Source organism: Chrysemys picta, chromosome 12 (genome assembly GCF_011386835.1).
Source record: "Chrysemys picta bellii isolate R12L10 chromosome 12, ASM1138683v2, whole genome shotgun sequence".
NCBI lineage: Eukaryota > Metazoa > Chordata > Testudines > Emydidae > Chrysemys > Chrysemys picta.
The window spans coordinates 16074293-16145447 of NC_088802.1; the positions used below are offsets into that span (position 1 = coordinate 16074293).

At 48.5% G+C, this 71155-nt stretch overlaps 2 protein-coding genes across 2 annotated transcripts; both read left to right on the forward strand.

The window, feature by feature from the left end:
- The first annotated feature begins 3376 nt into the window (after nt 1–3376).
- LOC135972199 (zinc finger protein RFP-like) lies at nt 3377–19059 on the forward strand. Its single transcript, XM_065565098.1, has 8 exons — nt 3377–3816; nt 9544–9639; nt 10222–10364; nt 12567–12654; nt 13636–13658; nt 14390–14505; nt 15875–15934; nt 17096–19059. Exons 1-8 carry the CDS (start codon nt 3400–3402, stop codon nt 17611–17613), a joined length of 1461 nt encoding a protein of 486 aa, XP_065421170.1. The 5' UTR covers nt 3377–3399; the 3' UTR covers nt 17614–19059.
- A 33738-nt stretch (nt 19060–52797) lies between these two features.
- LOC101950199 (butyrophilin subfamily 1 member A1-like) lies at nt 52798–69474 on the forward strand. The gene is made up of 7 exons (XM_065565099.1): nt 52798–52910; nt 54756–55103; nt 57204–57485; nt 58868–58972; nt 64180–64200; nt 64916–64948; nt 67831–69474. Exons 1-7 carry the CDS (start codon nt 52811–52813, stop codon nt 68340–68342), a joined length of 1401 nt encoding a protein of 466 aa, XP_065421171.1. The 5' UTR covers nt 52798–52810; the 3' UTR covers nt 68343–69474.
- The last annotated feature ends 1681 nt before the right edge of the window (nt 69475–71155 follow it).

A 71155-nucleotide genomic window follows, 5' to 3' on the forward strand; every position in this document is an offset into this window, starting at 1 on the left:
AAGAGCAACACTTCGCTCAGCTGAGCTGCAACATCTCCATTAACCACATTGTTAAACTGCTGCAACATTGTACCCGGGGAACTAGCTACATTCACAGCAGCATCTCTGCGCAGCACGGCTCCCCCGCCACAGCTGAATTCACTCTCCTTGTCTCCTGGCCCCGCAGTCTGTCCCCAGATCCCTGTGATGGGTTAGATAAGAGAAACCCCCTGGGAGCTGCCACCTGATGGGCCCAGACTACTTCTACCCCTGCCTTCCCTGCCAGCTCAGGACTCCAGCACCCTGTCTTGCTGAGCCAGACACTCCTGTCTGCTCCAACAAAGACCGAGGGTCTGAATTACTTGCCCCAAAGCTGCAGGTTTACCTGAAAGCAGCTAACAGAAGTGTTCCTGTCTTTAACACTCAGATGCCCAACTCCCAATGGGGTCTAAACCCAAATAAATCCATTTTACCCTGTATAAAGCTTATGCAGGGTAAACTCATAAATTTTTCACTCTCTATAACACTGATAGAGAGATATGCACATTTCTTTGCTCCTCCAGGTATTAATACATACTCTGGGTTAATTAATAAGTAAAAAGTGATTTTATTAAATACAGAAAGTAGGATTTAAGTGGTAGTAGTAACAGACAGAACAAAGTAAGTCACAAAGCAAAATAAAATCAAATGCACAAATCTATATCTAATTAAACTGAATGCAGATAATCTCACCCTCAGAGATGCTGCAGTAAGTTTTTTCTCAGTCTGGACACCTTCCAGGCCTGGGCACAATTCTTTCCCCTGGTACAGCTCTTGTTCCAGCTCAGGTGGTAGCTAGGGGATTCTTCATGATGGCTCCTCTCCTCTTTTTTCTGTTCCACCTCTTTATATATTTGCATAAGGCGGGAACCCTTTGTCCCTCTCTGGGTTCCCACGCCTCCTTCTCAATGGAAAGACACCAGGTTAAAGATGGATTCCAGTTCAGGTGACATGATCACATGTCACTGCAAGACTTCATTACCCACTTGCCAGCACATACATAAACAGGAAGACTTACAGGTAAAACAGCCATCTGCAGTCAATTGTCCTGGTTAATGGGAGTCATCAAGATTCCAAACCACCATTAATGGCCCACACTTTGCATAATTACAATAGGCCCTCAGAGTTATATTTCATATTTCTAGTTTCAGATACAAGAGTGGTACATTTATACAAATTGGATGATCACACTCAGTAGATTATAAGCTTTGTAATGATACCTTACAAGAGACCTTTTGCATGAAGCATATTCCAGTTACATTATATTCACTCATTAGCATATTTTTATAAAACCATATAGACTGCAACGTCACACCCTCCTTCTGGACTTAATACCAGAGACTTGGACACAGACCATGGCAGAGGCAGTATACCTAAAAATCGTTTTTGGACTCCCCTATGGGGCAGATACTCCTGTGTTCCCCAAAAGGGAAAGATCCTGATCCAGAAAGAGATCCTGGCCAGCAAAACCACCCCTCTTTCACTCAGGTTGGGTTTGCTTCCAGCTAGAGACCTTGGGGTTTGTTCCCACTGCAGCAGTCACCAGGACCCCAACTTCCAGCTCCAGGATACATGTCTCTATGCACCTCTTCCACTCCATTACAGCCAGTTCATGCTTTTGGGTCTTAATTGCTTTATCTTTTAAGTCCAGGGTTCGCTGGTGGGCAGCCTTTTCTTTTTCCAGGGCAGACTTTTCCTGGGCAAATTGCACATCAATTTCCATTTGTCTTCCCTTGAGACTGTCACTTCAGAACAGGCACCCTTCCACTCCTGTCTTGCTAAGTTAGACACTCCAGTCAGCTTCAGCACAGACACAGAGGTTGGGCCACACCCGTCTGCAGTTCACTGAAACTGAGATGCACTCAGTTCAGGGGCTCCTTAGTTAACAGAGACTTTCCCAGTGCCCAGTGTTCGGCCTTTCTGGACAATTTGCAACTTGTATAGTTCTAGCTTCTTCTGATCTTCAATCTTATTTATTTTGCTTCCTTTTCTGTCCCTACTTCCCTTACCCAAAATAAGCAAACAGAAAATAACAAACCAGTAACCACTTTGTCTGTTCTTCAGCCACCACACTTAAAACTCACTTAGAATTACTACCAGTACCTCAAAACAATCAGCTGTGCACAGATCGTGCCGACAACCCCACTGTGATGGGTTGGATCACAGACCCCCTTGGGAACTGCCAACTGATGTGCGAAGCCTACTTCTATCCCTGCCTTCCCTGCCAACTCAGGACTTCAGACCCTGGGTCTGTGTTGGAGCAGACGGGAGTGTCTGGCTCAGCAAGACAGGGTGCTGGAGTCCTAAGCTGGCAGGGAAGGCAGGGTTAGAAGTAGTAGTCTTGGCACATCAGGTGGCAGCTCCCAAGGGGATTTCTGTGATCCAACCTGTCACAATCCCCTCCTGCACCCGGAATGGACAGGTGGCCTGAGAGCTCTCTCTTTATCCCACACCATGTACCCTGCAGGCCCCTAGTACAAGCTCCCCTCACTCCTGCTGCCCTCAGCCACTGGGCCCCAGCCCATAGCTTGTGGGGAAGAGCTTGGTCTCTGTACACCATTGAGTCCCTGGTCACTCTGCTGGGACTGACAAAAAGGGAGAAAATCGGTGCAGAACTTGCTCGGTGTGGTTGCGTGAAAGGGGAGTCACCTGCCCCACTAGGGCTAAGGCTGAGATTCCAGCATATTCCACGCTGGCCACTGAGCCACCATCAGATGGACTTTCAGCCTCTGTGCATATGGTCGGGGGGAGGAATTGGATTATTGCCCTCAGGGAGCTGCTGAGGGATGGAGAAGATTTACATGCTCACAGACAAAATAAACGGTTATAAAGCGTTAACTTTTTGAATCTCAGTGTCCAGTGTCATTAAATAGTTATTGGCTGACCAAAATATTGTCTGATCCCTCCTGATTTCCCACAGCTGTGAATATTTAAATTGATAACAATTGGAATGAAATGCTGAAACCCAGATTTTTGTGCAACTGTGAAAGTTTAAATCAATAAATATAAAAATGGCTTAAAATAAACAATATCTGTCAAAATTATATATCATAAAAAACTAATTCTGCCAAGTCTGACTATCGCTCCTTAGACACACAGGCCCTGCTCCTCCAGGTTCATCCTCACAGGGGGATGCTGATGTCCAGGTGAAGCCCCAGTTACCCTCGACACCAGCACAGGGGCTGATTGCAGGACCAGAGCCCGAGTGGTACATTTTTCACCAAAGCCTCCAGGGATGTAAAGTTACGGGTGGGCCCCTTCCAATTCAGCAAACAGCACGAGTCAGTTCCGGGAAGGGAAATATCCCCTTGCTGCTGAAGGCGGGGCATAGTGTGAACTCAGGAAATTGAAACTTACGCTGTTACACTGCCCAGAGGAGCCATGGCTGCGGAGACCCCTTTGGAAAGTCTCCAGGAGGAAGCTTCATGTTCCGTCTGTCTGGAGTATTTCACAGAACCTGTCACTCTGGAGTGTGGGCACAATTTCTGCCGAGCCTGCATTGGCCAGTGCTGGGTGGGATCCACTACAGCCACCTCCTGCCCTCAGTGCAGAGAAACTGTGCAACAGAGAAACCTCAGGCCCAACAGGCAGCTGGCAAATGTTGTAGAAATAGCCAAACGGTTGAGTTTACAGGCAACAAAGGGAACAGGAGGGGATGGGGTGTGTGGGGAACACCAGGAGGCTCTGAAACTGTTCTGTGAAGAGGATCAAACCCCCATCTGTGTGATCTGCAGAGAGTCCCGGGCTCACCGTGCTCACACTGTGGTTCTCATACAGGAAGCTGCCCAGGAGTACAAGGTACAGAGTTGCTGTCCAGTCTAATGGGTAATAACTTTGGATTTTAATTACAGGTTACTGGCATCACAAGTTGCCCGAGACAGGTGTAACTGTGTCATTCAGCTCTGTGTAGCCTTCATTGCATGAAAGATGCTGTACAAATTAATGATACTCCAGCCTGGCAAGAATGACAAGAGATGAAGATTTTAAAATTGTCTGATGTGGGAAAGTTTTCTCTGAGCAGTTGAATCCTTTTCAAACTCAGCTCCCACCAGTGAAATAAGGGAACTCTCTGCAGACTGGAAGTTATTAAATGACTAGTGAGGTTTTATTGACAAGAGCTGCAGGCCAGTCTATGGGAGTGCTGCCTTCAGACTGGAGAAGGGGGAGTTACAAGCTGTGGCTATTATTGCTGATTGCATCACAGTTTATTATTGTTATTTGCATCCCAGCAGCCCCTACAGACCCCAGATGAGATCTGACCTCAATTGTAGGGGGCCCTGCACAAAACCCAGTGAGGGACAATGTTGTACTTAAAGTACTGCACAGGATCTTTTCAGGGGGAATAAGGCAAAACGCCACATTTATTAGTAATACATGTATTCGTTAACACTGTATCATATGCATATAATATATTACACTTACACTCACACACACACACAAACACACTCCGTCTTGTTGTTACCAATTAGTTGCTCCCCTTAACTTCACTGGCCAGGTGAGTTAAATGGGGGAGGGGGTGGAGCCGGGCTTCTGCCGATCCGGATCGATGCTCCCATGTTGACAAGACGAGACCCGGGGTCCTCTGCAAGACACCTCACTTTTATAGCAGCTTTCCTCTTATGCAAATCTATACCAGATTTAAACTCTGTGTCTGTGTCCATTGGTCCTTTGTGCTGCTTTCTTTTGAGTGTTGTCCCAATGCTGCAAAGAGGGTGTTTCCAAAAGAAGGTGCTTGCTTCTAACCCCCGAGGCCGTGGGTATGTCTGCTTGTCTTTAATGAGCCCACTTGACACGTTTTATTGTCCTTGGGTCTGGCTCCCAGCCCCTCTCCAACAGTTGAGGCTGTCTGGAGGTGCTGCCTTCCATGCCTTGTTCATTCACACCTCATTCATTCAACAGGGCAATTGATTAAGAGTGGGGGGAGAGCTCTTGTTCTACTGCTAGCAAAAAGAAATTTTTTTTCTATCTTATTCTATCCTTAGGGGCTATAATATTATACCAAGGGCAATGCAAAGTTTCTAAATGAGGCTTTGATACAAAGTTCCATGAAAACAGAGGTCACACGTGGGTAGACCCACCACAAGGTTATATGAAGAGGCACAATGTAAAGTCATATGAAAATGATCAGAGATTGATCTACATTGTCCCCCTTTTGACCTCTCAAGAACAATTCTTGAGTGGTCACCATATAAATATTTTGTATTTGTTGCAAACAAACCAAACAATTATAACCAGGTGAATATAACTAAAACCATTACAATTGACTAAACACCAGATATAACAAACACAAATGCAAACAATTATAATTATAATAATTGGAAATACAACAAAACCATTACCATTACAATAAATGGGTACATTGACAAACAAAATGAGGCCCAAGTTTGATGCTGCAATAGCCATCAAACAATAAAAGTTACTGAGGTTAGGACATTCTTAAGCACACACAACAAATAAGATTTTGTAGGAGTACCACAGTTGTTATGCAAGGTTAAGCTGATTTGGACTTAAACTAACATTCAGTTGCTAAAATGTTGTAGAATTCCCTATTTTTAACAGTTGTTCTTAGAGGTTTCTGGGGACCTGAAAGATGGGGCCATACAGTTATGGGCCAAGGTCTTACAGGTTATGGGGGCCCAAGAACTACCCTTTAGGGCTTGGGGAAATAGAACCAGAGTGCATAGAGGAAAGTGTGGAATTAACAATACAAGCAAATGTAACTAACAATACAAATGTATTAATGACAAAAATTAACAACAAAATGACTGTTAGAGAACCTAACAAAAAATAAACCTGATGCACTGGGGACCAAAGTTTTTTGGACACAAGTGGTGATTGATAAATTGGATGGACATGGGGGAAGTAGAGAGAGGAAAAGACATTTGCCCTGTCTAGTGTAGTATCCCCTCTTTTTCTAGACCCAATGCTAGCACAGGACACCACTAGAGACAGACACAGAACATGCAACACAGAACACTGAACACAGACTTTGTCATGACACAATAACCATGGTATTTTATAACTCTTCAGCTGGTACCAGCTCTCCTGATGTTCTGGTTCAGAGCCTGAAAGATAGAAGCTTGGAAACAAATTAGCACAGTGCTTCCACCATGGCAGAACCTGCTTAGTCTCTGCCACAGTGTGTTTGGTACTCGGGGCTGCACAAATGCTAATTAAATGGTGCATTTTTTTGTGAGTGTAAATCCTCCCTTTCTCTCAGTAAAAGGGCGTTAACACTCCATCTAGAAAAAAAAATTTTTGTTTTAAAATTTTGAGCCATTTTGCCATGGCCTGGAGATCTGAGGCAGAAGCAGGCCTTGTTGTTAACTGTTTCAATGGCATTTTGGCCCTGGGAGGAGGAATTTACCCAAATATCCCAAATATCCCCCTTCCCAATCTCCAGAGGGGTCCCAAAGGTCTGCCCCCTTCTGGGGTCTCAAATGTTTCTTCTCCTGATGTTACTGCTGCTGTAAGATTTGAGACTGCTGTTTTAACTCTCTGTACCCAACCTGTTTTCCAGTTTCTTTATCTGTTGCTTGCCTGGGCCCGATTCTGCTTTTTCCAATAAACAGTTTCTTTCCATGGGCACAAGCCTTGTTTTACTACCAATTTAGCAAGGAGGGTGGGCTTTTTAACTAGCCCCCACCCTTCCTGGTTCCGTTTCTTAAACATTTTTTGCAAAATTGTGAAATTACCACAATATTACTTACAAAAAACAAAACAAAAAAAACAAACAAACATAAACCACACTACACTGCCCAAACTCCTATATCCTTCAGAGTTTGGCTTAACAGAACAAGATCTGCATCTTATGTTTTTAACCCACTCTGGGCCAGAGGGAGAGACGCTAAGCTTCCCTCTGTATTACTCGGTCTGCTACCACCGAGGGTTCATACACCAATTATACAAATCCTTCCCCGGATTAGATCCTTCCCCGGATCAGAGTGAGAAACACTAAGTTCTCCTCTTTAGCTCAGTCTTGCTACGGCTGAGGGTGTATGTACCTCTATAACACAATTCAAACCTAAACTCCTATATCCTTCAGAGTTTGGTTAATTAACTGAAAGTTTACGCTCCTTTTCCTCTAGTGCCAGGCTTGCTAAAGCTGGCGGTGTGCACACCAGTTTTATAATAACTGTGGGTTCTATGCTTGCTCCCCCTTTCGCATTCTCCACCAAAATGTTGTACTTAAAGTACTGCACAGGATCTTTTCGGGGGAATAAGGCAAAACGCCACATTTATTAGTAATACATGTATTCATTAACACTGTATCATATGCATATAATATATTACACTTACACTCACACACACACACAAACACACTCCGTCTTGTTGTTACCAATTAGTTGCTCCCCTTAACTTCACTGGCCAGGTGAGTTAAATGGAGGAGGGGGTGGAGCCGGGCTTCTGCCGATCCGGATCGATGCTCCCATGTTGACAAGACGAGACCCGGGGTCCTTTGCAAGACACCTCACTTTTATAGCAGCTTTCCTCTTATGCAAATCTATACCAGATTTAAACTCTGTGTCTGTGTCCATTGGTCCTTTGTGCTGCTTTCTTTTGAGTGTTGTCCCAATGCTGCAAAGAGGGTGTTTCCAAAAGAAGGTGCTTGCTTCTAACCCCCGAGGCCGTGGGTATGTCTGCTTGTCTTTAATGAGCCCACTTGACACGTTTTATTGTCCTTGGGTCTGGCTCCCAGCCCCTCTCCAACAGTTGAGGCTGTCTGGAGGTGCTGCCTTCCATGCCTTGCTCATTCACACCTCATTCATTCAACAGGGCAATTGATTAAGAGGGGGGGGGAGAGCTCTTGTTCTACTGCTAGCAAAAAGAAATTTTTCTTCTATCTTATTCTATCCTTAGGGGCTATAATATTATACCAAGGGCAATGCAAAGTTTCTAAATGAGGCTTTGATACAAAGTTCCATGAAAACAGAGGTCACACGTGGGTAGACCCACCACAAGGTTATATGAAGAGGCACAATGTAAAGTCATATGAAAATTATCAGAGATTGATCTACAACAATCCCTGCCCTGAGCCATTCACAGTCTAACTGGACAAGAGGGACAAAAGGTGGAAGGGGAAACTGAAGCACAGAGAGGGGAAGTGACTTGTCCAAGGTCACTCAGTAGGTCAGTGGCAGAGGTGGGTATAAACCCCCACTTTTCCAAGGTCAAGCCAGTGCCCTAACCACTAGGCTACACTGCCTCCATCAGCAGCACTGAGCAGTGATGAAGTGCGGACAGTAGGAGGGAAAGACTCCTTGATAAAGGCCCTAGGTCCAGCAGGGAGACAAGGTTTCCCACTGAGATTCTGAACTCCTGTGTTGCTCCATGAAGGGTTAAACTGAGATGCTGCTGGCCTGCACTAGAGGAGATCATGGGGCTAAACGCCGTGTGAACCCCAAGCACCTTGTGTCCACACACAAAAGTGCTCCAGACAGCGCAGGTCCATGCCAAGTACCACTGGGATTACACTGGATTGTAGCAAAACTAACCCCAGGCTGGAGCTGACCCGGTGCCAGTCTGACCTGTTCTAGTGTGTACGTGGGCAAAGAGCAGCCTAAGTGGTTCCGTTAGTCCCACCAGACAGCCTTTTGAAATCTCCCAGAATGCACTGCTTCTGGGATTCTTACCAGGGAATGGGACAGTGGGGACCTACCCAGAGTGCATTGCCACTGAAAAGGTTTAGGACAGTACTGAGGCAAACCCCAACCATTCTTTATACAAATCTGCCTGTCTAATTATGGAGGCCACTGAGGCATCCCCAGAATATAGGACATCCCCACGCCTGCCTGCATGGGCCCTCCCACACCTGAATCAGTTAGCCTGTGTGGGCCCACCACCACCTTTGTCAGCACGCCCCCACCTGCATCATTCTGCATGGAAGTGCTATCCCCACCCTTGCCTCCACCCTCACTGGTATCCTCCTGCATCTTTGGTCTCCTCTTCTCTCTTTTTCATTGGACAAACACATGTCCAGTGCTGGGTCCCGACCAGACAGGGATAGTTCTCCACAAAACTGGGACTGCGCAGCTTCAAACCAGACGAATGGCCTCCATACTTCTCATGGGGTTTGCCCTGGTGCTTAAACCAGCTCTGTCCAACCACTGCAATCCCCAGGGATTCAGGGCTGAAATCCAGCCCATATTTGAACCCTGGTGGTTTCTGGGACTTGTATCACTTTGTTCATTAAACCTTCTCAAAAACAAGTTTATTGATTCACCCCCAAGTGACTTCAGTGTCCTGTTATGCACTGAACCACTAATCAATTCACAAATACCAATAAAGTTTGGTTATAATTGAGATCTCTGTGTAATTACTAAAAAGACTGAACCTGAATTGGTAACAAGTCTGAATATGACACACTCCCAATCTACATTAATAAGGTTTCATCTCCTTGGTGGCCCTGATGTCACAAAGTGATTAGGACCAACAGTAATCTTGAGTTTGGGTAGGAAAACATCCAACTCCAAACCCCTCTCAACCCTCAAAGTGAAACTTCCCAAATCCTTTTGGTTTCTTCAGGAAAATATTCAGGCCCATTTGAAGACTCTGCGGGAAGAGAGAGAAAAGCTGTGGGGATTTCATGTGACTGGAGAGGGGAAACGCCAGGAGTATCTGGTAGGTGCCTGTTGTTATTAACCAGCAGAGAGTGGCAGTCAGAGGTCTGTTTGGAGGCAGATTCCTGTGTGGCCTTGGTGAACATCGGCTTGTGTGTTTCTCCATGATCATAGATTGCTGGGGTTAGATTCATGCGTAGACAAGCCCTAAGCTTCCATTTCAGCTGATGAGTTAATATCTAGCTCTTGTGGCTTTCCCAGAAATCCCCCCAAGTGAACTGAATGTCACCCATGACATGCTGTCCACTTGTCTAGTCATTTTGTGCATTAACATGTTTGTTTCTTTTTTCTCCCCTGGTGTCTGTCAGTGTAGTGCTGAGTCCTGCCTCCTGCTGCTCTGGGTCTGAATTCCCAGAGGCCATGAATAACTCAATATGCTGACCATGACAGACATGGAAACCTCCCTTTCAGAGATATAGGGGCTGAAGGGGAAGTTGTGAGAGAATTCTCTCCCTAGGGTAAAGTCAAATGTCAGAAATCAGGATTTTCAATGAAGTTCTCCCTCCTGCTCACTCAGCTCTCCATGAAAGGACCCCAGATGCCATTCCTGTCCCTGACCAGCCCTTTCCCTATTTTCATACAGAAACAAATACAAACCGAGAGGCAGAAGATTGTGTCTGAATTTCAGCAACTGCGGCAGTTCCTGGAGGAACAAGAGCGACTCCTGCTGGCCCAGCTGGAGAAGCTGGACGAGGAGATTGTGAGGATCCAGAATGAAAATGTCAGGTTTCAGAGTAGCAGCCGTGTTAGTCTGTATCCGCAAAAAGAAGAACAGGAGGACTTGTGGCACCTTAGAGACTAACAAATTTATTAGAGCATAAGCTTTCGTGGACTATAGCCCACTTCTTCGGATGCATATAGAATGGAACATATATTGAGGAGATATATATACACACATACAGAGAGCATAAACAGGTGGGAGTTGTCTTACCACCTCTGAGAGGCCAATTAATTAAGAGAAAAAAACTTTTGAAGTGATAATCAAGCTAGCCCAGCAAAGCACAGGAACAAATCTGTACAGACACATGCCTAGAACCCCGACCAGGGGTATTCTATTTGCTACCCAAGATCCATAAACCTGGATATCCTGGACGCCCCATCATCTCAGGCATTGGCACCCTAACATCAGGCTTGTCTGGTTATGTAGACTCTCTCCTCAGACCCTACGCTACCAGCACTCCCAGCTATCTTCGAGACACCACTGACTTCCTGAGGAAACTACAATCCATCGGTGATCTTCCAGAAAACACCATCCTGGCCACTATGGACGTAGAAGCCCTCTACACCAATATTCCACACAAAGATGGACTACAAGCTATCAGGAACAGTATCCCTGATAATATCACAGCTAACCTGGTGGCTGAACTTTGTGATTTTGTCCTCACCCACAACTATTTCACATTTGGGGACAATATATACCTTCAAGTCAGCGGCACTGCTATGGGTACCCGCATGGCCCCACAATATGCCAACATTTTTATGGCTGACTTAGAACAACGCTTCCTTAGCTCTCGTCCCCTAACGCCCCTACTCTACTTGCGCTACATTGATGACATCTTCATCATCTGGACCCATGGAAAAGAAGCCCTTGAGGAATTTCACCATGATTTCAATAATTTCCATCCCACCATCAACCTCAGCCTAGATCAATCCACACAAGCGGTCCATTTCCTGGACACTACTGTGCTAATAAGCGATGGTCACATAAATACCACCCTATACCGGAAACCTACTGACCGCTACACTTACCTACATGCCTCCAGCTTCCATCCAGGACACACCACACGATCCATTGTCTACAGCCAAGCTCTAAGATATAACCGCATTTGCTCCAATCCCTCGGATAGAGACAAGCACCTACAAGATCTCTATCAAGCATTCTTAAAACTACAATACCCACCTGCTGAAGTGAAAAAACAGATTGACAGAGCCAGACGAGTACCCAGAAGTCACCTCCTACAAGACAGGCCCAACAAAGAAAATAACAGAACACCACTAGCTGTCACCTTCAGCCCCCAACTAAAACCTCTCCAGCGCATCATCAGAGATCTACAACCTATCCTGAAAGATGATCCTTTACTCTCACAGATCTTGGGAGACAGACCTGTCCTCGCTTACAGACAACCCCCCAACCTAAAGCAAATACTCACCAGCAACCACACATCACTGAACAAAACCACTAACCCAGGAACCTATCCTTGTAACAAACCCCGATGTCAACTCTGTCCACATATCTATTCCAGTGACATCATCATAGGACCTAATCACATCAGCCATACCATCAGGGGCTCGTTCACCTGCACATCTACCAATGTGATATATGCCATCATGTGCCAGCAATGCCCCTCTGCCATGTACATTGGCCAAACCGGACAGTCTCTACGCAAAAGAATTAATGGACACAAATCTGACATCAGGAATCAAAATACTCAAAAACCAGTGGGAGAACACTTTAACCTGTCTGGTCATTCAGTGACAGACCTGCGGGTGGCTATATTACAACAGAAAAACTTCAAAAACAGACTCCAACGAGAAACTGCTGAGCTAGAATTGATATGCAAACTAGACACAATCAACTCCGGTTTAAATAAGGACTGGGAATGGTTGGGCCATTACAAACATTGAAATCTATCTCCCCTTATAAGTATTCTCACACTTGTTATCTAACTGTCTGTCTGTGCTGGGCTAGCTTGATTATCACTTCAAAAGTTTTTTTCTCTTAATTAATTGGCCTCTCAGAGGTGGTAAGACAACTCCCACCTGTTTATGCTCTCTGTATGTGTGTATATATATCTCCTCAATATATGTTCCATTCTATATGCATCCGAAGAAGTGGGCTATAGTCCACGAAAGCTTATGCTCTAATAAATTTGTTAGTCTCTAAGGTGCCACAAGTCCTCCTGTTCTTCTTTTTAATGAAAATGTCAGTAAACTCTCCGAGCAGATTTCCCGTCTCAATGAGCTGATCAGTGAGCTGGAGGGGAAGTGTCAGAAGCCAGCAAGTGAATTCCTGCAGGTGAGACTGAGGGAGAAACAGAGGTGCCGACTCCATGGGTGCTTAAATGCTAGAGCACCCACGGAAAAAAATTAGCAGATGCTTAGCACCCATCGGCAGCCAGCCCCCTCCACCCCCGCCTCCCCTCAGTTCCTCCTGCCCGCTGGCAGCCCTGCTGATCAACTCGTCCCCCTCCTTCCCAGCACTTCCCACCTGCTTCAATCAGCTGTTCCGTGATGTGCAGGAGGCACTGGGAGGGAGGGGGAGGAGTGGGAAGGGGGTGCGCATGAGGGAGGGGGCAGAAAGAGGTGGGGTGGGGGCAGAGTGGGGGTGGGAAGAGCTGGGCAAGAGTGTGGCATGGGGGAAGGGGTGGAGTGAGGCTTGGGGTTGTGCACCCCCAGGGACAATTGGAAGCCAGCACCTGTGGTCAGAAATATACCAGCTCCCCACACAGGGAAGGGAGGGCTCCTGAATCATAAGCACTGGGGGCCAGCAGTCAGAGATCTCAGTGTAACTCGGCATGTGCATTGCTGACATATGAATGACTATTATCTTTGCAGCGTTACAGACACATAGATATTAAAGGTGGAAAAGCATCATTAATTCTGGGAATCCATGGCCCTGGGGCCAGGGTAGGGCCTCTTTTCCCCATATTTGCAAAATGCCTACCATGGGATCTCCTCTGTGCGTCAGATGGGACTAAGGCTAGGTCTACACTACCCGCCTGAATCGGCGGGTAGAAATCGACCTCTCGGGGATCGATTTATCGCATCCCAACGGGATGCGACAATCGATCCCCAAATCGATGCTCTTACTCCACCAGTGAAGGTGGGAGTAAGGGCCGTCAACTGGAAGCCACAGAGGTCGATTTTGCCGCCGTCCCTACAGCGGGGTAAGTCAGCTGCGATACGTCAAATATTTGCGTATCTTAAATCGACCCCCCCCCCCCGTAGTGAAGACCTGCCCTAAGATTCTCTCTCTCTCTCTCTCTCTCCCCTCTAGGATGTCAGAAGCACCTTGAGCAAGTACGTGGCTCTCTCACTCCACCTCACACTTCACAATGCTTGGAAAGAGCTTGATGGTGATGTTAGCACCACGTCTCCCCAGGGCTCTATAGCAAAATGTGTGGGGAAGGTCACATTCTGGATACAAATCTCTCTGATCAGCTTTATTCTGACGTTCTCACCTTTGCACAGAAGACTCTGAAATTATCCATTCAGTGGGAAGGACTGACCTAAAGTATTTCCCAGAGATGTCACATCCCTGGGGGACTGGCTGCCCCAGGATAGTGAGGATGGAATATGGGCCTGTCACTGCTGGGGCACTGGTTACCATTCAGCCCAGGGCAGCAATGGTCAAGAGTCTTTCCCATCTGAGGACTGTTTGGAGACCTGTGTGGAATGAGCTGGGGAGGGGGGAGTTGCTGTCTCAGTCTAGTTCCTAGTGGTCAGATTTCTACAGCACTTCACCTGGGAACCTCCTGTCCCTCAGAGCATGGAGGCCAAGGAGTGAATTGGCCATGGAGACTCAATTCCCCTTTTGTCCCCAGAGCTGATATCTCCAGGCCACATTTGAAGAATATTAATGGGACCTTTGCGGGGAAGGTTGCATGGCCATGGGCTGTGTCTCACCTGCTTTGAGGCTGGGAGAAGTAGAGGAATTCTAACTCCAGGCCCATTAGAGCAGTGATTCCCTAGCAACCACTTATAATGAGTCACTAAATGAAATATAATCACGTGAAATTGTTTCTCTTCAGGTGGGAGAAGGGGAAGTTCCAGCAGCCAGAGGAGATTTCTCCTGAACTGGAAGAGCGAGTCAGTGGTTTCTCCCAGAAAACTATTGCACTATTAGAGGCTCTGAGGAAGTTCAAAGGTACCTAGAAGGGATCTAGGAGGGGAAATTGGGATCAGTGTCTGAGACTGTGGGAAGAGAATGGCGCTAGTCAGTTGGTGTAGATTAGACTTCTAGTTCATTGTTGGATGAGAATGCCACATACTTAGAGTCCAAGACACTCAGACTGATTAATTCAACCCCTTATTTGTTCCAAAAGCATGCCTTGCTATTACAATTACTATGAAAGTAAGAAATGACAAACATACCGAAAGAAATACTGTTCATCTACCTTCTCCAGGGGAATAGGCAGGTCATGATGCATTTTTCCTATGCTCCGACTATCCCTTACAATGTACGACATATTATACACATCCAGATTATATATTTATTAGTTCTTTTCCAATCACCTTTGTCTGTTATGCATTGTAAGTATCTTGTATAACTCATACATTACACATGCATGAATGTTCTAATTGGCAGGACTTTTGCTGTCCAAGCTATTTTCAAGTAATTCTCTTTTCTGATTTGTTCATTACCAGTCATTACACACTGATGTGCACGGGTCACTTTGACCCTTTTCTCCACATGGGATTTTTTGGACTTTGGTAACTACTCCTTGACAGCACATTTTGGGTGCCTGGTGTCTTTAAGCACATTGTGTGGTCAAAACATCTCTTTATCCCACATAGCAACTTATGAACACATCACTTAATAGCAAGGTCACTTAAGGCAACATTTCCCTTATGTCAAATACGATGATTTCTAAAAATCTTATTTCATCATATAAAAGAAAAGGTTCTACCAATCACAAAGGATCGGACACATTACCTCCCAGGTTAGCGAATGTTTCAGATCTTACCCAAATACACGTTACAGCCATTTCTTATCAACTAAACTAAATTTTATTAAAAAACAAAAGAGAGAGAGTATTGTTAGAAGATCAATATACATACAGACATGAGCTTGATTCATTGAGGTCCAGATTCATAGCAGAGATGGTGAGCTTCCTAGTTGTAAAGAGTTCTTTCAGAAATAGTTCATAGTCCACTGTCCAATATCACCTTCAGAGCGGACCAGCATAACTGGGACCTCAGTCTTGCGACTCAAACTTCCCCTGATGAAGCCTAAGCAGCTCTGAGATGACAGAATCAGGACCCAAGGATCTTTTATACAATTTCATGTCTTTTGACAAGTTGGGAGTTCAAAAGGATGTTGGTTCCATTGCTGGGAGATGCCTGAATGAGAGAGGAAAGAGAAGGTTTCAGACCGTTTTTACATTAAATACCTGAGTGTCTCTCTGTCTGTTTCTGTGTCGTGATGAAAACACAGATCTAGGAGTTAAGAGTGGTGATGCTGTTATAAATATGAAAGCTGGAAAACTCACGTCTCTTATCCTTTCCCCCTCCAGACACTCTGCCGTCTGCACTGGAGAGAAAAAGAGGGCAACCACTAGGCACGCACAGACAGGGTGAGATTGCAGCCGCTTCCTGGCATTGGCCCCAGCGTGGCTCCACTCCTGCTCCACTTCCTCCAGGGCTCTGCCCCCTGGCCAGGCCAGAAGCCAGAGCCGGGGTCTCACCCAGGGAACCCGAGCGGCACTGGCGAGTCCTGCACCCTCCACCTGCCCTGGGGTGGTGCACTACGGGGAGCGGGGACATGGGCAGGGGGCTGCTCGCAGGCCCCCCAGAAACCCACCCAGGGCAGGTGGAGGGTCGGGAGATCTCCCCAGCAGCCAAGGCTCCCAGCCTGGCCAGGGGTCAGGGGCTCAGCGGGAAGAGGAGGAGGGGGCAGGGCCATGGAGTGGGTGGGGCCACCAGTAGTGGGACCTCGTGCCCCACCCCCAACTTCTACCAAGGGTCCGGAACTCCTGGGGAGATCCCAAGCTGACATCACACAAACAATCCTGACACCAACCTTAGTGTTGAGTTCATGCCCACGTTCATGAACAGAAACACTCACTGAGCAGCACCAAAACAGAGCTCTCTGCCCTGAGGGCTGACACATCCCTCTGCTTTACCCCGGTGCAGGGGGTCTCCCCTTCACTCTTCTCCAACATCGTGCCATTCCTGTGGGCCGGCTGGACTCTCCCATTAGAGCTGCTCACTGCTTCATGGACTGGGGAGATGTTCTCCCTCTGATGCTGCCAGCTCCTCCCTTCTCTCTAGGCTGGGGATGGGGCTACCCCATCTAATGCCACCTCCTACTGTCTGATTTTAAGCAGCTCTTCCCCAATGCTGCATCTTCCTCTCTGTTCCCCAGCTTGGGACTGGAGGCTGCCTTTAAGGGACAGAGTTTCCCTCGGGGGTATAGAGCTGGTAACTGACTCCTCTGTCTGTTCCCTCCTCAATGAAAGCTTCTGACACCTTCCTGATTGTGTCTCTGCTGCTGGGAATGGAGCAGCCCCAGCAGAGGGAGCAGGGAGCTGAAGCTTCTGGAAGCAAATGAGAAACACACAGGAATTTCAGTGACATCTCTGCTCAGTCTCAGGTGCCCAATACAGAGGCAGCTCCCTGGGATCCAGAAGTGTCCCAGCCAAGACAGGGCTGCTGGGGAGTGTGAGAAATGGTCCCAGCCTCCCCCAGGGCTGAGCTCTGCCCCTAACGCTCTGATTCTCTCTCTCTCTCCCCAGTGAATGTGACTCTGGATCCAGACACAGTTTATCCCCAACTCGTCCTGTCTGAGGATCGGAAAAGTGTGAGATGGGGAGACACACGGCAGGATCTGCCCAACAACCCTGAGAGATTTGACACTGTGTTCTGTGTGCTGGGCTGTGAGGGATTCACGTCGGGGAGACATTGCTGGGAGGTGGAGGTGGGGGATAGGCGATTCTGGGCTGTGGGGGTGGCCAGAGAATCTGTGAGGAGGAAGGGACGGATCAGCCATAACCCTGAGGGGGGGATCTGGGCTGTGGAGTGCTGGTGGGGGGGTCGGTTCCAGGCTCTCACCTCCCCTGTGACCCCCCTGCCCCTGAGCCGGGTCCCCAGCAGGATCCGGGTTTGTCTGGACTGTGACCGGGGGCAGGTGACATTTATCAATGCTGGTGACGAGGCCCCGATCTTCACTTTCCTGCCAGGCTCCATCCCTGGGGAGAGAATCCGACCCTGGTTCTGGGTGTGGCTGGGATCCCAGCTCAGACTGTGTCCCTGAGATGGGGGAGCAGGGGAATATCTCACTAGGAGCCCTGAAATCAGCCTATCTAGCCTCGCACACCTTTGTCTCTATGGCTCCTTCCTGTGTACTTTGTATCATCCCGTCTCTCTGACCCTGGAGGTTGCTTCCAGTGTCAACTCTGTGCAGCCTCTGGACTGTCAAACCATAGAGAGCATTGAGTGAGTGAGGAAGAGAAGTCAATCTCATCACTGCCCCAGGGATTGTGCAGCCTGTTTGCCACTGTCCTCTATGAGCCAGAAAGACTCTGGGGATCCTGCGTCAGACAGTGTCACTGAGACATGGGGAGGAACAGCCCACTGGGAATGGAAAAATGGGTTTCTCTAGCCAAATAATCCTAGCCCCTATGGCCTGGAGGACTCCTGTCTACCCAAACCTCTGGCCTCTTAGCTCTATGACCCCTGGAAGCTCCTTCCCCCTCCCTCTCAGCAGCACCAGGATGGGAGGGGGTGGGTGAAGATCTTCTGGAGGTGCAGGAGGGGAAAGGGGGCCCTGAGGGGCAGCTGTGGGGGCTGCGGGGTCACAACTGGTGGAGGGACTGGGGGCAGAAGTGATGTGATGTTGTGGGGCTGGGGACAGGCATATGTGGGGTGGCAGGGACACAGAATTAATTGGGATTTGGCATTTTGGGAAGAAGCTGGAAGCTCTGCAACAGCCAGAAGCTTGGGAGAGGAAGACCCGGGGACTGGGGAGTGTGCATTCATCCCAATATCCAGTAGAAATGAGTGACTAGCGTAGACACTTCCTACATCGATAGAAGGGGCTTTACAATCAATGCAGCAAATCCACCTCTAGGAGAGGCAGTACCTAGGGCAACAAAGAATTCTTCCCTTAACCTATCTGCGTCTACAACGGGGTTAGATCAACCCAACTACATCACACAGGGTGTGAAAGTTTTCACAGCTCTGAGCGATGTAGCTAGGCTGACCTAAGTTTTAGGTGTAGACCAGGTCTCCAGAAGAATAATGGTATATCTACACTACAGTCGCTACTACAGCAGAGCTACAGCACTACAGCTGTGTTGCTGAAGTGTCATAGTGTAGATGCATCCTGCATTGATGGAATTGTTCCCCCCCCCCCCATTGTTCTAGTTTATCCTCCTTTCTGAGAGGCTGTAGCCAGGTCACCGGCAGAATTCCATTGTCTGCACCAGGGGTTAGGTCAATCTACTTGCAGCACTCAGAACACACAATGTTTCACAGCCCTGAATAATGTCACCAGGTTGACCTAAGTGTTAAGTGTAGAGCAGGCCTAAGAGCGGTTTCCCTGGAGCTAGCTGAAAACACAGAGTCTGAGGGACTGGCTGGAGCTTGGTGTGCGTGAGGCAGAAAGCCAAGAGAACCAGTTGTGAGTGTGATCCCAGCAGGAAACGGAGAGACAGAGCTGGCTTCAGGCACAGGGTTCCCTGGAAAGGCAGATGTGGAGTTCTGAGAAAAGAAACTGCCGGCTGCTGTTTGTTTCTATCGTGTTCAGGACACAGGAATGTGTGGACATTATTCGTAAATAATAAAGTTATCACCAAAGAAATACCTGACTCCTATCATCAATTTCTCCTGCCAATGGAAGAACCTAGCAAGACCCCAAACACTGGCTAACTGCTGAGGTCAAAGGAGCAATGGTACAACCCGAGTCAGAATCTAGACCTGTGGAGGCAAATGTGTTGGTGGGAAACATTTGCCGGGAGCTCCAGCAGCAAAGAGCCTGTGCAGAGGAGCAGATTGCTGCTAATTCTGGACATGAGCATGTCCAGCTTTGTGTGCCGAGCAGTCCCCATTGTCCCTTCTCTCCGGCCTGACACTCCTCTGCCCAGAGTCAGACACACCAAAACATGGATCCCTGGCTCGTATTCCCCCCCAGCAGACCCAGTCCACACAGTGATAACGAACTCAGTATTGGCCCCAGGAGAAAAAATGAGAGGAAGAGATTGGGGCAGCTGGAACAGGGTGGAGGCTTGGGGTGGGGAACGGGTAGGATTGTTACTTTCCCTTTTGTGTTTGGAGTTTTACAAAGTTAAAACCTAAAATCTTCTTTCTAGCTCTTAGCTCGTGTTTTGAAGGGGCTGCGCTGTAACCTTTAGATTGTGATGACATAAATCTTAGAAGATTTACCATAAAATCACCCTTCAGCTCAAGAGTTGCTCTGGGTTAATGAGTTGCTGCCATTTTCATGTCTTGTCACTAGGACACACCAGCTGCCTCTGACATTAACCCAGGGAGCCCCTCTAGCCTGGCTAGTCCCAGGAGGGTGGTTAGATGTTCAGCAAGACACAGTGAAGCCAAGGATCCTCTACACACACATTGTCACTGAAATCGCTCAATGGGGGTTTAGTTCCCACCTATAGTTCATAGATTCATAGATTCTAGGACTGGAAGGGACCTCTAGAGGTCATCGAGTCCAGTCCCCTGTCCTCATGGCAGGACCAAATACTGTCTAGACCATCTCTGATAGACATTTATCTAACCTACTCTTAAATATCTCCAGAGATGGAGATTCCACAACCTCCCTAGGCAATTTATTCCAGTGTTTAACCACCCTGACAGTTAGGAACTTTTTCCTAATGTCCAACTAGACCTCCCTTGCTGCAGTTTAAGCCCATTGCTTCTTGTTCTATCTGTAAGGGGACTGTTGCCCCCTTACTAACGTTCAGTGGGGGTGTTTTGGTTGGTTAGCTCCCAGCACTAAAGAATGGGAAGAGGCCAATGCTCCAGGTCAGCCTCAACCTCTGAGCCTGGTTGACAGGGCGGGCAGGCTAATCAGGGAGTCAGGAGGCCAGGGGGGTCCCGTCCTCCGTGTGAGCTGGAATTGCCTGGGTCAGACAGACCGAGTGGGCCTGAGCTAAGGAGAGAGCAGGGGCCCAAGCTGAGCTGGGGAGCAGAACTGTGCCAGAGCCAGAGGGGCCAGAAAAGCAGCTCAGGAAGCAGGTCAGAGTTGGCAGCAGAGTCACAGAAGCAGCCCAGGGAAAGAGCAAACCTGTCCTGGGAGCAGAGCAGCAGCCACAGAGCCAGGTGTGGTGAGCAACTGGGGCCAGCCAAGGGGGAACCTTGGGCCAATGGCCCAGTGCAGAAAGACACCCCCAGCCAAGAGTTCTTGCAGGCCAGACTGGGAAGGGGATCTTAGCCCTACGGGGGGCTGACACTGGGAAGAAGGGTCCCACCACCCAAAGCCCAGAGGTGTGTGGCCACCACCATTGCAAGTGTCCAACCCGCAGCATACCCACAGCACAGCCAGGGCCTGAGAAGGTGGCCTGAGACCTACAAGGAACAGACTGTGAAGTGCCCTGACAGTCCAGAGACACTGTTTGTAATGTTCCCTGCCACAAAGCAGGGTGATGTGTTTTCCTTTAACCTTTTCCCATTTTTCCTTATTCTTTTTTTTTAATTAATTGTTAATTAAACAACTTGTATTTGTTTTAAATTGTATGAAATGATCAGTGGGTCAGGGAGGTGCCCAGTGCAGAGAGAGTACCCCAGAGTGGGGACACCCTAGCCCCTGTCCTAGGTGACCACAGCAGGGTTGGGGGTTGAATGCCCAGGAATCCTGGGCCCAGCCTTGTCGGGATTTACGAGGACTCTGCCAGACAGGAGAGTGGAAGGGGAGTCCTCAAGGGCAGGGAGGCCTCTGGGTACAGGGAGTTGGAGCGAGGACTCAGATCCTTTCGCTAGCCCACTTCACCGGGGTAGTGCAGAAGCCAGGAAAGTTACCCCACAATAGCGGGACCATTAGGGTAACCAGATGTTCTGATTTTTGGCACTTTTTCTTATATAGGCTCCTATTACCCCCCACCCCGTCCCGATTTTTCACACTTGCTGTCTGGTCACCCTAGGGATCATTCCCTCGCTTACATATCCTTAGAGGCTAAGATGAACAAGTTTTCTCCCTCCTCCTTATGACACCCTTTTATATACCTGAAAACTGCTATCATGTGTTAGGGGGCTTATTCCTTCACCCTCTCACTTCCCTGGTCCTTCTTGCATGAACAGAGAGCAACAATATCCGAAGTCCAAAGGTGCAAACAATTCGATGTTTATTGGGGTGAATTTCCAGAAAGCGTGATTCCAGTTTACTTCCTCAATCATTTTACTGAAATTTAACTAACCAATCCTAACATATTGTAACATGGTTATTTAACCAATTATATCCCACCACCTTATTTGGTTTACACCCAACAAAATTAATTATACAGCAGACAGAAACATTCACAGAACCAGACAGAGATTATACAGACAAACAATAGGGAAGTGGAGACTACAGTGATAGAACAATACAGAAATGAGGATTTCACGTCCCAGCTATTGATAAGTGAGTTCTTGGCAGACAGGATGCTATCAAACTAAGTTTCCTTTTACATCTTTTAGGCTCTTCCTTTTCTCTGGAGGTGATAGGAATATCAGGACAGGATTGTATTCCTAACAGCTCAATAGCACCTTATTTCAATGTGACTAGTTTGGAATGTGAGGATGTGACCATACACTTTCCAGTTTATAGCTGGCCTCTGCTGCTTAGCCGAAGGCCTTAGCCTAAGAACAGGGCCTCAGATTGTCACAGTAAGAGAAGGCCCTTACACCAGCAGACAGTGATTTTGATTCTTTCTTCTATAACTCCATAACTAGCCAAGTGATAAGAATACACCTAAATTCTTAAAGGCGTTTGCAGACAGGCCTGAATATCTATATCCTAACATCATGTCCCCTCTCAGTCTTCTCTTTTCCAAACTAAACAATCCCAATTCTTTCAGCCTTCCTTCATAGGTCATGTTCTCTAGACCTTTAATCATTCTTGTTGCTTGTCTCTGGACCCTCTCCAATTTCTCCACATCTTTCTTGAAATGCAGTGCCCAGAACTGGACACAATACTCCAGTTGAGGCCTAACCAGCACAGAGTAGAGCAGAAGAATGACTTCTCGTGTCTTGCTCACAACACACCTGTTTGTGTGTCTGTTTGCACTCTTGTTTCAGTGCAAGTCTGTGTGTGGCTGTGGGTGCCCTCATTGTGTATTAATATAACCCTTCTGCCCGGTGGAGCTGGCAGCAACCAGGGCCGGGTTTAATATCTAGGGATTCCTCTTCAACAATATAACACAGAACCGGCTCTAGCCCCCACCCAGTAACCAGCAAAAATTACACACCACCCCTGGGTGCCTCTGGGAGGCAATACTTCCCCTCTCGCAAGCACAGAGTCTGAGTGTAGAAACGAAACTTTTAATGAAAGGAGGGAAATCACATGGCATTCATTTGGGAAAACGCTGCAAGCTGGATTAATAAACATAAAACCATGAGCAAAACCACCACCCTGGAGTACTTTGGGCAGTGACCTTTTGTCTCAGGCTCTTTAGTCAAGCAACCAAAAGTTCCTTTAACGTACCCGTCCCTTCTCCTTCTGCCGCACTCACAGTGAAGACCCGGAATTTAGAGGTGCATCTGCAGAGTTCACCTCTCCCCCTGGTGGTGGTGGTGGGGTGCATCTTGCTTGCTCCATTGTCCAGGCATTTGCTCTGGCACCAGCTGCCTTGCCAGCCACTCACAGCTCTACTTACCACTGCACCAGCTGCTCAGCAAGTTATTAGCTCACCACCCCACACTCACTAGGACATCTTCAAGTCATACCACTTAGCACAGCTCTCAGTGATTTCAGCTGTTAGTGGGGGAAACTCACTGGTAGCACAAACAGGGCAGTCTATTGTATCAGAAAAACTCTCCAAAAGCAGACCTAATGCTTAAACCTGATAATCAGTGATTTCAGCTCCATTTGTACATAACAAGACTCCCCATTGAATCTTAACCATCTCTGTGATTACACAGTGGACACAGAAAAGATCAGATCACATCCAGGGCTTCAACCATCTAGTACAGATATCTCACCACCCCCTCACACCTCCACTAGTCTTTGGAACCCATGTCCCCTGCATAGGGAGTGCAGTTTAGTTGAGGGTGAGTCCCTCAATCAGGGTATGCCAAGCACAGTTCTGCTGCCCTTCATTCACACAACAAGAAGAACAACCCTTTAGTACCCACCCCTATAACAAAGTGACTGGTGATCCAACACCAGCCAAAAGTGAGCATTTTGGCAAGGCAGCCCCATCATGCTGAGCACCTAGGCAGGGTGGGTGTGTCCATGCAAACAAGGTCGGCTCCTGAAGTCCTCTTCCCCAGCTCATCAGTAGGTGTCAGGGGAGAGCTCATTCAGACCCTACTTACATTAAGAATGTCCTAGTTCGATTAAGGGCACATCTACACAGCACCTGGGAGGTGTGATTCCCAGCTCGGGTACATGTACACATGCTGATACTGCTGGAGCGAGCACACTACCAATAGCAGTGAGGCCGTGGCAGCAAAGGGACAGCTTGGAGTAGCTGCTGGAGGGGAAGCAGTCCCAATGTCGCATGGAAGGGGAATCCCAGTGGTGCAGGGGGGTGAAGCCAGCGCTCCAGGGCACAGGCTGGGGGAGGGGCTAACTTTAGGGTGGACAGGATGTGCTGTGCTGGAGCCCTATGTCCTGGCCCCAGGATGGGGGTGGATTTCCCCTTCCCACCCCCTGGCACTTCATCTGCAGAGAACTCGGTTACTGGGGTGCAGTGAATGGCACTTGGGGTGACGGACCAAGTCACTTAGGGATTGATCCAAAGGCCTTTGATGTGGTTGGGAATCTTTCCACTGATTTCAAGGGGCCAGCCTGCAAAAGAAGTTTATTAACACTCAGGTTATCGGCATCTTGGGGAACTGGCTAGTGAAGGTTTCTCAATAATTTTAAAATACAAATGACTAAGATCTATTGTCGTTTTAATGATCATTTTGATTGTTAAACCCCCAGAGACCAACCAATCACCATCTTCACTGACTTGAGCTGTAGATACCTAAGGAAAACTGCACTGAGCACTTGTCCCTTTCCCTCGGCCCATAGTAACCAGACTGGGAAACAGGTACATACTTCAGGCCCAACCCTGAAAGGTGCTGAGTACCAACAACTCAGAATGAAGTCAGGGCCCAGGCATTCTGAGAATTGTCTCACTGGAATCAATAGATGCAAATACCATAGACTGAGGCCATCATGTGCGCCTGGCTACTCCCCACTGCCCTTTGCTTCCAGTTCCCTGGAGTTTCTCCCAAGGTTTCTGTCTTTGACAAAGCTGCTGCTTTATAGTCGTAACCAGGATCCAAGATTTCCTGAACACCCCAGGCTGTACCAGGGGTTTTCTCAGGAAATGGGGGGCAAAATGTTGTTTTGTTTCTTCTTGTAGTTCCAGAACTCATTGCTCTGCTCCAGAAAGGCAGGTGGAACCCTGTGGGTCTTTTTGTGGGGCTCCAAGCAGTGTCGTCTCATACTCCTGTTTGTTCCATCTGCCAACAGATTTCCAGTGGGTTTACTTGCAATGCTTACCTTTTTTGTGAAAGAGAGAGACACATTTAACTGCCTGTCCAGGTACATTGGCCAGCCTGTGACATGTTCCTTTATGGCCTGTCTGGGTGTTTACTGCATATAACCATGTAACTCAGGAACTGTTCATGGAGCTCTGGAGGGAGCTGGCTGGTCACGGTGCCCATTAGCCTTCAAACATGTGAAGATGTGGCACCAGCAAGAAATGTATGTGCTGAATAGCTGAAATGTGGAACAGCTGTGTTTGGTTGCACATTGCTCCATAACCTACAGATAAAAATATTTATAAACTATAATCCTGCTTTAAAGTATTTTTTCCTTATTGTGTGAATTAAACAAACTATTAAAAAAAAATAAAAATAAAACACATTGAACTACAAAGCTTTTCTCCCTGGCTCTGCTACATGATTTGAATCTTGTCTTTTCGGAGCCCCACCATACCAGCTCTGGGAATAATTGTTGTGCTGTGTGTAGACCAGCCAGTAGAGGGGATGTGACATGTGCTTTGCCAGTGGGTTACACAAGTATTTGCTAGTCATCATCAGTAGAACATTTGTGATCAGGACTCTGGGCTCCTATTGCTGGCTCTGCTGTAACGGTTAGAGACAGGTGACCTAATGAACAGATAGTTGATACTTTCAACCAAGGCAGTGGGGCTGAGTAGCTAAGACCTGGGCCGTCTATGTTAAAGACCCTGGTTCTATTCCCCATTTTGGCTTCAGTGACCTTTTGCAACTTCTCTGGTAAATTAGGAGTAGAATGGGTGGCAAAGGTCTTCAATACTAGACTGCCTGCTAGGGCTGGAAAGGTCAAGTGAGAATTGTACTTGTCCTCTGGCTTGTTTCACTTTACCTGAGTCGTTGTTTTTTGACCTAGCTGTTGGAAAGTGTCCCCACTCCCCCATCCCGCTGTTCTGCTCAGCAGTCTGGGAATTGTCTCATTGGCACAGTCAGCTGCCTGCAAGTGACATGGGCTGAGGGATTCATCTCTCCAGCCTCCCCCTCACAGCTCCTGGAGGTCACTTCTGTTGGCCAAAAATAATGGCATGTCATCTGTGTTTGACTGATGACTACAGTTCTCAGGCAGTACATTCACCAGCAAAAAACCCGCCGACAGTGAGAACCTCTGCTTCAGCACATCCACCAGAGCTGACAGCATCTGGCTGCCAAGAAGTAGCAAGACTGGTTGAAAGCAAGTTTGCCTTACACAATGGTTACAATACATCTCATCACAGTCTGAGTAAAGACGTAACAATATGGTATCTTGTTGCTCATGAAGTAACCAGCTGCTTCCCCAGAGCATCTCCGCCCAGCACGCCTGTCCCATCGCAGTTGCAGCTCCTGTTCTGGGTCCAGGCGGCCACTCCCCAAATTCCCTATTGAATCTGATCTCAAATCCACTCTGCTGCAAAAGAGTCCTGGCTGCAGTGCCCAGCCACAGGAAACAGCAGCAGAATAAAGGCATGTGACTGATGGCTACAGATCTCCAGCCAGGCATTCTCCAGCAAAACAGGAGCAGTGCCAGCCTTCCCTTTAAAGAAAATAATTTCAGCTCACACCATCCAGCTGCAAAAACTTAGGAATTCCACAGTGCACTGCATTAAATAGCTGCAACATTGTATCCAGCTGTACGGCAGCCCCTGTACCAGCTACATCCCTGGCAAGCGTTCCCTTCTCACCACAGCTGGATTTCCATTTCTGGTCCCAGGTGGCTGCTCCCCAGATTCTCCCAGGCCCCCTCTGTCTGTCCCCAGATCCCCTCCTGCAGCCAGACTGGAAAGGGGGCCGGAGAGCCTTGGAGACAAGAGATCTCTGGTTAGCCCATCCCCTGTACAGCGCAGGAGCCCCCATGCCAGCGCCCCTCACACCCGCTGCCATCTGCAGAGAGCCAGGAGTCCCCGAGAGCTGGGGAGACTGTGCAGGGAAACAGAAGCAGTAGCCACTTGGCTAAGAACAGGTGTGACGGCTGCCCTCTTGGCTAGTGCACCCAGCACTGAACCAGGGACTCCTAGAGCTCCCACACCCTGTGCACTGCAGGACCCCAAGTGTGAGCTCCCCTCACACCCACTCCCCTCAGCCATTGGTCCCCAGCCCTCACCTGGTGCGGAGGAGCTTGGTCTCTGTGGACCACTTAGTCCATGAGTCTTCTGGGGACTGACAAAAAGGGAGAAAATTGGTGCAGGCCTTGCTGGGTGTGGTTGTGTTACAGGGTCACCTGCCCCACTAGGGCCAGCACATTCCACACTGGCCCCTGAGCCGCCATCAGATGGACTTTCAGCCTCTGTCCATGTGGTGGGGGGGGGAGCCATTGGGTTAGTGCTCTGGGGGAGCTGCTTGGGGAGGGAGGAGATTTACCTGCTCACAGCCCCAATGGGCTGGTTTTACTTTATTTCCCCACCAGATGAGGAGCAGGGACTGGTAGAGATTGTGGGGGAGGGAGAAATGTTTGTCTCTCTTTCTCATCCCTTCCTCCAACGGGATCTTAAGGGGAACAGGGGATACCCAGTAGAGAATCCTATCTAGGGAATGCAAACAGAACTGGGTGGAGATGGGGCTGAGGGCAGCTGACCTAATAGCTGAGCACAGAAAGTGTCTGGGTATTCAGAGAGAACCTCAGCGTTTTACAGCAGGCCTGAAAAATGATTCACTTTCACTCCTATCCACCTGTACTGGGGTCTACACACACACACTCCATACGGACAACAACCCCCCGGAGGCAGGGATAGAGCCCAGGAAATAAGGGGTGAAAATTTTCATGGAAACCATTTTCTGTCAGAAAATCCATTCAGACTAAACAACTTTGTTTCTTGAAATCATAACAAGTCGGATGAAAATTCTTTCCAAAAATATTTGTTTGCAAAACAAGAGCATCTCCTGTTTGTCACAGTGCATTAAACTGTCTCGTCGTACATAAAGGGGAGACACTATGATCTAGAAAATTAGACGAGATGCTTCAGTCTGAGCTAAGTAGTTGCTGCTCTTAACAATTTCAAAATAATAAAATACAAATAAAATAGAATATTATGTCATAAACTGATATGGCTCAATGTGATAGGACACCTCCTATTCTGCACTGCTACTAGTGACACTCTTCAATGGATCCCCATCATCCACCCATCGCGAGGTAGGTGGGAGAGGATTATTATTCGTACTTGACAGAAGGAGAAACTAAGGCTGAGAAAGGAGCAGTAACTTGTCTTAGCTGATGCATCCAGTCAGTAGTAGAGTTGCTCTCAAATGAGCTACAGACCAACAGTTGTTCATAGTAATTATTCATCAAGTATTTTAGAAGAATTGGAATGTTAGAGAGGATCATGAACTGCTCTGAGACAATTAATGGAAAGCAGGATTAACATTGGTCAAACATATAACTGGTTGTGACTTATTTGCTTGGTCATAAAAGAGAAGAAGAAAGACTAGAGTTTCCTCCCTGTCAATAGCCCCCACCTCAGCCAATTAAGGTTGAGACTTTGAGGGGTGGGAGGGTAAGGGTTCTAATCAAATAGCCCAAAGAATGGCCCAGGTCACCACTGAGGGGATCACTCTCAGAGCACTATTCCAGTCTCACCTCTCTGTGAGGGCCTCCCACAATGTCCCCGGCCTCCACTGCACACACAGAGCTCCTGGTGGTGGGAGGAGAGACAAAGGAAGCAAGAAGAGAAAGGTAGGAGGGACAGAGGAAAAGGGAAAACAAAAAGGAGAAACCCCAATATCCCCAGTGATTCTAAGGGACAAAGTCCTACATTGGGAATACAATGCTGCTACCTCAATCTAGTGTTTTCCATTCCTAGAATTCAGCCGGCACCTGATGGATCAAACTGAACAGGTTCCAAACCTCTCGGAGGCTCTTAACTTCTATATAGGGACGTCTGTTTTCTAGCAAAATAAATAAAAGAAAAGGAGAAAACTCCGAAGAGGGTCCTCCTTGCGCTCATGTATGTGAAAGTGAATTCTCTCTCAGTCGTCAAGGAGAGACCTCGAGAAGGAGACATGCTGAAGCAAAGCCCCAGGGATCTCCAAGGTTGGCCCTGTCCTGCACCCCTGTCCTGCCTGGCTGATGTAAAGATCTCTCTGTGAGATCATCACCTCCCCACCACCTTTGTCCAATAGGCTGAGGTCCTGCCAAAGGCCTTTGTGATGTCACTGCCACACCACCCCTCCCCCGGCAGTGCTGATGTCCTGCCGCTGTCCAGCCACATTGGATGTTTGAGCTGCTTCCTCTGGATCACCCCACTCAATGACTCTTCATTGTGGGGGTGACACCGACTACACAGTAGAACATGAGAGGCTCTTCCCCAGGCCGCAATCAGGTTTTCATAAGTTAGTCGACTTTATGGCCAGAAGGAACCATTAAAGCATTTAATCTGATCCCCTGCGTATCCTAAGGCCTCCTGTATGTCAGAAGAGCTGGGTTTTTCTTTTACTCAAACATTTTCCAGGAAGGCATCTAGTCTTTATTAGAAGATATCAAGAGATGGAGAAGCCATCATTTCTCTTGGTAGTTTGTTCCAATGATGAATCACCCTCTTACAAATCTGGGTTTTATGGTCATTTTACTTTTTCTGATTTCTGCTTCCATCCATGGGGTCTTGTCATGCCTGTCTCTGCTAGGTAAAAGAGCCCTTTTATACTCAACATTTTCTCTCCATGAAGTCAAGCAACTCACCTCTCATTCTTCTTTTGTATATACTAAACAGATTGAGCTTTTTCAATGTCTCATTATAAGGCATCATCCCCATCACTCAATTATGAATCTTTTCTGTCCCCTCTCCAATATTTTTAACATAATATTCAAAATGTGGACACAAGAACTGGAGTCAACATTCCAATATCAGTCTCACCAATGCTGGATCACTTCCCTTTCCATACTCACTACTCTATCCATCCAAGAATGGCTTTAACCTTTTTTACCACAGTTTCACATTGACAGATCATGTTGAGCAGCTCGTCCACTATGGCCCCGAAATCCTTTTCAGGGTCACTGCTTTCCAGCGGACTGTCCCCCATTCTGTAGGGTGCCGCCTGACTCCTTTGTGACTGGAAGTATGGGTTTGCATATGGCTTTATTAAAACCTAATTATTCAGTAAGTATTTTAGAAGAACTAGCCCATTAGAGAGAGAATCATGAATTACTCAAAGACAATGAATGGAGAAAAGCAGCAAGAGCAATCAAATACATGTTTGGTTCTGGCTTATTTCCTTGGTCTTAAAAGAGAGTAACAAGGACCGGAGTCTCATCCCTCACAAGAGCCCCATGCTCACCCAATCAGCATTGAGACTCTGAGAATCAGAAAGCTGAGAGTTCTCACCAGATGTCCCAGGTCACCAATGGAGGGACTCATCCTTGGAGCACTATTCCAGTCACATGTCTTTGGGAGGGTGTGACGGAGCAGGGAGCAGGGCAGATTTGACCTGGGAATGTTGCAGGGGGATTGCAGTGAGGAGGGGGGACTTCCCTTGAAGGAAGCTACCTGAGCTGTAACCTGAGCCAGGAACGGGGGTGGGGAGAATTAACACCTTCTGCCCGGGAGACTGAACAAAGGAGAGGAGCAGCGGGAGGAGTTGGGAGTTTAGTTTCAGTTTGGGCTGGGTGGTGCAACGCAGGGAACCCCAAGCTGGGGTCTAAGCTCCCTGAACCTCCCAAAGGGACCTAATTGAGGGGGTCTGGTCGTACCTACACGCTCTGCTTGAAACTGTGTTCCTGTCCTTAAATAAACCTTCTGCTTTACTGGCTGGTTGAAAGTCGCAGTGAATCTCGGAAAGAGGGGTGCAGGGCCCTAACTCCCCCACACTCCGCAACAGAGGGCCTCCGGCATTGAGAGTTGGAGTGCAACCCCCTTTCCGCCCCCCACTCCACATGCACAGTCAGGTCCTGTTGGTGAAAGGAGAGCAGGGGAAAAGGACGAAGATGCAAGAGAAGAAGAGAAAGGAGGGAGAGACAGGAAAAGGGAAAACAAAAAGGAGAAACCCCAATGTCCCCAGTGATTCTAAGGGACAAAGTCCTAGGTCGGAAATAAAATGCTGCCCCCACAATCTAGTGTTTTCCTTTCCTAAAAATCAGCCGGCACCTGATGGATCAGACTGAACAGGTTCCAAACCTCTCGGAGGCTCTTACCTTCTATACAGGGACGTCTGTTTTCTAGCAAAATGAATAAAAGAAAAGGAGAAAACTCCGAAGATGGTCCTCCTTGCGCTCACGTATGTGAAAGTGAATTGTCTCTCAGTCCTCAAGGAGAGACTTCAAGAAGGAAACATGCTGAAGCAAAGCCACAGGGATCTCCAAGGTTGCCCCTGTCCTGCACCCCTGTCCTGCCTGGCTGATGTCAAGATCTCTCTGTGAGATCATCGCCTCCCCACCGCCTTTGTCCAATAGGCTGAGGTCCTGCCAAAGGCCTTTGTGATGTCACTGCCACACCACCCCTCCCCCGGCAGTGCTGATGTCCTGCCGCTGTCCAGCCACATTGGATGTTTGAGCTTCTTCCTCTGGATCACCCCACTCAGGGCGGGCTCTAGGCACCAGCGCTCCAAGCATGTGCTTGGGGCAGCACTTTCCAAGGGGCGGCACTCCAGGCCCCCCCCCCTTTTTTTATTCTTGGGGCACAAAAAGCCGGGAGCCGGCCCTGAACCAAGATGTTCCCTGTCAGCTGAGGCTTTCAGGCTGCGCTGGAACTGACACTGCAGTTCTGGCTGCAGTCGCTAGGTGGCGCTCATGGCAGCCGGAGTCGCTCAGGCTGGACGGCAGTTCAGGCTGCCCGGCCGCTGGAGAGCCGGAGCGTCATCCCCGGAGCTGAGCCCGGCTGCGGCGGCGAGAGGGGCTCAGCTCCGGGGGATGATGCTCCGGCTCTCCAGCGGCCGGGCAGCCTGAACTGCAGCCCAGCCTGGGGGTGAGGAGCCGGGGAGGGGGGGAGGGAAGTGGGCCCGGGAGGCAGGGAGGGGGGAGGGGTCCTGCTGCCGCTGCTGCTCTGAGTCTCCCCAGGGCGGCGCGGCGTTTCCCCGCCCGAGGGGGCTGTGCAGGCGCCGCCGGGCTGGGCAGGGGGCGCGGATCCCGGCTCGTGCGCTGACAGGGCGAGTGGTTGGGCAGCCCGAGCTGCCAGGGATCTGCCGCCGCCCCCTCCTGCCCCCGGACCCAGCCTGCCGCGCACCTCCCCCGCCTCAGCCCCGCACTGCCTGCCCTGGGCGGGGAGAGACAGAGCCCGGCTCCGAGCGGGGCAGCGGATACTGCCCTGCCGGGGGACCCCCGCAGCTCAGGCACCTGGGGGTCAGTGTCTAGGGTTACCATACGTCCTCTTTTTCCCGTACATGTCTGGCTTTTCGGCAGTCAAACCCCCGTCCTGGGGGAATTGCCAAAAAGCCGAACATGTCCGGGAAAATGGCGGCTCTGCTCCTCCCCGACTCTTCAGCTCTGTTTAAGAGCCGGGCTGCCCGAGCGCTACCGGCTTCGGGCAGCCCCCGTGCCTCCGGACCCTGCGCCGCCGGAGCCCGGGAGGGGAAGTGCCCGGCTGGGGGCTCAGGGTCCGGAGGCATAGGGGCTGCCCAAACACGAGCGCTACCAGCTTCACGGTTTGCCGGGCAGCCTCCAGACCCTGCGCCCCCAGCTGGGAGCTTCCCCTCCCGGGCTCCAGCTGCGCTGGGGAAGCGCCGGCCGGGTGCGCAGGGTCGGGGGCTGCCTGGCAAACCGTGAAGCCGGTAGCGCTGGGGCAGCCCTTTCCCCATGGCTGGGAGTGGGAGGGAGGAGGGGGCGGAGTTAGGGCGGGGAAGGGGCGGAGTTGGGGCAGGGCTAGGGGTGGGGAAATGGGCGGGGCCAGGGCCCGTGGCGGGTCCTCTTTTTTTATTTATTAGATATGGTAACCCTATCAGTGTCTGTCCTCTCGGCTCTGCCTGGACGGGGCTGGGGAAGCAGCTGTCAGTGCCTGCCCCTCTCAGCCCTTGTACCCCTCATCCTGCCCGCAGCCCCTCCACTTGTACCTCCCCCATTGCTCCTTCGCTGAGCCCTTTCCCCTTGTACTCTCCCTTCACCCACACCTCTCCCCTTGTACCCTCCCCCAGCCCTCTCCTCCCGCACCTCCCCCCTCCCCTGCACCTCTTCTCCCGCAACCCTCCTGATACCCCCTCTCTTCCTCCACAAGCACCCCCACACCCGCTCCTCTGCCTGAACCCTCTTTACTAGCTCCCAATCCCTTTCTGGGTACAAGGTTTGAGGGTTAGTCCCTATGCCTTCCATGTGCATTTGGAGCACTAAAGATGGGGTTGCGGGGGTGAGATTTATACTAAAGTGAAATAAAAATAGGAGAAACAGTTTGATTCCCACTGCAAGTGTAAATGGGGATTGCTGTGGTGAACAAGGAGGTCATGTTTGGGGGGGGAGCTCAGGCCTGGGGTAGCAGGGGGTGCGGGTGGGGGGGGAAGAGAGAGCCCAGGGCTGGGGCATGCGGGTGGGGGAGGGCACTGGTGTGGGGGGGGAAGAGCCCAGGGCTGGGGTGGGGGGCAGCCAAATTTTTTTTTTGCTTGGGGTGTCAAAAAACCTAGAGCCGGCCCTGCTCATGAAGCCCTATACAGGCGCCCTGGACAGTGAAAAAGAACTCTTCAACTACCGGCTGAGCAAGTGCAGAATGGTGGTGGAGTGTGCGAAACCGCATCCTCAGCCAGCTCCATTTGGGCCTGGTCGGGGCCTCTCCCAGCTCGGCGCCTGCGCCGGGAGCGGGTTTTGTTCACCAGAAGGCTGGGCACGTCCGCCTTCTGGCCTGGATGGGAGCTGCTTCCCCGCCAGTGGGGATGGAGGGGTTGCTCTGCCCCTTGGGAAGATGGCAGCTGCTTCCCTCAGGCTATGGGGCCACCTGCAGAGCCTTCTTCCTGAACATCCTCAGGAGCCTGGTCATCCTGGAACCGAGCGGGAGCAGGTGTGAGTCTGGGGTCAAGGCAGCCTTTCACTCATGGGCCTTTTCGGTCCCTCCTCATCCCTGCTCCTACCAGAGCAGCCCCTTCTCCCCCCACAGGAGTGCAGGGAGTGCAAGCTACACACACTGGCAGGAGTTCATTGCATGATCTGCTCCCAACGTTCCCCCTCATAATCCCTGCGGCTGCAATATCCAGGAAGTCTCAACCTTTTAGAGCAATGGGGTCAGTCCCAAAGACCATCGGTCACTCTGGACAAGCAGCCCCCTCCTGTCGTCCCAGGCCACACTCCCCCGCCCAGGCTAGAGAAAGAACAGAACCCAGGAGTCTGGACTTCTCCTGGGAAACCATTCCCCACGTCAAAGTCACAAAGACCCCACGCACAGGAAGATCAGGGCCCTCCTCATTCCCCATTGATTTCCATGCTCAGCAGCTCACAGGGTCTGGCCCAGCTCAGAGACTCTCAGCCTGGGGAACAGTGTCCCACAAGGGAAGGGCTCAGAGCCCTATTGCTGGAACCTTTCCAAACACACTGGAGATGGCTCTGGAGAAACCCCTGCCCAGTCGGAGAGTGAGGGGCTCTTGGGGGCTGTTTGCAAATGAAATCCCACTTTGGAGATGTTCTTTCCCCCTGTTTCTGCCTCTTCCCAGACAGACAGGGGAAGCCACCGAGGAACCCTCATGCCACTCACTTGCTCTAGGTGATGGTATAATGGATGGCAGATGTTCAGGGTCAGCAGATGTCCCTCACCCTCCTCCTCACTCTCCAAGCCCAAGGTAAGCTGGAGACGGTGGTGATCTGAGGAGTTACCCTGCCCAGCCAGCAGGCAGGGTGATGACAGTGGGCGATCAACTGTCTGTAAAAAGAGGAGTTTGTCTTATTGTCAAGGGACGGAGAAACTCAGCCAGCAGCAGCGGGGTGCAGAACACTGCCCTAGTGCGAAGGTGACAGCGCCTCCAGGATCCTGACCTCCCAGCACTTATACACCTTCCTGGAGCCTCCCAACCCCCCGGACTGTAGCAATGGGACTCCAACCCTACTGATGGCAAACGGGCCTGAGCTACCAGCTCAGGGTCACACCGAGTGTCAGAACCACAGATGGACCCCTTCACTAATCACTGCTGCACACTCCCTCCCACAGCTGGCAATTACAACCAGGCCCTCATGTCCGGTCCCCCTGCCTTTGAGAGGGAGTGTCACTCCTGGTTCCATTGCTGCCTATTGATCTGTGGGACTTTGAGCAAGTTACTCCCCCTCTCTATGGCTCTCTGGGACTCACATCCCTGAATGGGCTTTAAAAAAGACAATGGTTCAAGTTTGGCCCCAACTATTTCTTGTTTCTCTACACTAGCCATTTTAGCAAAGTTTAGAATTCTTGACGTTCAACACCTGGAAACATCCCTTTGCAGACGGCTTGAACATCCCTTATCTCCCCCAGGCTCACTGCTGCCTGGAGTTAGAGAACTGACCCTATTCCCTTTGGACCTACCCAAGGTGTCACACAGCAAAGCGGTGACAGAGCCAGAAAGAGAAGCCAACAGTCCTGACTCTTGTTCTAACTAACAGACAACAAACCCCCGGAGGCAGGGATAGAGCCCAGGAAATAAGGGGTGGAAATTTTCATGGAAACCGTTTTCTGTCAGAAAATCCATTCAGACTAAACCACTTTGTTTCTTGAAATCATAACAAGTAGGATGAAAATTCTTTGCAAAAATATTTGTTTGCAAAACAAGAGCATCTCGTTTGTTACAGTGCATTAAACTATCTCGTCGTACACAAAGGGGAGACACTGGTTGTGACTTATTTGCTTGGTCATAAAAGAGAACAAGACAGACCAGAGTTTCCTCCCTGTCAATAGCCCCCACCTCAGCCAATCAAGGTTGAGACCTTGAGTGGTGGGAGGCTAAGGGTTCTTATCAAATAGCCCAAAGAATGGCCCAGGTCACCACTGAGGGGATCACTCTCAGAGCACTATTCCAGTCTCACCTCTCTGTGAGGGCCTCCCACAAGGCCCCCGGCCTCCAATGCACACACAGAGCTCCTGGTGATGGGAGGAGAGCAGAGGAAAAGGACAAAGGAAGCAAGAAGAGAAAGGTAGGAGGGACAGAGGAAAAGGGAAAACAAAAAGGAGAAACCCCAATGTCCCCAGTGATTCTAAGGGACAAAGTCCTACATTGGGAATACAGTGCTGCTACCTCAATCTAGTGTTTTCCATTCCTAGAATTCAGCCGGCACCTGATGGATCAGACTGAACAGGTTCCAAACCTCTCGGAGGCTCTTAACTTCTATACAGGGACGTCTGTTTTCTAGCAAAATAAATAAAAGAAAAGGAGAAAACTCCGAAGAGGGTCCTCCTTGCGCTCATGTATGTGAAAGTGAATTGTCTCTCAGTCCTCAAGGAGAGACCTCGAGAAGGAGACGTGCTGAAGCAAAGCCACAGGGATCTCCAAGGTCGCCCCTGTCCTGCACCCCTGTCCTGCCTGGCTGATGTCAAGATCTCTCTGTGAGATCATCACCTCCCCACCACCTTTGTCCAATAGGCTGAGGTCCTGTCAAAGGCCCTTGTGATGTCACTGCCACACCCACCCCTCCCCTGCAGTGCTGATGTCCTGTCCCTGTCCAGCCATATTGGATGTTTGAGCTGCTTCCTCTGGATCACCCCACTCAATGACTCTTCATTGTGGGGGTGACACCGACTACACGGGAGAACACGAGAGGCTCTTCCCCAGGCCGCAGTCAGGTTGTCATAAGTTAGTAGACTTTATGGCCAGAAGGAACCATTAGAGCATTTAATCTGATCCCCTGCGTATCCTAAGGCCTCCTGTATGTCAGAAGAGCTGGGTTTTTCTTTTACTCAAACATTTTCCAGGAAGGCATCTAGTCTTTATTAGAAGATATCAAGAGATGGAGAAGCCATCATTTCTCTTGGTAGTTTGTTCCAATGATGAATCACCCTCTTACAAATCTGGGTCTTATTGTCATTATACTTTTTCTGATTTCTGCTTCCATCCATGGGGTCTTGTCATGCCTGTCTCTGCTAGATAAAAGAGCCCTTTTATACTCCACATTTTCTCTCCATGAAGTCAAGCAACTCACCTCTCATTCTTCTTTTGTACATACTAAACAGATTGAGCTTTTTCAATGTCTCATTATAAGGCATCAATCCCATCACTCAATTATGAATCTTTTCTGTCCCCTCTCCAATATTTTTAACATAATATTCAAACTGTGGACACAAGAACCGGAGTCAACATTCCAATATCAGTCTCACCAATGCTGTATCACTTCCCTTTCCATACTCACTACTCTATCCATCCAAGAATGGCTTTAACCTTTTTTACCACAGTTTCACATTGACAGATCATGTTGAGCAGCTCGTCCACTATGGCCCCGAAATCCTTTTCAGGGTCACTGCTTTCCAGCGGACTGTCCCCCATTCTGTAGGGTGCCGCTTGACTCCTTTGTGACTGGAAGTATGGGTTTGCATATGGCTTTATTAAAACCTAATTATTCAGTAAGTATTTTAGAAGAACTAGCCCATTAGAGAGAGAATCATGAATTACTCAAAGACAATGAATGGAGAAAAGCAGCAAGAGCAATAAAATACATGTTTGGTTCTGGCTTATTTCCTTGGTCTTAAAAGAGAGTAACAAGGACCGGAGTCTCCTCCCTCACAAGAGCCCCATGCTCGCCCAATCAGCATTGAGACTCTGAGAATCAGAAAGCTGAGAGTTCTCACCAGATGTCCCAGGTCACCAACGGAGGGAGTCATCCTTAGAGCACTATTCCAGCCACATGTCTTCGGGAGGGCCTCCGGCATTGAGAGTTGGAGTGCAACCCCCTTCCCGCCCCCCACTCCACATGCACAGTCAGGTCCTGGTGGTGAAAGGAGAGCAGGGGAAAAGGACGAAGATGCAAGAGAAGAAGAGAAAGGAGGGAGAGACAGGAAAAGGGAAAACAAAAAGGAGAAACCCCAATGTCCCCAGTGATTCTAAGGGACAAAGTCCTAGGTCGGAAATAAAATGCTGCCCCCACAATCTAGTGTTTTCCTTTCCTAAAAATCAGCCGGCACCTGATGGATCAGACTGAACAGGTTCCAAACCTCTCGGAGGCTCTTACCTTCTATACAGGGACGTCTGTTTTCTAGCAAAATAAATAAAAGAAAAGGAGAAAACTCCGAAGAGGGTCCTCCTTGCGCTCATGTATGTGAAAGTGAATTGTCTCTCAGTCCTCAAGGAGAGACCTCGAGAAGGAGACATGCTGAAGCAAAGCCACAGGGATCTCCAAGGTTGCCCCTGTCCTGCACCCCTGTCCTGCCTGGCTGATGTCAAGATCTCTCTGTGAGATCATCGCCTCCCCACCACCTTTGTCCAATAGGCTGAGATCCTGCCAAAGGCCCTTGTGATGTCACTGCCACACCCACCCCTCCCCTGCAGTGCTGATGTCCTGCCGCTGTCCAGCCACATTGGATGTTTGAGCTGCTTCCCCTGGATCACCCCACTCAGGGCCGGCTCTAGGCACCAGCGCTCCAAGCATGTGCTTGGGGCAGCACTTTACAAGGGGCGGCACTCCAGGCCCCCCCCCTTTTTTTTCTTGGGGCACAAGAAGCCGGGAGCCGGCGCTGAACCAAGATGGTCCCTGTCAGCTGAGGCTTTCAGGCTGAGCCGGAACTTACACTGCAGTTCTGGATGCAGTCGCTAGATGGCGCTCATGGCAGCCGGAGTCGCACAGGCTGGGCGGCAGTTCAGGCTGCTCGGCCGCTGGAGAGCCAGAGCGTCATCCCCGGAGCTGAGCCCGGCTGCGGCGGCGAGAGGGGCTCAGCTCCGGGGGATGATGCTCCGGCTCCAGCGGCCGGGCAGCCTGAACTGCAGTCCAGCCTGGGTGTGAGGAGCCGGGGAGGGAGGGAGGGAGAGAAGTGGGGCCCGGGATGCAGGGAGGGGGGAGGGGTCCTGCTGCCGCTGCTGCTCTGAGTCTCCCCAGGGCGGTGCGACGTTTCCCCACCCGAGTGGGCTGGGCAGGCGCCGCCGGGCTGGGCAGGGGGCGCGGATCCCGGCTCGTGCACAGATAGGGCGAGTGGCTGGGCAGCCCGAGCTGCCAGGGAGCTGCCTCAGCCCCCTCCTGCCCCCGGACGCAGCCTGCCGCGCACCTCCCCCGCCTCAGCCCGGCGCTGCCTGCCCTGGGCGGGGAGAGGCAGAGCCCGGCTCCGAGGGGGGCAGCGGGGGATACTGCCCTGCCGGGGGACCCCCGCAGCTCAGGCACCTGGGGGTCAGTGTCCGTCCTCTCGGCTCTGCCTGGACGGGGCTGGGGAAGAAGCTGTCAGCGCCTGCTCCTCTCAGCCCTTGTACCCCCCATCCTGCTCGCAGCCCCTCCACTTGTACCTCCCCCATTGCTCCTTCGCTGCACCCCTTCCCCTTGTACTCTCCCTTCACCCACACCTCTCCCCTTGTACCCTCCCCCAGCCCTCTCCTCCCGCACCTCCCCCCTCCCCTGCACCTCTTCTCCCGCAACCCTCCTGATACCCCCTCTCCTCCTCCACAAGCACCCCCACACCCACTCCTCTGCCTGAACCCTCTTTACTAGCTCCCCATCCCTTTCTGGGTACAAGGTTTGAGGGTTAGTCCCTATGCCTTCCATGTGCATTTGGAGCATTAAAGATGGGGTTGCGGGGGTGAGATTTATACTAAAGTGAAATAAAAATAGGAGAAACAGTTTGATTCCCACTGCAAGTGTAAATGGGGATTGCTGTAGTGAACAAGAAGGTCATGTTTGGGGGGGAGCTAAGTGCTGGGGCAGCAGGGGTTGCGGGTGGAGGAGGAAGAGAGAGCCCAGGGCTAGGGCGTGCGGGTGGGGGAGGGCACTGGTGTGTGTGTGGGGGGAAGAGCCCAGGGCTGGGGTGGGGGGCAGCCAAATTTTTTTTTTTTGCTTGGGGCGGCAAAAAACCTAGAGCTGGGCCTGGCTGGTCCCAAGTAGGGACCCCAAAATGAAGCTGAGCACAGGGCTGGGGGACCCCACTAACTCTAAATCCACCACTGGCTGTCATGTCACCTAGGCTGGGGATACTGTGTCAACTGATCCTCACAGACTGTCTCCAACCTACCTGGGCAGTACAGCAGACATGGCCCTACCCACTAGCTCCTCTCCACTCCCTAGTCCACCCACCACTTGCTTCCCCCCTTCCCCCACTTAAGGCTTAGCCCTCTCACTTTTAAAAATGATTGCTTGCACACACACACACCCCAGGCTTTTCTGGCAGCCCTGTTGCTAGGTATCCAGTTTTAGACTGGAAACCCCAGTAGAAAACTGGACTTGAGTGTCCAGTTAGCAGTGCTGACTGGAAACTAAAAGTTTGGTTATAGGAGTAACCACATTAGCCTCCACTCCTCCCATTCCCAACACACACCCCAGAGGGCTGGAAAAGAACCTGTCCTGCTGCTGTGGGAGGAGGGGCAGCTCAGTGCAGAGAAAGGAAGAGAATGGGCTAGAACTACCAGGGAGAAGGTAGGTACACGCTCTATGTGGGCAGGGAGGGATCCTGTTTACCCGTCTCTGGCTCCTGCCTTGCTCCAGTCAGCAAGGACTAATCCTCCCCCCATACCCATGTGCTCATCTTGCCCTTGGCCCCTGCCTTGCTCCAGCTGGGGACCAATCCTCCCTCCCTCTTGTCCCCAACCCCTACCTCGCTCTGGGGACCAACCTGGGCAGCCTCCTACAGGCCAAGCCCTGGACTCCTCCCCACACTCTGCCAGTGCCCTTCACTTCTGAACTGCAGCCCTGAGCCCTCTGCCCATCCAACCCTTTCATTTTCTTTTCCTCCCCTGCAGTTATTTATGGAAAGGCACATGGTGTCAGTGGCATATGTACGCACTGTAATATACGACAGGTGTGGGTGAGGTGCAAAGCAGGATTCTATAAACATAGGAGAATGAACAAATCCAAGTGATAAAGAAAATAATGATGAAAAAACATTTAAGTGGTGCTCAAAAATGGAGGCGTAAAGCAGAAGTTGAAGATAAGAATGCAAAAATGCATCGTATAAGCAGCTACTTCACTAATAATCATATAGAGACTCCCACTGATGATACTAATACTACTAGTAATGATGATGAGTGTGTAATTAATGAAACTAGTATAAGGGCAGGTCCAGCCGACATTGATCATGGCTCTGAAGAACAGGCTCTTTCTTCTGATGAAATTCACCAAATAAAGAACAGCTGCTGCAAAACACATCAGTACAATTACTCTCCTCCGATGCTGCCTTCTGGACTGTTGATGTTTTCACCCAACAGTACTGCATAGACGTGGGCCCCGATTTCTGCCGAAATCCTGCTAGTGATGGAAAATATGCAATGTCATCAAGACACATAAGGGCAGAACAAGGTAATTATAAATGTCGTATGCTTTTAAAAATCTATACATTACTTGAGTCATTTGATGAGATCAACTCTTTCCAGCAGGGGTTGACTTAACTATTAATTTTGTGAGACAATTGAAAGAAACAGGTTTTTGTTGTATCTATCTAAATGTAAAAATGTTCATTCCAGGTTGCTTGCTACTATACTATGATCCCCTTATTTTCTTAATGCCCCACAAATGTGCCTGTATTCATCACAAATGTTGGAGAACATGCATTAATAGTGACATGTTAATTATTTTAAGAAACTCTGTGATACAGTCTTCAACCAGGTGTCCCCGAATGGTGAAATTATTGAAAGGCTCTGGCTCATATACTCACCATCAACTGGCTGCGTCTTCTGTTTTGTGTGCAAATTGTTTCCTCCGAACAGCACATCTGCACTAGCTACGAGAGGGTTTGATTCATGGGCTCACATTGGCAGACTTGGTGAACATGAAAGTTCTACTGAACACCAATAAGCTCTCACCACTTATGTAATGCGTTTATCAAAAACTCAAACCCTTGATAAACATATAGTAGGTGGCTCTATTAAAGAAAGAAATTACTGGACAGAAGTGTTGAAGCGAGTCGTAGCAACAATAAAATTTCTGACAACAGGAGGTCTGGTACTGAGAGGGTCTAATGAAACCTTTTGCAGTCTTAATAATGGCAACTTCCTTGGCTGTTTAGAGCTCTTAGCACAGTTTGATTCTTTCCTGGCCTGCCACATCAACAAATATGGGAATGCTGGTCAGGGCACATCATATCTATCATAGAATCATAAACTTTAAGGTCAGAAGGGACCATTATGATCATCTAGTCTGACCTTCTGCACAACACAGGCCACAGAATCTCACCCACTCACTCCTGTAACAAATCCCTAACCTATATCTGAGCCATTGAAGTCCTCAAATCATGGTTTAAAGACTTCAAGGTGTAGAGAATCCTCCAGCAAGTGACCCATGCCCCATGCTACAGAGGAAGGCAAAAAAAACCCAGGGCCTCTGCCAATCTGCCCTAGGGGAAAATTCCTTCCCGACCCCAAATATGGTGATCAGCTAAACCCTGAGAATGTGGGCAAGACTCACCAGCCAGACACCCAGGAAAGAATTCACTGTAGTAACTCAGATCCTACCCCATCTAACATCCCATCACAGGCCATTGGGCATATTTCATCAACAATCTGAAGAGTTCATCAAACTCATGGCTAACAAGGTAAAGCAGGACATTGTGGATGAGCTAAAATTGGCTAAGGATTTTTTCTTCAGGGTTGATTCCATACCGGATATTAGCCGTACTGATCAGCTGACATTTACTGTGCACTATGTGCTGAATAACTGCACACCTGTAGAATGCTTCTTGAATTTTGTTCCAGTTCCATCACATACAGGTCTTCATCTATTTAATGTCATCAATGAAACCCTGAGCAATGAACTAAATATCAATCTAAAGGACTGCAGAGGTCAAACATACGACAATGCTAGTAACATATCTGGCATTTATTCTGGTGTGCAAGCTCGGGTAATTGCAGTCAATGAGAAAGCAGTGCACATCCCATGCATGACCCACTCACTACATCTATGTGGTATTGCAGCTGCAGAGTCATGCACTGATGCAATTACATTTTTTGGATTTGTCCAAAAACTGTATGTTTTTTTCTCAGGTTCAACTTATCGCTGGGGCCTGTTGTGAGATTCTCTGAAAGAGGAGACATCTGAGGCCAGTAAGAGAGAACTTCTCCCAAAGCTCCTTAGTGACACAAGGTGGTCCGGTCGAGCGGATGCGCTTCGCAGTTTATCATGCAACTACAAAAGCTATAAATCCGTGCTTCAGGCTTTTGGTGCAGATACTGTGCAGAACAATGAAAAACGAGCAGAGGCAAACTCATTAGTTGAAACCATGGATCATTTGGAGACTGCATTTATGACAACATTTTGGAGTAGAATTCTTACAAGAGTAAACAAAACAAGTCAACTTCTGCAGTCTGAAACAATGGACTTAGGCACAGCTGGGATGCTGCTGAAGTCACTATCTGAGTTTGTGGCAGCACAACAGAAGAGTTTTGAGGAATACCATGAATCTGCAATGTCTTTAAGTTCTACAGCTAACTTTCAGGTAAAGCAGCAACGTCATCCAAAGCGTATGGCGGATGATAGTGAAGAACCTGCTGTTGTGCTGACAGGGGAAGAGAAGTTCAAAGTTGAATCGTTCTACACCATAATAGATTCACTTGTCAGGCATCTCAACAGAAGAGTTCATGCATATTCAGCAATAAACAACTGTTTCTGTTTTTTAACAGGTGACCTTGACAGTACTGCTGTTAAAGAGTCTCTCAGAAGACCTCAGTGAAGAGACATTGTGGTCTCGGTTCTCTCAGTGAAGAGATCTTTGAAGAATGGGTACAGTGGTGCTCACCTGGAAAGCAGCTTGCCTCCAAGCCATTATCACAAGCTCTGCCTACACCACTGCAAGTGCTGACCATAATGAACATGCGTAATTTGCAAACTGCCTTTCAAATGTCTTTGTTGCACTATGCATTTACCTGACACTACCAGTCTCAAACTGCAGTGGTCAGGGCCAGCTCTAGACACCAGCAAACCAAGCACGTGCTTGGGGCAGCACATTTTCAGGGGCAGCATTCCGGCCATCGGTTTTTTTTTTTTTTTTTTTTGCTTAGAGTGGCAAAAGCCTAGAGCCAGCCCTGCCAGCAGTAGCACGGGGGGGCGCCCTGGGACCGCTGTGGTTCGTGTCGGGGATCAGCGCCCACACCTTGTGACTGGGTTGAGCAGGCTCCAAGCGTGGGACACTCGGGCTCGGGACCGCCGCGTGGGGCGCACGGAGCTGCCTGCAGGTGCCGCAGGGCGGCTGTCCCCCAGCGCCGTAGCCGGGGATGGGCGAAGTGGCCCGAGCCACCCAGGGACTGCGGCAGGGCGACCGGGAGCAGCAGCAGCAGTGGGGCCATAGTGGGGACCGGTGCCCGGGGCGCTGCCGTGCGGGGCCTGCATCCCGCTCTCCAGGGCTCCGCTCCCTCTGGAGCTACCCTGCGCCAGCTCCTCAGTCCCCTGCTGGGGCAATCCCCCAGCTCTGCCCTCCTGGGTCCCGGCCAGTCCTGGAGGCGGGAGCCCCGGCTGGAGGGACCCTGGGCTGAGGCACGGCCCGGGACCCTCGCTGCTTACCCCAACCCTGCCAGCGCTGGACCGGCTGGAGGTGAGGGGGGAGCGGGCGGAGTCAGCACTGGGGGGGGGGAGCCCAGGATGGGGGAGGCAGGGGTGTGTGGGGGGGAGCCCAAGGCTAGGGTGGGGGACAGCCAAAATTTTTTTTGCTTGAGGCGGCAAAAAACCTAGAGCCAGCCCTGGCAGTGGTGAAAAGGTCTTTTTCACATTTAAAAAGGATAAAAAGTGCTTTACGTGCTACAATGGTTCAAGACAGACTTAACAGTCTTACTCTGTTATCCATTGAATCGGAGATGGTAAACTCGATAGACTTCTTAAGTTTAATTGAAACGTTTGCTGCAGTCACGTCAAAAAATCAGAAGAAAACTTTCGTACATTTTATTTACAGTATCATTCTTCATACTAGTTTTGCTTCAGATAAGTAATTTGTATATTACATAGTAAGTATTAATGTAACTTACTCAACCAAACCACTTTGTGTAGCTATTGTTAATAAAACCTGTGCAGCTATGTGCTGTGTCAAAGACAATTTCTGTGTCGATCTCCTGTCTTTTACAATCATTCCTCAGGGGGATCCACAAATATGTTTGGCACCGGGCCCACAAAAAGTTAATCCAGCCCTGATTGAAGTTTGTGAGGTGCTCAGACAGTGCAGTGATGGGGGGCAGATAAGGATCTGCAATAGCTAGAAGTGATTTCACACTGACTCTTTCTCTAACTGCTGTTTCTCTTAATGCCCCAGCTCCTGGAATCCTGTGATTATGTGACAATCTCAGCTCTCACTTTAATAAAGGTCAATTTCTTGCTCTCAGTTTCTTTCTTGAGTAGGAAAGATTGAGAATGTGACTGGAGTGAATCCTGAATGCTCAGAAACAAACAAACAATATCCGGAATGTAATTTTTTACAAGAAAACCCGTCATGTTTCCTTCAACCAACCTCATAATTTTTGATTACGTGGTGCTGGCAATACTGCGTGGGCAATGAGGAGTTTGTGTTTTCAGGCCTGTCTTCTCCAGCAAAGGCTCTAAAGACCTAAATATAAAAATTAACATTCTAATTTCTCTCTTTAGTTCACCCCCGATTCAGGGGAGCTGGGCTCATTTGCTGCTTGGGCCCACAGCCCGGCTCCATGAGCATTCCCACACCTTGCCCTCTTTGTCTAGTTCCCTTTCTGTTGACTGTGCTGTTTTAGATAAATCATGGCACTAAATTAGGGGGCTTTCCATGGGTAGTAAATAGAGAGTTAAGGCCCGAATTCTCACAGTATTACCAACTCCAAACTTTTAAAAATCATTAGTCAGAACCCCTGAAATGATGAGATTGCCTTAAAAACCATAAGACTTAAAAACAATAATTAATAATAAATGTTGGGTTCTTTCTATTTGCCGTCTGGCTTCTCAGACCTTTAGGCTGCACTTGGATCATATTATTAAGTTTTTCTCTGCAATCAAGAAAGCTAGAAACTTCCTTTGTTTACGAAACAAAAGCCAAGAGTCTCACCTCATCCCATGCTTCCAGGAGCTGGGGCTTTAACACACACACCAAATAGCATAAGACTTATTATAAAATCATGAGTGTTGGTGACACTGCAGCTCCTTTACACTGAGCCAGAGCAGCCTTAGTGTAGATGAGAATCGGGCCTATGAGACACTGATACCAGTTTAACCAAGATTTTGTCCTTGGAATTTAATGTTACCAGACTTGGAAGGATTAGACTTTATTGGTAGATGTCTGTAACTGTTGATTTCACTGTACGTACACAGACCATGACAAAATATGTCCATTGCTGATCATGAAAAATTTACCAATAGTCACAGTAAGAGCAATACTGCATGAGAACGTATTAGACTTTGATTTAAGATGTAACATAATATTCCACATGCTTTATGAAAATATGCTTATGATCTGAATATGACATAACTGAGATATACTTTATGTAAGATGGGTCATGTAAGATATCATTGGAAAGGGTATGATTTACTGAATATGATTATCCCATTTGTATGCATGTATCCTTTTTGTAAATGAAGTTAAGAATACTGGCCTGTGTATCTGTATTTCATATTTGTTGTTTTATGTCACTCCAACTGCTGACACTTCAGGGACTACAATGGAAAAGCCAGACAGGGCTTGATGGCCCATCAGCAAAGACAATGGACTGTGAAAAGGCTTGGCCATCCTGTGGAGAAGATGCTGGGATGCTACAGAGTCAGGTGGCCTGGTCACCTGCTACTAACCAACTCCTTGGTCTGATGTTCTTCTCCATGGAGGGGTGGGGAATCAAACATGAAATAGCAGCAGAATGAAGAAGTGTGACTGATGGCTACAAATCTCCAGCCTCTCTCCTTTCACAAGTACAGGGGTGAATCCAGCCCATGGAGCCAACCTTCCCCTGTCTCAATTTCCACATGGGTAAAATTATTTTAGTATTATTCCTGTTTCTGCCTATGTAGGGCAAGGCCCCGTCGTGCTGCTTTCTGTAGAGACGCTGAGTAAACAGACCCAACAGCTCACAATATGAGCCAGGATTTCACAATCTCTGAACATCCTGTTAGAGTCAAAGGGACCAAAGTGGGTAAAATTACTTTTATGCCAAAGTCTTTGCGTGATCTGGGTCTAGGTTACGACAAAATGCAGTAAGTGAATAAGACAAACCAACTGGGGTCTGAAGGGTGGGAAGGGATGAGGAGGGGAAAAGTAAATCTTACTTACAGATTATGTGTCTTGAGATTGTTGTGAGGCTGCAAGGATGTTGGTTCCAGGGCTGTGAGACACCTGAATCAGAGAGGAAATAGAAGGTCTCAGGTTAGTTTATATTAAATAGCTAAGTGAGTCCCTGTGCCTCTCGGTATTTAATTAAAACACAGTTCTATGAGTTCAGAGTGGTGATGCTGTTATAAATATGAAAGCCTGAAATCCCATCTCTTTTCCTTTCCCTCTCCAGACACTCTGCCGTCTGCACTGGAGACAAAAACAGGGGAACCCCTAGGAGCTCACAGACAGGGTGAGTTTGCAGGTGGAGATTATCTTTAAATTATGAGAAAATTCCAGAGAAAACATCTTCATGAGATTGTGGCCAAATTTACTAACCAAACCAACAGAGACCATAGCGCACACAGCCCTAAAAATAAAACCATTAAATAGTGAGGCAATCCCAAACTGAAGTCACACAAACACTCCTGACACCAACCTTAGTGCAGCTGCTGCTGCCGCCACTGCCGCCACGGGGGAATCCGCCTGCAGCTCCCCCCAGACACCTCAGCTCTGTGCAGCTGAAGAGCGGAGCTGCCCGAGCGCTACCGGCTTCACGGTTTGCCGGGCAGCCTCCAGACCCTGCGTCCCCGGGCGGGCGCTTCCCCTCCCGGGCTCCGGCTGCGCTGGGGAAGTGCCTGGCCGGGGGCGCAGGGTCTGGAGATCTGGGGGCTGCCCAGCAAACCATGAAGCTGGTAGCACTTGGGCAGCTGTTTCGCATGGCTGGGAGAGAGGAGGGGGAATGCGAGGCGCTCAGGGGGCGGAGTTGGGGCGGGGACTTTAGGGAAGAGGCAGAGTTGGGCAGGGAAGGGGCGGAGTTGGGGCTGGGGCCGGGGGCGGGGAAGGGGCGGGGCAAGCGCCCATGGAGTGTCCTCTTTTTTTAATGTTTAAATATGGTAACCCTACCCTCAGGGCACCCCGAACCCCTGTTTGAGAACTGCTTTCTATGGTCCAGGAGGACTCTGGGTATCTCAGCTCAGATGGTATTGCTGAGACATGATGGGAATAGCCCACTGGGAATAAAAAAGACAACTTCTCTAGCTTCAGTCATCCCAGTCTCTGGGACCCTGGAGGATTCCCATATACCTCTGTCTCCTCATCTCTATGGCCCCTGGAAGCATTAGGAATGGGAGGGGGTGCGGCGGTGAAGAACCCCTGAAGCTGCAGGAGGAGAAGAGAGGCCCTGCGAGGCAGATGTGGGGACTGGGCAGGGGGTAGAAATAATAGCTATGCTGGGGACAGGCAGATGTGGGGGTGGCAGGGACACAGAATTAGTCTATGTCTACACTACAGACCGTACAGCGGCACAGCTGTGTTTCCCGTGTAGCCGCTCTTTGCTGGCAGGAGAGAGCTCTTCTGCTGGCAAAATAACATCACCCGCAAAAATGAGCAGCAGTAGCTCTGTCGCTGGGAGAGCATCTCCTGCTTTTTGTTGGTAACATTTTGTCAGTTGGGGGGTGTTTTTTCATACCCCAACTGACAAAAGTTCTAGTGTAGACAAAGCCTAAGTTAGTTAGGCTTTGGGACTTTGAGAAGTTGAAAAGTATCCACCAGCAGGGAGCATTTTGTAAATCGAGTCTGCTAGACACTAAAAATCATGGACTGAACAGACACACTGCATTTATGGCTCATTACAAAAATCTGTAACTCACTCCCCCCCGCCTTTGTCCTATGACTGCAGAGGTGTTGACGGGCCACTCTACCTTGACTGGTCCCATATATGTGCTAACTATTTAGACTAAACAATCTGTTCCACCTTGCATTTTGTCATGACCTCTGAGTACCTTTCCCAGCACTGTGCATCTCAAAAGCTTCTCTCTCTCACCGGCAGAAGTTGGTCCAATAAACAGGGCCGGCTCCAGGCACCAGCCGACCAAGCACGTGCTTGGCGCAGCACCTTAGAAGGGGTGGACAATGTTGGGGTGGCGGCGGGCACTCCCAGTGTTTTTGTTTTGGCCGGGCAGTGTGTGGGGTGTTTTGGCGGCGTGGCGCTGGGGGTGGGGGCTTGGGCAGCCCAGCCCGGCGCTCGGGGGGGGGAGGGGTCGGGGGTTTGGCCGGCCTGGCGCTCCGGGGGTTCGGGCAGCCCAGCACAGCACTCCAGGGAGGGTGGGGTTTGGCCAGCCCGGCGCCGCGGGGGGGACGGGGGGGTGTTATGGCGGGGTGGAGCTCTTCTTTTTTGCCTGGGGCGGCAAAATAGTTAGAGCCAGCCCTGCCAATAAAAGAGATGATCTCATCCACCTTGTCTCTCTAATAACTAGATCCATACAGTCATGGCTTCCATGCTGTTTCAAGTCTTGTTGACATGATGGGAAACCATTGCATATCCCTCTACAAATATTGCACTGTGATTGTCTGGGTCTGACCCCAGGAATGCACTGTCCACTTGTAAAGGAATAAAGAGAGCATGGAGGGTTCTGATTCATGGATTCAGTAACCTGTGGTGATAACTTAGACAGGAGTGTGACACACCATACCTCAAAATAGCACCCTGTAACCCTCACATTCATTATTCATATATGGTTGTGATATTTCACACAAGCATGCCATGTAAGATATCATATGGAAGGTCATGATATGCTGAAACCCGTTATTCTGTCCAAATATGTATAGTTAGATGAGATTTTGCTGTATGGTTGTTACTGAAATATGCTCTGAATTTCAGAGTCTCTACTATAAAGGTCATGGTCCCCACCCAGGAGGGTGTTAAACGACCACTAGTCAACAGGGGAGCTGTAATTCAGTGACAGTTGTGCAAGCACCACACAGTGGGGACTTCTCAACCCCATGACTGAGTTGCACAAGACCACGCCAGGGGGATTGCTCAACCCTGTGACTCAGCAAAGCCCACCAGGCCATGTCTGCGCAAGTGTCTTCTTGGCACATGGACTATGGATATAAAATAGGGAACAGTGGCATCATGCTTTTGCCTTTCTCCTCCCCCACCTACACTGGAAGCAACAAGAAAACTGAGACATAGACACTGACTCTGTGGGTGCTCCAGGGCTGGAGCACCCATGGAAAGGAATGATGGGGTGCTGAGCACCCACTGGCAGCCCCCCCATCAGTGCATCCCCTTCCACCCAGTGCCTCCCATCTGTCAGAGGCCCCACCAGTTCGTGCCTCCCCCTCCCTCCCAGCACCTCCCACCCGCCCTGGATCAGCTGTTCCGTGGCATGCGGGAGGCACTTGGAGGGAGGGGGGAGCAAGGGCAGGGTGTGCTCATGGGAAGGGGTGGAATGGGGCAGGAAGAGGCAGGGTGGAGGTGGAGCCTTGAGGGAAGGACTGGAGAGGGGGCAGGACCTGGGGCAGAGCCGGGGGAGCACCCCACGGCACATTAGAAAGTTGGCACCTATGAGCTAAGAAGATGAAGACTTCAGTTGAGGAGGCTGGTCCCAGGCTTGAGAGACAAGCCTGTGTATTAAGAACTGTAACATCCAGTGTGGTGAGAAAATTGCTTGATCTAAATACTGCCGAGTGTAATAAGGTTTAAGATTTAGATTGTGCGCTTACCTTTTATTTTCTTTGGTAATTGTCCCTGAACTTTTATGCCTACCACTGATAATCACTTAAAATTTATCTTTCTGTAGTTAATAAATCTGTTTTATATTTTACCTAAAACAGTGTGTTTTCATTCCAGTGCTTGGGAAACCTCTGCTCAGTTTACAAAGGCTAGTGTGTGTCTTCTCCATGTTGAAGGTGGGGCGGACTGGGTAAAAAACGTACACTGGTCAGGCTTCTGGCCAGGGCAAGACAGGACAGTTCTGGGGTGTACAGCTCGGGAGCTGGGGGGAATTGGCTGGTGCCTTTCTCTGTATGATTCGTGATTGGCTCTGGGAGCATTCAGACAATCTAGATGGGTGTGGGGCTCCACATGCTGTTGTGCAGAGTGATAAAAGAGCCTGGATGGGTTTGCTGCTTGTCACTAGCAAAGCATTGTGAGAGACAGCCCAGCCGGGAGAGTTAAGGGGGCACAGCAGTACCCCAGTTCCAGGTTGTACCACGGGGATCCTGTCACAAGGAGAACACTATGTCTGCTGACCAATCAGAACCTAGAATCAACTAACGCAGTTTGATCCCTGTTTGACTCCTATCTGAGAACAGAGAGGGGTTGGACTTCAAACTTCAACCTTACAGCAATAAAGACACTGGCTTCACCAGAAACTCCAATGTAGCAGTACAAAGTTTGCTTGTTGCTTAAGTAATTAAAAGGTGAGTTTCCATTTGGAGCATGAGATGAAAAATATAATGGTTATTAGGACAGTATTTACCAGTTCTTGAGAAGCAGGAAGCCGAGTCTCTTCAGAAATCTCATTGCCTTCTGCCAGACTGGGACACTTGGATGTCTGACTCTACTGCCACTAACACTGGCACGCTAGGAGGACTTCTTTGGGAGAGGATCCTTATCTCCAAACGATAATCAGGGTATGAGACGGACTGAAATCATCATAACTTTCCAGTTCCTTTTCTACTTTCTCTTTCTAGCTTGGTGAAGGCATTGACAGAGACACATTTCACTTCAGCGTCCAACAAAAAATAAACATCATTTTGGCAGAAATACGGAAGGAAAGACCAGGATTCAGCTCTTTGTCTCTGTAATTTCTTACCAAGAATTAATTTTGCAGTCTCATCACTGAACGAGTCACTGACAATGTAAACTAACTAGAGGAGAATGGATGAGGATTTTAGAAAACCTGGGAACACCAGAGAGAGCTCAAAACTGTTCCAAAGCTTATTTCCAGGGTGTATTAGGTAAGTGAGCTTCTGTCACTTGAATACCATCTCCCTTGTTCTTTGATATCTCCTAGTAGACATTTATTACCTGTGTGAATTATTAACTGCAAAATGATCCAATAATCCCAGGATAAATGTGTCTGACTCTGAATACAAACTTTGCTTTTGAACTATATATTCAAAATGATATATCAGCTATTTTCCCCTCTCCTTTCATTGTAATGTAACTCCAGACTATTCTGGTTATTTGATTTAAGAATTTATTTCTTTGCTCCTACACTTTATTCAAGAAAACTGGACCTGATCCTACTCTCAATGCTTTCAAAGGGAGATTTGCTATGAATTAACTTACTGTATATTTCTGTTTTTTAAAATAAGTTACAAACTCTTGCAAATCCAAGCTTATGGGAAGCATCTTTCTCTGTTACTTAATAGCTCTGTTTATGGGACTGAATCATTTTGCCTCTGATATGTTGAAAGAAAAGAAATGGGTCAAAAAACCCCTCCAAGAATCTTTCTGTCTCTCTCTCTCACACACACACACTGTTTCTCATTCCTTAAAACTTTTTTCTCCCTTGATGGAATTACTACGAACTTTTACACTGATCTGACTTTTTTTTAAAGTGGATTTTGTAGGGCTGGGACAAAATCAGAGTCGTAAAGGAAACACATTTTCAACTGTAATTGAATGGCTGTTCTAACTCCATAATATGAAAGAGTTCACTTAACAATATATTTATTCTTTTTTGATTTAATGTGTCCTATTTAATGTTTGATGTTAATGATTTAATGTTAATCAGTGTTATGGTCATTATGATAAGTTTTTTATCCTCCCCCTGTTGTCTAGATCAAGTTACAGTGAAGATGAAGGTTCTCTCATTCTGTCACAGACCCAGAGCCAGCTCCCCTCTCCCTGGTTTTATTATTTTCTTCTTTACTTGTTATGTTCACAAGATGGAATCAGGTAGGAATCTGCCCCGTGTCTGCTGTTTCTTAGAGGATTTATTTAGGCCCCTAAAGTAACTTAAGAACATGTTTCACTCAAAGTCAATGTAACTACTCACAGTGTGTAAACCTAACCACACAGCAAGATCAGCACCTTCATTATTCATTGTTTGCTCTGATTATGTTGCTGCTGCTGGGTTATTTTATTTGCTCCTTGGATCATTCACAGGTCAGTTTCTTCACACGAGTATTTTTAAAAGATTGTCAAAGATGCCCAGAGCATTGGGTGGACGCTTATTGAAGAGTTTAATAATAATAATAATAAATAATAAAATCAAATAACTTAGTGGGTTTCAGATGTAAAAAAGATCAGAGCCATAGTCTGAGACTAATCTGCACAAAAACATAAGAAGAACCAGAATATAATGATGTCATGTGACTTTTTAATTGGGCCTGTTAGCTAATACATATATGTTAGGTGCAGTATACGCCATATTATTAGGCATTATGTGCACGGTAGTCCTATAATATACATTAGATAGAGAGAGTGTGTTGGGAAGTTAACTGAATGTATTATGCTCTTCCCACAGTTCTGTTCACAAATATGTAATACACCTCTACCTCGATATAACGCTGTCCTTGGGAGCCAAAAAATCTTACCGCGTTATAGGTGAAACCGTGTAATATCGAACTTGCTTTGATCCAGCGGAGTGCTTTACCGCGTTATATCCAAATTCGTGTTATATCGGGCCGCGTTATATCGGGGTAGAGGTGTATCTCACAACACTTTACAAATCTGACGTAAGCATTCACAAGAGAAAATAGGAAGCCTATCAAAGCCATGAAAGGTGTGTCCTAGCACTGGTTGGGATGTACCTCTACACCCACCTGGTTTGGAATGTGGTGTCCAAAACAGGGTTAAGGAAGGTACCGAACAACAAGTTAAGAAACTGGTGGGTTGGATCTTAGGTGATGTATAAAGTGCTTTTTCACTTCTAAACAGTAATGGTATAAGTATATGTGGTTTTGGGGTGTATTTTTCAAGCACACCTTCTGTGTAAGGTGAGCACGTTGCAAGATAAGAATTGCTTCCCAGGAGGAGGGTATGGATGTCTCCTTTTCATAGCTTACTGTTTTGTCTTTAGGAAATAATTTTCACTATGTTTGGTTATTTGGTCTCTTGAGCATGTGAAGTATTGAACCATAATAGTCCCACAACTGGTTCTAGCAATAGGGCTGTGTCTCAGGAACACCTTGGTGAAAGAACACCAAATATGGCTGGCCAACCCTACCCTTTTTCCTGCTGTGGCCCAGCAAATTTCATGGCAATGTCAGCAAGCATGTCAATTTGAGAGCACTTACAAAAATGGGCTGTTGAATAGTAAGCTTGTCTCAACTATACACTGAGCACGTCCATTCCCAGTTCTCTGCCTCAGTTTCTCTGATGTGTGACTGTGACATGGATTGAATACAGCTGTCTTCAGCTTCCCACCCCATGTTAGCAGTGTGTGCTTCTGTCATGCACTGAACCTACCAATTCTCACCTCCCCACTCTGTCCATGCTCTGTGCCTGGACCATGCGCCAAACTTGCCTGTTATCAGTTCCATACCCCATCTCAGTGCTGAGTGCATGTGCCATACACTGAGGCTGAGTGTTCTTATAACAGAGCCCCAGTCCTGCTGCCCATGAGCGCTGCTCTCTCTTAAACATTCAGGCTGAAATGTTCCATGCCAGGTGTCCATCTCTGGCTGAACTTTTTGGAAAGTTTGTCTGAAATGGAACCTGTTGGATGTGTCCTTCATATCAAATTCCCACTTTCCTCTGAGCTGCTTTTCGTTGTTGTTGTTCTGGTGCATTTTCCAGCAAAGTTCACAGTGATTGGACCCCATAACACTGTTGCTGCCATCCTGGGTCAGGAAGCTGTGTTACCCTGTCACCTGTTCCCCCGGATGAGCGCTGCAAACATGGAGGTGAGATGGTTCCGATCTCAGTTTGTACCCTTTGTGCACCTGTATCATGATGGGAAGGATCAGTATGAAAGGCAGATGCCAGAATACCAGGGAAGGACGGAGCTTTTGAAAGCCAGACTCACAGATGGAAATGTTCCCTTGAGGATTCTCAATATCAGACACTCTGATGAAGGAAAATACCACTGCTTTGTTCAAGATGATACTTTTTATGAAGAAACCGTATTGGAACTGCGAGTAGCAGGTCAGTAGCCTGTGACAGTTTTAGCTTTGTGCAGTTTGCTGGGTTTGTTCTTTCCTATTACAACAACTGTGACTCCCTGCTTGTGATCTATTTTTACAATAACAAAGTGTATCTAACTTTCAGCAAACAGCCACTTTCATACTAGGGAAAATATGCTGGAAACTTTCCCAACATGTTATTAAAAACATTTTCAGGATGGCCAAGGCACTTTCTTGCCCAGTCTTAATTGATCCCAAAGCAGTCTTTAGTTAAGAGGGAAAGGACTTCTGGATGCGTATGGTTTTCCAGTTGCTCTGCATGCATTTCTAGGATGTGGGCTAAGGTGGGACTGCCAGACTTTTATGGCCTTTCCCATTGGTTCACTGTTGGTTGTTGCTTCAGGGCGTAGTTAAAATCAAATGCAGTGTTATTATTTGCTGAAACTGTATAATAGTGATGGTGGTGGTGGGTGTGATGGGTTCCCCCCGGGGTGCCACCTGGAACTGAAGTACAGCTGAGCCCTCTCTCTCACCAATCTGGGTTCCCTCTTGCACTGTGATGTTGTGACAAGCTGCAAAGCCCTCCACACTTGCACTCACACCAACATCCTCAGGCAGGGACCACACCCAGCTGTGTTCATGAATGCATCTAGCCAGGCACTCATGAACCCACAATAGCAAGGCTTCAGCCAAAACACCCCCCAGCTCCCCAACCTAAAACCCTGGAGCTGTACCGTCCTGCCCTGGTCAAAAGCCTGACCAGAAAAGATTATTACAATTGCCCAGTTTGCCCCTCCCTCGATGTGGAGAGGAATATGCACAAAACCTTTGTTAACTGAGCTGAGATTTTTCCCAAACACTTCACTCAAACCACACTGTTTTAGGTTAAAAATATAAAATAGATTTATTAATGACAGAAAGACAGATTTTAAGTGATTATAAGTGATAGCAAACAGATCAAAGTAGATTACTTAGCAAATAAACAATCACACACTCTAAGCCTAATATACTACACAGGATTTGAATCAAACAGTGTCTCACCCTGTTAGATAATATGAGCAGTTTGTAGATGTTTTATACACAGGCAGGATTTCCTTCTTTCCCACCTGGGACCAGCACTTCCCCAGTTCAAAGTCTGTGCTCTTCCAGAGCTATATCCAGATGTGGAGTTGGGAGGAAAGTGAGGCCTGTTGGTGATGTCACTTCCTCCTTTTATCGTTTCTTCAATATGGTGGGAATCCCTTTGTTCCAAGCCAGGTTCCCAGCCCAGTTTGTGGAAAAATACAGGTACCAAAATGGAGTTCAGTATCATGTGATCTAGTCAGATTCCTCTGCATACTTGATGAGTCATGGCAACCATTATCCATAGGCTGTCTGAAGTGTCCCCCGGTGAGGACAGAACCTTTCCATGTCCTATTGTTTTTGCTGATGGGCCATTAGCATTGTCTAGCTTCTTCACTGTTGTACCCAAAAGGCTAGTTGTGGGTGTTACCCAGGACAAGCACATTTGAAATATAGATACACAGTCAATAGTCATAACTCCAGATACAAAAATGATACATGCATATAAATATGATAATCATACTCAGCAAATCATAACTTTTCCATTGACACCTTACATGACACATCTTGTATAAGATGCAACATGATTATATCATAATCATACCATAATCATATTACTAATTATGTATTTACCACTCTTAGACAAGACCTAGCATTTCTCCTCTGCTGCTTTGACACTGTAACCATGACGCCAGTTAGACTTTTTCAAAAATAAATATATCTATCCAATGCATTAATGATCAGATTTTCAAAATTTCAGATCCTATTCAGGTATCTACGTTGTCATATCTGCAAAGGTACTCAGCACTCAGTTGCTCCTGTGTTGAGACAACAATATCTCCCACTGACTCAGTGAACTTATTTTAAATATTTGTTTATGTTTTTTGTGTCCATGAATATTGGGACTTCAGCCATTCCAGTATTCACTTATCTGTTCTACTGACTACCCACATGAATTAGTGATTTGTAGTGTGAGTAAGGGATCCACAAACTGTTCCTCATCCCTTCTGCTTTATAAATGAATTCAAGGAATTGACACCTCTATGTATTTTCCCCTTAGGTCTGGGCTCTGCTCCTCTCATCTCTGTTGAGGGTCACCAGGATGGAGGGATCCGGGTGGTTTGTCGATCAGCTGGTTGGTACCCAGAGCCTGAGGTACAGTGGAAAGGTCTCAATGGGCGACGTTTACCATCACTCTCTGAAACTAAATCCCAAGGGTATAACAACCTGTTTGAAACAGAAACTGTGATCATTGTAACAGAGCAGTCAAACCAAAACTTGTCCTGTTGCATCAGGAACGCCGTTCTCAATCAAGAAAAGGAATCAGCAGTTTATATGGCAGGTCAGTTACCATCCAAATCCCACATTGAACTCACCACCACTAGAAACAAAACAAAATATAGGAAAACAAGAACTGAAACGTCTGTGGGGGATATTTCATAATCCACATACAAACACAGAAGGTGGGAGGCTGGTATCTTTACAGGGTCACAGCTTAGGCAGTTTGGTTCCCTTCATTGTGAGTATTCAGTCCAACAAAGTTTTGGGTTTCATGTACATTTAATGTTAAGTTTGACTTTTCTGATATTCTAGCACACACGCACGTACAGACACAAACTTCCAACCTTTCAAAAAGAAACTTTCATTCAATCCACTGACACAGTATGTTTCTGAAATCTTAACTTTATCTTAATAATATCTTGTTTAATGTGGTACATTTTGTAATGTGCCTTCTTCGTGATCTTCTTGCTCCCCCAACTCATTGTTCATTACTTGTGTGAAATGTCACCTCAGTCATGTGATGTTCTTTCTACTGACATTCAATGGGACTTGCGCGCCTTAAGTCACTTTGGTCTGGATCCACAAAGGGACTCATTTTACCCTTGTCTACACACAAAAGTTGCACTGATTGACTATTTAGATAATTAATGATACTTGCTTGGGTGAACACTCATATAAGTTTCAGAGGGCCCTATATAGATTTAGCTCCAGTCAATTCCTTACCAACTTCAGCTAAATGAAGGTAGGGCACTATTAAGCTGATTTATGATTTAAGGTTTTGTGCATTAATTTATTCAAATTGGTGCAACCCTCATATGTTGTCAACTCTTCAACCAATTTAAGAATGGCCACATAAGAGGGATGCCCCAGTTTCACTGTATCAGACCACAAACCCTGGGCAGAGAAAGCTTTAAGTACATTTCAAAAATTCCATCCTGGTTGGATGTCTGAATCACTATGAACACAAGAACAGTAAATGAAGATGAATTCATTTGATACAGAATTGTTTGGAGAAATTGTGATTATGATTCCTTCAAATATTGGGGGATAATAGTGGATTTTTCAAAAATATTCTAATTAATCTGACAATTTCTGAATGTTGCTAAACACTAAGGATTAAATTCTTTGCTGGTGTAACTCTATTGAAGTCAGTGTTCTTTTATGAGCAAAGAATTTGCCCTTGAATTCTACAGCTCTCTGAATAGCAATGGATCAAATCAGGCCAATTTTTTCCAGGATAAATCAGTGTTAAATCTATGTTGAATGGAGCCATTTTAAAAATCATTTTCTGGTATTATGTGTAATGTAGACATGGCCATTCTTTCACTCTTATCTCACAGAAATCCTGCTGGGTACTATTTATGTATTTGTATGGAATAAAAACTTCTGATTTTCATCCCTGTTTCCAAACAAAGGCAATTTCTGGGTGTGTGTGTTTTTCAGATCCATTTTTCCCGAAGGTGAATTCCTGGATGGTGGCTCTGAGTATGATCTTAGTGGTTTTGTTTGGTTTCATTGGCCTCACTGTTTATCTCTTTAAAATGAAAGGTAAATATCAGAGGGAGAAATATACTGTATATAAAGGTTTTATTTTAATAAATAAATAAGAGGAATTTCGGAATTTTATATTAGAAGAACGTGTGACCTGCTGATCTTGTCCTAAATAAAAAAGAAGAATTCATGTGAATTTATTAATAGAGGGTGGGGGGCAGAGATGTGTGTGTGGCGGGAGGTGGGGGTATTGATAGAGCAGGATGGCAGAGTTGGGGGTGGGAAAATAGGAGGAAGGAGAGTCTTCAGCTATCGAACTGAACCAAAGAATCAGATCATAGCAGATACGTCTGTGTTCTGCTCAGTTCTCCATCTCCCCCTCTTCCCAGTTCTCAGGGGGTTATCACTGTCTGTCTCTGTCCCGCTTGAGACAAGATTCTGCAAAGCCTAGCCTGTTATATTTGTACTTCAAAGATCATTTTTGCTAACAAAGTGTAGTGCACCTCGATATTACAGGATCAGCCCAATAGAAATGCCCCTGTGGTAAATCAGTAAATAAACACATTTCTTCTTCAGATGGTAAAAAAAATCATATCAACTGTCACATAACTCAGACACAGCTGTCCATGCTCCGGGTTCACTTTGCCCATAAAGAATATCTGCCCAATTTCCAAATAAATTGGACTTGTCCCTCCATGCTCCTAATGAATTTTGTACCTATTGGATGTAGTAGTTTAACACTGTTTCATGAGGCAGGGAGAGGAAAATAATTTATATTTATTTTTGTATTTTTAAGGGAAACTTACTGAAGAAGTTGGTAAGTTTCAATTTCCCTTTTTCCACAAATACAAATTTTGACTACAAAATTATATATAGACTTGTTGGTTTCTTTGATTTATTTTTATTTCTCTGTGTTTGTTGGGCAGGGGAGGGTTGATGTGTGTGTAATAGGCTGCACCATTTTAGGGCCCTATTGAATGTTACCAGAGAACCCTCTCCCTTTAAAACTCCTTCCAATTAGGGGGTGAGGTTGGCATAGCTACATGTCTGAAGGGTGTAAGTTTTCAGTGCAGACTAGTCCCTGGGTGCTGAGCTAGCCCTGGGGTCCACCCCCAAATAGCTGATTGGTGGCCAGCTGGTGAGCACTGAGCACCCCCTATTGTTTTCCTGTGGGTGCTTGAGCCCTGGAGCACCCACAGAGTCGGTGTCTATGCATTGGTGAGTTAGGTGGCCTAGTGCTTATCACACTTAGTGCTGCCTCCCAGTGGGTAGGTCTTGCAGTTCTGACCCTCTTTTAATCAGAGGTGCAGTGAGGTAGGCAGTGATAGGGGAACCCGGGCCCACCCACTACACCCGGCTCTGACCCAGCACCCTAGGAGGATCGACAGTGTCTGGCCCCCAAAGGTATCCTCCTAATAACCCTCCTTGGGTCACTTCCTACTGGCTGCTGGTCTTCCCCAGCTTCAAGTACAAGATAAGGTGAAAAGAAAAAGAAAAGGCACCAAACCATCAGCCCCAACCGGGCCTGAGTGTGTAGTCAGTCCCTCAGGGAGGCTGCTCTGGTGCCCTTGTCAGTAACCTTCAGGGTAGGTCTGTCCTCCTCCCATGCTTCTCCCTTCTGAGCTGGGTTGCTCCCTTTTCAACCCTTTCTACAGCTGGAGAATGATCTGCAGGGCTGGAGGGGTGGGGTTACCTGGGCCCAGTACTGTTCTTTCACCCTGTCATGCCCAGTGTGGTGTTTGTATACCCCCTCACATACCCTCCCCTCACACTCTGGCCTGTGGTGTCCTGGGGCTGGTTTGTGTCCCCACCGTCCTGTGATAAGTCCACATATATATTTTCCATGCCTGAATGATGTACCAGTTGAAAGCTCTATGGCTGCATTGAGAGATGCCGCTGCATAATGACTGGGTTATGGACTGTCATTGACTTCAGCCAGTGAAGTGGTGCATGGTCAGTTACTAGGTGGGAGGGCTGCCCCCACAAGTAATAGCATAGGGCATCGCTGGTTTGTTTCACCTCCAGGGCCTCCTTTCGATGACCTATTAGGCTACCTCATGTGGGAATAACTTCCAGCTGAGATAGAGAACAGGGTGTTCTCCTCCGACTTCCTGAGATAACACTGCTCTGCGTCTTACATTGGATGCATCTGTTTGGAGAATAAAGGGCTTTGAGAAGGCTGAGTGGAATATTACTGGCTCCTGGGTCAACAGGTCTCGTAGTGCCCTAAATGCCTTGTCACAGCTTTTGGTTCAGTGGATCCTTTTGGGTGCAGTGCCCTTAACCAGGTCTGTCAACTGGGCAGCCATGGTAGCAAAGTTTGGGATGAACTGTCAATAGTATCCCGCAGGCCACTAGGGCTTGGACTTTTCCACCAAAGGTCATAGCTCCTTCCCCCCCTCCCCCCCCCCCGCCACAACATACCCTAGGTAAGTGACTTCTTGGGTGGCCAGCTGACACTTGGTTGGGTTGGCCGTCCAACTTGCCTCCTTGAGAGCCTGAAAATACCACAGTAACATGCTTCATATATTTGGCCCAGCTCTCACTGTAGATGATGATATCGTCAATGGAGGTGGCCGTGTAGGACCCATACAGACACAGCACTCTATCCATCAGCCACTGGAAAGTGGCTGTGTCCCCATGAAGTCCAAAGGGGATGGTTTTAAACTGGTGTATTCCATCATAGGCAGATTGTTTAATTGTTGTGGAGTTGTTTGCTTTTAAATGTATCCTTTTTATTTATTTATTAAACATGTTTTTGTTTTTTGCATACTTTTTTTTTAATGATTATTCTCATTGGGGGGATACAACTTTATAAAATGTGGGGAAAAACTAATCTGGATAAATTTCACACAAAAAGTTAATTTGATTAATTGGTAAGCAATAGAGTAATTGGGTTTGTTTAGTCTGGAGAAGAGAAGGCTGAGGGGGACATGATAATAGTTTTCAAGTACATGAAAGGTTGTTCCAAGAAAGAGAGAGAAAAATTGTTCTCATTAACCTCTGACGGTAGGACAAGTAACAATGGGCTTAAATTGCAGCAAGGGCGGTTTAGGTTGGCCGTTAGGAAAAACTTTCTAACTGTCAAGGTAGTTAAGCAATGGAATAAATTGCCTAGGGAGGATGTAGAATCTCCATCATTGGAGATTTTTAAGAGCAGGTTAGACAAACACCTGTCAGGGGTGGTCTAGATAATACTTAGTCCTGCCACAAGTGCAGGGGATTAGACTTTCAGTCCTAGGATTCTGTGATTTGAATAGAATCACAGAGTTTATAACCAGAAGGGAAGACCAGATCATCTCGTCTGATCTCCTTAAGAAGAAACTGAATAGAAATAGTTTCTAAGCCTTATCGTATTGATGATAATGAGAAATAAAACATAAGAAAAGGGAAACAACAAACAATATGTATATTTCTATTTGATTTTTAGGCAAACAAGATATAGAAATTGGTAAGTGTCATTATCCTTCCTCAGACAAAATTTCTTTTTGTACCAAATTGGATCCTGAAGTGGGAGCTTGTTTAATTGTTGTGGAGTTGTTTGCTTTTAAATTTAACTTTTAGAGTTCTGTTGCAATATTTAATCTGTTTTTGTTTGTTTGTGTGCGTGTTTTCTGTTATTACTGTTTTTTGATTGGGAGTTTAGTGTAAGTTCATAAAATGTGGGGAAACACTAAATTGGACAGATTTCACACCAGAATTTAATTTGAAAAACCGATAAGCAATAGAATTACAGACTTAAAGACCAGAAAGGACCCCTGCATCCTCTTCTCTGACGTCCTGAAGAGAAGGTTGATTTCTCTCAGCCTTCGCTGTCATATGCATGAAAAATAGAAATAAAATGTAAGCAAATGGAAACCCCTAACAAAAATATATCTTTATTTCTCTTTCATTTTTAGACCAACGAGATAAAGAAATAAGTAAGTGTCATTATCCTTCCTCTGACAAGAAACATTTTGTAGCAATTTGGATCCTCATGTGGGAGTTTGTTTAACTGTGGTAGAGTTGTTTTCTTTTTAATTTAACTTTTCAAATGGTTGCAGTAGGAAATATTTTTTTCATTTCTTTGCTAGCATGCTTTTTTCTTATTTTTATTATCATCTTTTGGGAGGGTGTATAGGGGTTTGTTTTGTAATGTAACTTTATAAAATGTGGGGAACGACTAAACTGAATGAATTTCCACCAAAAGCTCATTTGAAAGACTGATAAGCAATAGAGTCATAGAGTCACAGTGTTTAAGACCAGAAGGGATGACCAGATCCTCTAGTCCAGTGGTCCCCAAACAGTGGGGCGGGCCCCCTAGGGGAATGTGGAGGAATGTTTGTGGGAGCGGTGCGAGCAGGGCCCTGGCCAGCCTCTACGGGGGGAAGGGAGGGAGCACCACCCAGCCCTGCTCTGCTCCCACCCCAGCTCCAGCCCAGCACCAGCTCCACTTCGCCCCCTGCTCCGCCCCCAGCCCAGCTCTTCCCTCATTCCCTCTCTGCCCCCAGGCCAGCTCCATCTCTATTCCGAGCTCTTCTCTTATCCCCAGTTCTTTGCCCAGCTCTGCTTTCAGCCCAAGCTCCTCTGCTGAGCCAACTGTACAGTAATGGGGTGGGGGGGGTCACACACAGATTCCATTACTGGTAATGGGGGAGAGGGAGCAACAGGAAAAGTTTTGGCACCACTGGTCTAGTCTGACCTCCTTAATAGGTGACTGAATAAAAATAATCTCTCCATCTTAACTGTTGTAGTGATGATAAAAAGAAATTATACATAAGAAAAGGGAAACTCGGAACAAACAATATGTGTATTTCTGTTTAATTTTTAGGCAAACTACATATAGAAATTGGTAAGTGTCATTATCCTTCCTCTGACAGGAAATATTTTGTACCTAATGGGTTCCTCATAATTGTTGTGGAGTTGTTCGCTTTTAAATTTAACTTTTACAATTTTGTTGCAATATAAAACCTCTTTTTGTTTGTTTTCTTGCTTTTTATTATTATTCTTTTTTGGAAGGGTTAGTGTAATTCTGTAAAATGTGGGGAAGTGCTAAACTGGATAGATTTCACACCAAAAGCTAATTTGAAATACTGATAAGCAATAGAGCCATGGAGTCAGAGAGTTTAAGATCAGAAGGTACCACTGGATCCTCTCGTCTGACGTCCTGAAGAGGAGTTTGATTTCTCTCAGCCTTCACTGTCATATAGATGATAAAGAGAAATAAAACATAAGAAAAGGGAAATGCCTAACAAAATATATCTTTATTTCTCTTTAATTTTTAGAGAAACGAGATAACGAAATAAGTAAGTGTCATTATCCTTCCTCTGACAAACTTTTTGTACCATTTTGGAGTCTCATGTGGGAGTTTGTTTAATTGCGGTGGAGTTGTTCGCTTTTAAATTTATTTTTTTAAATTGATGCAATAGGAAACCTTTTTTGTTTGCTTGCTTTTTATTATTAATTATTATTATTATTTTGGGGGTGGGTTGTTTTGTAATGTAACTTTATAAAATGCGGGGAAAGACTAAACTGGATGCATTTCACACCAAAAGCTAATTTGAAAAATTGATAAGCAATACAGTAGTAAAGTAGGTAGTGGCCAAGAAAATATGGCCGGGGAGGAATTGTGGGAAGGCACTGCAGGACTATCAGCTCCTGAGATGATTAACCTCCCTCCACATTGCAACGTGGGCAGGTAACCAAGCTGAATGAAAGTGGTACCTGGGCTACAGCCAATACTCAAAGTCTTGCCAGCCAGCCTGGGTGTAAAGCACCACCAAACTTGAGGCAGAGTTTTTGTGCTTGTGCAATAAACAGATTGGGGTAAGAGCCAGGTAAGATCCTGGGCTAACTCTGCAGTGAAGATCCACCCAGGGAGAGAGACACACAGGCAACCCAGTGGAGGTTCTGATGCACTTATAACTTTCTTTTTCCGTCAGTGTATTAGTATGTACAATATTGAATCATGCAATATTTGTTCAGATCTGCTCTCTTCTCTAATTATGTGGTTGTTTTTAGGGTGGAGAAGAGCTGTGGCACCTATAGAAGAAGGTAATTAAAGATCATATTTTATCAATGTCCAAATATCAGTCCCTATGGGGCAATGTGCCTCTTTTTCCTTGAATGTGGGAGTGGATGTGATAGTTTTAGGGCAGACCTCCCCTGCACCCTGCATTCCACGGTGCATTACAAGGTGAGACGGGGTTTGTGCCTAGGTCTTACCACACTGTAATTAATCTACGTCATATTGCATCTGCTCTTCCTGCCCCTCCACCACCTGCATGCGCACTGCACCCTGCAGAGATCTGTGACAGCAGCTCCAGTGGGACATGCACCTCCACAGCCACTTCTCCAGGGGGAGTTTGTTTTATCTCCCTGTGCTGATGGCTGATCTCCAATTTCTCTGTTTCTTCCTTCATCTTTTCCCCTCTGAAGAAGGCCAGGAGCTCTGCCATGACCCCACGCTGATGGGGTGAGCAGGGACTGTGTCTGTGTGCGACCCTTGCTCCAGTCTCCAGCAGAGGAACAGAGCCTTGATCACAGACAGGGGCTCTTCTGGCTCCATTATACACATCTTGGGAGCTCCTGTGATCAGAGCTGTGAGCTTGTCTCTTTTCTCCTGTCTCCATCCACCATGATCTCAGCATTCTCCTGTCTCTGGTAAACAGGACGTCACTTTAGCCTCCCCATCACTAGCATGACCCTCTCCCTCTTTCCACCAGCCACCTATTCTACACTTCCCCCCACACTTGTAGCTTCTGCCTCATTCCACCACCTCATTCCCCTTCCCTTGTGTTGACCCCTCACTCTCTGCCTCATGCTAATGTACTTTTGTGCTGTGACTGCTGCTGAGCAGTGAAATTCTGGGCATGTTCAATCCTGGTACCATGTGGCCTGTTGCTGTCCGAGCTGTGACATTTCAGAGCAGTCAGGGTGCAGTGGGGAGGCCCCATAGCAAAGTCCAGCACAGGGGCAGCTGGGCCACAGTGAGATTTAAGGTGGGAGGGGGAGGGGAGCTCTGTCAATGATCACTGAGTTGTACCATCTGCTGGGGCTCCCAGAGTCTCTAGTCCCTTCCCCGGGGACAGGTGGGGGCAGGAGGGGAAAGATTCTGAGTCTCAGGCCTGGCGCAGCCGAAACTTTCACCCTGTCACTGACTGTCTCTGCCAGGGGAGTGACTCCCCCCAGCCCTGTGCTGAGATCTCTGAGCTGACGGGCAGGGCCGGCTCTAGGCACCAGCAAAGCAAGCACGTGCTTGGGGTGGCACATTTTCAGGGGCGGCATTCCGGCCATCTTTTTTTGTTTTTGTTTTTTGTTGCTTCGGGTGGCAAAAGCCTAGAGCCGGCCCTGGCAGCAGCAGTGCGTGGTGCGCGCAGGAAGCCCTGGGGCTGCTACGGTTCACGCTGTGGGGGAGCAGCGCCCGTACCCTGTGGCTGGGCCGAGCAGGAGATACTCGTGCTGGGGGCCGCCCCGCGGGGCACAGGGAGTCACCTGCAGGTACCGCAGGGCGGCCGCCCCCGAGTGCCGCAGCTGGGGCTAGGCGAAACAGCCCGAGCTGCCCAGGGACAGCAGCAGGGCAGCCAGAAGCAGAAGCAGCAGCGGGGCCATTGAGGGAGGGGTGTTGCCATGCAGGGCCTGCATCCCGCTCTCCGGGGCTCCACTCCCTCTGGGGCTACCCTGTCCCGGCTCCTCAGCCCCCTGCCGGGGCGGTCCCCCAGCTCTGCCCTCCTGGATCCGGCCAGTCCTGGAGGTGGGATCCCTGGCTGGAGGGACCCTGGGCTGAGGCGTGGCCTGAAAGCCCCACTGCTTACCCCGACCCTGCCAGCGCCGGACTGACTGGAGGCAAGGGGGGAGCGGGCGGAGTCAGCACTGGTGGCGGGGGAGCCCAGGGCTGGGGCGGCAGGGGGTGCGGGTAGGGGGGAGGAGAGAGACCAGGCCTGGGGCGGCAGGGGGTGCGGGTAGGGGGGGAGAGAGAGACCAGGCCTGGGATGGCAGGGGGTCCGGGTGGGGGAGGGCATTGGTGGGGGGGGTGACAGCCCAGGGCTAGGGTGGGGGGCAGCCAAAAATTTTTTTGCTTGGGGTGGCAAAAAACCTAGAGCCGGCCCTGCTGACGGGTAAATCCTGGAGGAAGGAGATTCCCTGAGTCACTGTCCAGCTGGGGCAGATCCTGTCATTGACACCATCAAACCCTCCACAGGGCCGGCTCCAGGCACCAGCTTAGCAAGCAAATGCTTGGGGCGGCCACTCCGGAGACGGGCGGCACGTCCAGCTATTCGGCGACGGGTCCCTCACTCCGGCTCGGAGTGAAGGACCTCCCGCCGAATTGCCGCCGAAGTGCCACAGATCGCGATTGCGGCTTTTTTTTTTTTGGGTGGGGGGGCTGCTTGGGGCGGCAAAAACCCTGTAGCCGGCCCCTTTGGGGCACATTTCTAGAGGCGGCATTCTGGCGCTGGCCATCATAGGCGCCGACTCCTTGGCATGGGGGAAAAGTGCCCCTACTACCCCAGCTCGCCTCCGCTCTGCCTCTGCCTGCTCCCCTGAGTGCGCCACCACCGCTCCGCTTCTCCCCCCCCCTCCCAGGCTTGCCGCTCGCCAAACAGCTCTTTCACACAGCAAGGACAGGAGGGAGGGAGGAGAAGCCGAGGGGGGCACTCGGGGGAGGCAGCGATGGTGGAGTGGAGGTGAGCTGGAGCGGGGAGTGGTTCCTTTACCCCCCTGTTACTTCCTTTGCCCCCTCTGTTACTTCATGCACCCCCCCACCCTAGCTCACCTCCACTCTGCCTGCTCCCCTGAATGCGCCGCTGCTCCGCTTCTCCGCCCTCCCTAACCTGAGAGGGGTTTTTTGCTTGGGGCGGCAAAAATCTTAGAGCCGGCCCTGACCCTCCCTCAGGGCAGAGCTCTGACCCTCACGGTCTGATTCTCTCTCTCCCCAGCGAATGTGACTCTGGATCCAGACACGGCTCATCCCAAACTCGTCCTGTCTGAGGATCGGAAAAGTGTGAGATGGGGAGGCATGTGGCAGCATCTGTCCAACAACCCTGAGAGATTTGACACTGTGTTCTGTGTGCTGGGCTGTGAGGGATTCACCTTGGGGAGACATTGCTGGGAGGTGGAGGTGGGGGATGGGACATTTTGGGCTGTGGGGGTGGCCAGAGAGTCTGTGGGGAGGAAAGGATGGATCAGCCGTAGCCCAGAGGGAGGGATCTGGGCTGTGGAGTGGTGGTGGGGTCAGTTCCGGGCTCTCACCTCCCCTGTGACCCTCCTGCCCCTAACCCGGGCCCCCAGCAGGATCCGGATTTGTCTGGACTGTGAACGGGGTCAGGTGACATTTATCGATGCTGGTGATGACACCCAGATCTTCACTTTCCCACCGGGCTTCATCCCTCGGGAGAGAATCCGACCCTGGCTCTGGGTCTTGGGACCCCAGCTCAGACTGTGTCCGTGATACTGGGGACCCTGAAATTAGCATCTCTTACCTCACACACCCCAGTCTCTATGAATCTGGAGGACTCCCATCTATCCAGCCTCTGGCTTCTCATCTCTATGACCCCTGGAAGCTCCTTCCCCTCCCTGCATCCCCAGGGATGGAAGGGGGGTGAAGAACCCCTGTAGCTGCAGAAGGAGCAGAGGGACCCTGAAGGGCAGAGGTGGGGGCTGGGCAGGGGGCAGAACTAACAGCCGGGCTGGGGACAGGTGGATGTGGGGGTGGCGGCGACACAGCATGAATCAATCAGGGTTTGGGGGGTTGGGGAGAAGCTGGAAGCTCTGCAGCAGCAGGGAGCGGTTTGTACAGATCTGTGTCATTAGGTCTCATTGGGGTCTCCCAGCCAGAGCTCCTGCTGCAGGGGCCCAAGGCACTTTCCCCTGTAACTACGGGAGAGCTGGTAACACTGGATGGGAGAGTTCAAAAATCAGAAGATAAACCAGAATACATTGTTTGGAGCCCTCGTGTTTTGGGGGGGGGGCAATTTCACGATCGTTGGCTCTGACTCATGATTATTAAGTTCTGGGATTGGTAACACTGCGAGAGTCATTGATTGGGGGAGGTGCAGGCTGGGCTGAAAAAGAGAAAACCCAAGAAAAATATAAAGTAAAACAAGAAAGGGTGAAAATTAAATATCAAAACAAGGAAAGGAAAACTATCTGAAGAAGGGAAAGAGCCAGAGGCAGTGAGAGGGGAAGGGATAAATTCAGGGGAAAGAATGGAGACCATGAGGGGAATGATCTGTGACAGGGATCAGAGGAGAGTGGAAGACACAGAGAAATAAACAGGGATGGGAAATGAGTGCTAGAAAAATGGTGAGTACAAATGACCAGTGTGACAGAGAAGGGGGGAAAAAAGGGACAGAGAATTATAAAACGTCACTGAAGGTGCAACTGTCACTCATTTATTTCATTTGTTACTTCCTTGACTTTGTTGCCATTTTAGTGTCATTAAAAATAACTGTTCCCAAAACCTGTGGGTCTGTTTTCCATTGTTGTGGGTATTGAAGCTGCTTCTCAGCTCCTTTGCACTCTGATGGGTATTTACAGTAAATAAAGCATGAAAGACAATTCTGATTTGTTCCTTTTGAATTTTCCAGCTGCAGTTGTTAGGGGCGGAGTCGTGGGATTTGCTTCCCTACTTGGGCCCCCTGCCCCTAACTGCCCCCCCAGAACCCTACCCCCTACCTAAGCCTCCCTGTGCCTTGTCCCCTGACTTCCCCCCCCCCAAGACCTTCCCACCCTAACTGCCCCTCTAGGACCCTCCCTGTCCCCTGACTGTCCCAAGCTTTATCCACACCCCCACCCCCAGACAGACCCCCGGGACTCCCACGCCCCATCCAACTACTCCCCACCCCCTGACAGACCCCCCTCCCAGAACTCCCAACCCATCAAACCCTCCCCCTGCTCCCTGTCCCCTAACTGCTCCGATCCCTCTCCCCACCCCTGCCCCCTGGCAGCCCCCCCAGAACTCCCAACCCATCTATCTCCCCCCTGCCCCTGACAGCCCCCCAGAACTCCTGACCCTTCTAACCCCCCCACTCCCTAACTGCTCCGATCCCTCTCCACCCCGCCACCCCCTGACAGCCTCTCCTAGAACTCCCGACCCATCCAACCCTCCCTCCGCCCCCCGCCCCCAGACAGATCCCCAGGACTCCCATGCCCCATCCAACCACTCCCTGCCCCCTGACAGGACTCCCAGAATTCCTGACCCATCTAACCCTCCCCCTGCTCTCTGTCCCCTGACTGCTCCGATCCCTCTCCCCACCCCTGCCCCCTGGCGGCCCCCCCCAGAACTCCCGACCCATCTATCTCCCCCTGCCCCTGACTGCCCCCTGGGACTCCCCTTACCACCATGCCACGTGGAGCCAAACCAAACAGGCTGCCGAGCACACAGCCCCTCCCCCGCAGAGTGCTGAGGCAGCAGGAGGAGGGAAGTGCGGGAGGGGCTCTGGCTGCTGGAGGCCAATGGGAGCGGCTCAGTCAGGCCCAGCTGCCCAATCAGCCGTACCCTCTGCATGGGGGGGGAGGGGCGGGGAAGGGAAAGGAAGGGAGGGGGGGGAAATCCTGGATCTTTTAACCTTATTACCAATTCCTCCCGGATGGCTATCTAAAGATGAAAAAGCCGGACATGTCCGGGGAAATACGGGCAGATAGTAACCCTATGTGGTGTCCACAGGAGAGTTCATGGGATGGGACCTGCTCCGAGAAACAGTCTCTGGGGGTTGTCTACACTAGGGTGCAGATTTCTCTCTCTCATTGTACAATCTGTGTGTAGACAAGGTAAGTGATGGTTTCACCTCCGTGTAACTGGTCAAGAAGAATTCTGTGGGCTGGGGGCTGTTTGGGAGGGTTATTGATAACCTTGATAAGTTTCACTGAGGTGAAAGCATCACTTGCCTGATCTCCACTGGGACTGTATAATGAGATCACTGCCTTGTGTTTACTATTGCATTGAAAAAAACCCACCCCTTCACTTAGGGTGGCCATGAGCTAAAAGATGGGATCTAAAGGGAGAAAAAGGAGACACCCCACCTTTGGCCAGGTCTGTGTCTTTGTTTTCTGTGAACTTCTAATGGAAATGACTGGGGGTGGGATCCATGAAAGGACTTAGGTGTTACAATGCTGAGTATCACCCGCACCTCATTCTTAGGTGCCTAGAACATCACAAGAAGAACATTGCAACCCACACAGCCTGACTTAGGCGCCTAGTCTCCCTGCACGATGAATGGAGACAGGCAAGTGCCTTACAATGCCATCCCCAAGAGCCAGCAC

What these genes read in the sequence shown, in the direction of transcription:
- LOC135972199 (XM_065565098.1), top strand. Translation starts at nt 3,400, where the DNA reads ATGGCTGCGGAGACCCCTTTGGAAAGTCTCCAGGAGGAAGCTTCATGT. An exon ending in AAGCTGCCCAGGAGTACAAG is followed by an intron (nt 3,817 to 9,543) that starts GTACAGAGTTGC and finishes TGGTTTCTTCAG; the next exon opens with GAAAATATTCAGGCCCATTT. An exon ending in ATCCAGAATGAAAATGTCAG is followed by an intron (nt 10,365 to 12,566) that starts GTTTCAGAGTAG and finishes TGAAAATGTCAG; the next exon opens with TAAACTCTCCGAGCAGATTT.
- LOC101950199 (XM_065565099.1), top strand. Translation starts at nt 52,811, where the DNA reads ATGAAGGTTCTCTCATTCTGTCACAGACCCAGAGCCAGCTCCCCTCTC. An exon ending in ATCAGCAGTTTATATGGCAG is followed by an intron (nt 57,486 to 58,867) that starts GTCAGTTACCAT and finishes TGTGTTTTTCAG; the next exon opens with ATCCATTTTTCCCGAAGGTG. An exon ending in GAAACGAGATAACGAAATAA is followed by an intron (nt 64,201 to 64,915) that starts GTAAGTGTCATT and finishes GGTTGTTTTTAG; the next exon opens with GGTGGAGAAGAGCTGTGGCA.